Raw genomic sequence first — 67223 nt, 5'->3', positions numbered from 1 at the left:
AGACACTTTAAGCAATAGGTCAACTAGTTTTTGATTTAAATTTTGATTTAAATAACTCAAGGTCATCGAATTTGAGACTATCGCATTTTTTTTTTTATTCGCAATATTAGCCCTTTTTATGTGTACAGCAATGTGGGCTGATTTTTAGGTGTATTTATCTGTCTGGCAGGTTTCATCTGACCTTGACCTCATTTTCATGGTTCATTGGTCAATGGTAAGTTTTCATGGTTAAGTTTGTTTCTTGGGTACTATTAGCAAATTTAAGAGTCAACTATATGTAATGCACAGATTGATTGTAAGGTACACATGTCTGTCTGGCATGGTTCATCTGACCTTGACCTCGGTTTCATTGTTCAATGTTAAGTTTTCCTGGTTAAGTTTGTTTCTTTGTATACACGCTTGTTAAAAAAAAAAGTTCAACCCCTTTAGAACGTCACTTCAATTTGTTTTGTCTTAACGACTCAGGCGCGGATCCAGAGGGGGGGGGGGGGGGGGGGGGTTCCAGGGGTTGGAACCCCCCTTTTTTTTGGACGATCAATGTATTTCAATGGGAACATGTGATTGGAACCCCCCTTTGTCCTGGGTTAGGAACCCCCCCCCCCCCTTTTAAAATGGCTGGATCCGCCCCTGCGACTAATGTGATTTTTTCTCATAAGTTGGTCTCCTGTAGTCATTGATTAAAGGGCTAGTCCATTTAAATTGATGAAGGGAAGTTCTAGTTCAGTCATGTATGGTTATATGTCCATTTGATACAGGTTGAATAAATGGTTGTAAGGGGGTTGTGGTAATCTTCAAATTAGAAACATGTACGAGTACGACTTTCACAGCCCATATTGCTGTACACATAAAAAGGGCTACTTTTGCGAATTAAAAAAAAATGCGATCAGATGGTCTCAAATTCGATGACATTTAGATATTAATTTAAATATTTTCTCACTTTTGTAGCAGAGAATACATGTATTAAATATATGTCTTTATTTGTAGCTATATCTAGCTGCTCAATTTACCTATTTCTTTTTACTTTACAGTTTGTGTCTTATTTCTACTCTGTTCTTGTTGTTCTTTTCTCAATCTGTTGATTTTCTTGGCCATTTCTATCATTGAGTTGGTCAATAGAATTGGAAAGCAGCTTGGATTGATAGACTTTTTCATAAGTTTTACAGAACCGTTTTTGGAATTTTCAGTTTTGTACTTCATACAACTTGTTACACCCAGATTATATCTGAGTCGTTCATTAAACTTTTCCTGTAACTCTATATTATATGATACATTATGTTGTTGGTGGGCTTCTTTATTTCCGGCTTCTGTCGTCTGATGAACAGCAATAATTGTTTCGGTCGTATCTATAACTGAAAAATTCATCAATCTTGCATTTGCAACAATCCAGTTATCAAATCCAGGTCGTCCAACGACTAAATCCGGTGCGTCCTTCCAAGGATACCCACTTGTTGTTATGAAATAGTCGAGTGCATCCCCAGCATATAGTTCTCCTCTTTCAGAGGCTTTTAGAATACCTTTAAAAGACGATGCTTCAATTGCTGTCACATTTACAACATTTATTCTTCTCCCGGTCAGCAATAATTCATTAGTTTTTGATAAATTACTTTGCGAAACCATCATTAAAGTTTTCACTATTGAATCTGTGAAAAGAATGTCTGAATTTGAATAAGCAACAAATGAAGATGAGAAAGATTTTTGAATTTCCATGTACATATATTTTAAGATCGGCAAGCCAATGGTAGATTGTTTTACAGGCAGAACTCTCCATCCTTTTGATTCAGCTTCGCCCCTTACAAACTCCTCGTCCGAAAACAAAACGGGCGTGACAAACGGTGACAAAGATTTCCAGTTCTTAACTGTATTGTTATGGCACAAATATTTGTCTTTTGTTGCAGTCCATGTAGTAAACAATACGAGCACTGGCGTAGACTTCCTAGAGCCAAATAAGCTTCGGTGTACAGGACTAAACTTCTTGTCTATATAATACTTAGTGAGTTCTGTAACTTGAATTTGCTCCAATAGTATTTTAAAAATTCCGATAAAAATGAAGAATATCAAAATGCGTTTCTGTTTGAACAAGTTGATCATCAGTGTATTCCTGTTCATGAGTCTTCAACACTTCTGGATTAAGAACATCAGTGAAATCCTGTTCATTAGTCTTCAACACTTCTGGATTAAGAACATCAGTGAAATCCTGTTCATGAGTCTTCAACACTTCTGGATTAAGAACATCAGTGTATTCCTGTTCATGAGTCTTCAACACTTCTGGATTAAGAACATCAGTGTATTCCTGTTCATGAGTCTTCAACACTTCTGGATTAAGAACATTAGTGTATTCCTGTTCATGAGTCTTCAACACTTCTGGATTAAGAACATCAGTGTATAACTGTTCATGAGTCTTCAACACTTCTGGATTAAGAACATCAGTGTATTCCTGTTCATGAGTCTTCAACACTTCTAGATTAAGAACATCAGTGAAATCCTGTCCATGAGTCTTCAACACTTCTGGATTAAGTACATTCGTGAAATCCTGTTCATGAGTCTTCAACACTTTGGTTTAAGAACATAAGTGTATTCCTGTTTATGAGTCTTCATCACTTCTGGATTAAGAACATCAGTATATTCCTGTTCATGAGTCTTCAACACTTCTGGATTGAGAACATCAGTGTATTCCTGTTCATGAGTCTTCACCACTTTTGGATTGAGAACAGTGTTGAGTACACTAAGTTGTGGGCAAGTTAAAGCGTAGTGTATCACGATTTTTACATTTTCTGAAAGAGAAGTGCAATATAGTTTTAATAGAAAACATTGAATGATACTTAGATTTGTATTATTTAAAGGAGTGTAAATAAAATATGTGTTTACAACAATTTTTTCATACGCGCGTTTATTGGATTTGTTAAAGGAAAGATACACGCGTATGTTCTTTCAAAATTCCATACTTTTTTTTAAGGAATACGAGAAAATTATTCGAAAAATTAATTTACGAGCATGTAATTCTCAGATGTAATTAGTGTGTCCGTCCTTCTGTCCATCTATGGTAACAATCTTTCTGTGTACCACTATTTACAATTTTGATTTTAATAGAATAAGGTCAAGTGCCTATAACTGCTATGGATTGTTCAGTTCGTAACTATATTACTTTAACTGTTCTGGGCTGTTATGAGGACAATAGATTGGCCATGTAGACGTTCTGCTGAAGCAAATCATATGAATACATTGTTCATTTCGCCAAACTACAATGTAGTATACATTTTGTGTAAGGGCCAGCTAAACCAAATCTCCGGGTGTGCAATTTTTGGGCATTTTTAAAGAACCATCTGTGGCATTGGGCTGTTTTCTGCTCATGGCAATGTTCGAATTTTGTATCTTTGACACATTTCCCGGCCGTTTCTAGAATTCTTCAATTGCAACAATGCGACAGAAATTGGATTGCCCCAACTCTTTATATTCTATATGTTGTGAACAATAAAAGAGAGAGATAAAAGCAGGGAATACTAAATAAATAAATAAATAAAAACTTACATATTACCTATTGGTGCAAATTTTAGATTAATGCTTAAATGTTTTCGTGGTTCTAACTCATTAGGCCACGTAAAAATACGTTTTAGTGTTTCAGAGAGGATCTCAGAAAGAAGAAAGAAGATCAAAGTCCTATAGAGAGCATGAAAGAAACGAAAGTCATTGAGATCAGGCGTAGAGACAGACCCAGAGATGAGAGACGTAGAGACAGGGATGCTGCAAGAGAAGAAAATCGAAATATCAACATAATTATTGGTTCTTCAATATCATAAGTTTTTTTCTTCAATTGATACCGGAATAATCAGGCTTGCTCGCAACTATAGTTGCATATTTAATTGGGCAAATATCGATGTATATTTTACCTTAGTTGAATTTAAATGTTTTTATTGTAACTCTGGTGTTGTATAAATCTGAGAAAGAAACTAAAACTGAAATAGTTGTGGCCTCAGATACATTTAAATTTGTGTTTATTGTTACACACAATGAACTGTCAACAGTCACCTTTGTAAAGATTAATTGATTGTATCAAATTAATGTATATCTTTCTTATATGCATAACGAAGTTCAATATTGTTTTAATAATGGAGTATGTGTCTCCCTCATGCAAAGCTCTGCTTCCTTTCCAGATATGGTCCTTTTTGGTTTGGTTTAAGCAGATTTTTAACATTTGCTACCATGACCACAGGCGCTTGGGTATATGATGCAGATTTGTTTTTTATTTTTATTGCTGATAAATATATTCAATTTTCTATATTTATAATACATATCTATCACTTCTGTGCATGTCTCACCTAGTTTCGAGTGATTTAAACGACCCAGAGAAAATACCCAATTTTACTATCCATACTATTTGTTTATTATAATAGTATGGATAGTAAAATTGGGTATTTTCTCTGGGTCGTTTAAATCACTCGAAACTAGGTGAGACATGCACAGAAGTGATAGATATGTATTATAAATATAGAAAATTGAATATTTTAATCATCCAAAAAAAAAATCTGCATCATATACCCAAGCGCCTGTGACCAAGACTACTATATGGCCTTGAAATCATTTCTCTAACAAAAACCTCAGATTCAGATTTTGGAGAGGTTCCATATTGGTACACTGCGTGGTGCAATACAACGCTTGCCACGAGGACAGCAAAACCGCCGGGTTCTCCCGGTAGAAGCAGAAATTCACAAAAGGAAATTCTCTCGGTAGAAGCAGAAATTCACAAGAGGAAATTAACATTTCTACACTCCCTTACAATCTGCTCCAACAGACAAATTGCAGTGAACTATGACAACAACAATAGCTTCTTCTTTCAAACTGCCGCTTATTACTATCAAAATACAATCTACCAGACATCTTAGACAAAAACACTACAATTCCATCGAAACTATCTTGGAAGAAATTAGTAAAAACAGAAATCTCCTCCTTCTGGACCCTCAGACTCAAAAGAGGAAGCTCAGCAAATGTCATCTTTAAAATTTCTGAACCTCAAATTTGGCATTGCAGAATCAACATGCACATCCTGTATGGGACTCCGTAGGTCAAAACATGTAAGAAATAAGAAAAGCCACAACTAAAGTAAGGATGCTGACAGGGACATAAATGGTGCAAGCTGACAAACACAAGTTCAGCCAATATATACAATTAACCCCACATGCCTCCAGCGCTATGATGCCACAGGGAAATAGAGGATATCTTACATGTACTAACAACGTGTCCTGTTCTAGGCAGTGAGAGAAAAGAATACTTCACCCCTATTAAACAACTTGTGACTGAAAAATATCCTCCTGGAACATGGAAACTACTGTTTGACATAAACTAGCAGTTACGCAACTTGTACTGGACTGTACAAAATATACCAAACAACTTGGATTCAAAGAAGAGTTAATTCTTCAACTGAAAACCCTTACACTTCTGTTTCAAAATACATTACCAAAGATTATCTCTTCTGAAAAAGCTAGACGGCTGACAATTGCCATTAAGAATTGCAGGGTGGTAACTAGCCTCTTCTTATAGTGAGGCAAAATATATTCGCCGAGCGGAGCGAGGCGAACAAATTTTGACGAGGGGTTTGGCCCCCAGAAGCTCTAAGAAAAATTACGAAAAATCGTGCATTCTGAAAGTTTCAGGGATAAAGCAAAAATCGTAATTCATTAATACAGGATCTGTCTGTCTGTTTTTGTCTTCATTTTATTGTGCTTAGACTATGGTTGTGTTTTATGACTAGATTTAAATATAGTGACAGATTGTACTTTAAGTATTAGTACTGCTTCAGTCGACACTAGGGACCATCTTGACCCTGTTTTACGGTATTATTGATTCTTTTATTGTTGAAGACCCTCCAGCAACTTTGACCATTGTCTTTTAGAATTTTTTCTATGCATTGACTCTGTGCGATTATGTTTCGTGCACATTTACTCCATATTCCTTTATTTTCTGTTAGAGGGTCTGAACATGACTTAATGCAAGTTAAACCCTTCAATGGCAAAGGTCATATGGCAATACATTATTGTTTTTTTTCCCCAAATTATTTGAATCCAGGAAATTGGTGACCTTATTTAATTTAAACCATGTCAGCTTTCTAGTTTTATCTACCCCCATGAAAAAAGCCAGTTTTGTATTCTTTGATATCAAGTTCAATTCTCCATGCAGAAACGACCATTTTTTTTGTGTGTCTCGTAGCATCGTATATTCTTAAAATATTTTCTCACACAATATCTGGACATCGGTGGGCATGGTACATTGCAAAACCACACGTTTACAAATGAAAATCATCACAAACCCGGGACAGTCACATAGAAGTACAAAACAATAGACCATCAACTCTGAAAACTAAAAGTAAATAGAAACTAGGATCACGAAAAACATGCAGGGGCGACACCAGAGAGTGAAGATAACTTGCTTCTTGCTAGACACTTCCATGAAAACAATTCGATATTAAGACAATCTTTTGTTTAAGTTTTTTTTTTTTTTTGAAATTTCAAACATGAGGCATTTGCCTCATTTGCCTCAATGTAGTTACGGCCCTGATTATTGGATGGTGAAACATAGACAATGGAAAAGAGAAATATCAGATAACTTTTTGAACTCTAATGAATGTTACTGTACATATATCGTTCTAACTATTCTGTAACAAGTGCTTTATCTTCTATACTATTAAAAGATAGACCTCATTTTGGGTGTCGCTTCTCTTCCTTCCACAATAAATCAATCGTCATGTATCTATGTCATATCGGTACAGTGGATAGTCATATTTGTCATCCATTCATATGGTTATTCAGATTGAGTTATTTTGGAAGAAAAACGAGAAAAAAGGCGTCCGGATATGTTTCCGTCATTGGACGAAATTTTAAGTCATATTAGACTTCCGGTTTGCGTTTTTCTATATACCTTTGACATACATGTATACTACGAATAAAGAGTATTTTCTGTCTGATATCATTTTCAAGTTAACTATCCACGGCAGTCACAGAGTTTATTAGATAGAGATGGTCTGTATAATATATCAATGACCGCCGTGGATCGATTATTAAACTGAGAATTAAAAGTAAAAACAAAATACACTTTATAGTAAATAATGAGAGGGGGGGGGGGGGGGTTGCAGGACCTTTTCGGGACGTCGGGATCGGGTGCTTTTAAGATCGGAATTTCGGGATGACGGGATATTTAATTCTTATTAAATTCGGGACCTCGGGATTTCATGTTTGTACATGTAAGACCGGGATGTCGGGATCAGGAACCCTACGACACCACCACCCCCCTTTATGAATGTTCATAATATACAGTTAAGCGCTAAAATTATCCATGTGTTATCAATACTATTAAACGAGAAGACCTCATTTTGGGTAATTAATAGAGAACATTTTTTTGGGGGAAAAGGAGGAGCCGGGCGAGAAAAACAATTGTCCTGTCCCAAAGTACCTATGACTTTTGATACCTTTTTCTGAAATTCTCCAGTCTTTAAATCCTTTACATAAATTCACTGATTACAAAAAAAAAAGATGTGGTATGATTGCCAATGAGACAGCTCTCCATAAGAGACCAAAATGACACCGAAATTAACAACTTTAGGTCACCTTACGGCCTTCAACAATGAGCAAAGTCAATACCCATAGTCAGATATAAAAGGCCACGAAATGGCAATGTAAAACAATTCAAATGACTCAGCCTTATGAGAAAACTAACGGCCTTATGTGTGTACAAAAAACAAATATATAACACATAAACAAACGACAACCACAGAATTACAGGCTCCTGCCTTGAATGTTCATAATATACTAAATGTATGTTCATAATGAAATAAATAGAAAACCAAAAATTGGGAATTTTGGAAATAGGAGGAGGGATACAAAATACTTTTTCATGTCCCCAAGTACCTATGACTTTTGATACTTTTCCTAAAATTCTCAAGTCATTAAATATTTTACAAAATTCTTCCTACAACACTTTACATACTTTCAACCACGCTCTGAATGCCCGCGATTTCGCGGGTGTGTTCTAGTATTTATATCATTTTAAGAAAGCTATTTGCTGGTAAAACGAAGGACTTATTATTTGGGTTATAATATGACCTTCTGTAGATTGGTTTTATCATTTTTATCTATATCATTGTATATTTTATCTACTATGATTTTTTACATTTCACTATCAATGTATAGCGCACCACCATTGGATTTTACCTTGATGTAATATATGTTATCCCTGTTTCTCCCCCTTTTGAATATTTTAATATTACCCGTTTAGGGATGTTCCTTATAAAAGGAAGCTCATACGAAGAAAAGAAAGAAAGATAAAAGACCTTAAATGGACCACGCATATCTCAAATGTATCCACGAAAGACAATTCGACGCTAGGCTTTCTAATAAGAAATCTACGCTTCTGGCCAAAAGATTGCAAAAAGACTGCATATATATCACTAGTACGATCAACTATGGAATATGGAGCCATACTATGGGACCCATATATACAACATGATATAAATCGATTGGAAAGAATACAACGCAGAGCAGCCAGTTTCATTACAGGTGACTACAGGTCTGCAGAAATGCTAGCCGAGTTAGAACTAGACAACCTACAAACAAGAAGAACAAGTCAACGGCTTGTATTTCTGTACAAAGTGGTTGAGGGGTTGGTCCCAGCTATTAATCCCGACGATTTTCTTGTTAAAAGTAAACCCAAGAGAAAAATCAAACCTAGAACATTTGACAATTTTGTAAGTGCCAATATCATATCCAGAAATCAATGCCACTTTGCTTATTTGAATATTATACTAAAGAAATCGGATACGGGTTACGGAAAGTACATTAAAATGATAGGGAATTTTGAAAAAATGTGTATTTTTTAATTTTAATTTAAGTGATAGACAGGTTGCCGGGGCAGAAAATGAATATACACAACAATATACACCATTTAAACGAAACATAATGGCTGTTGTTGAAAAAATACAGGTTCCTGAGCAATTTTAAAAATCGAAGCGAGAGGCTTTTATCATTGCAGTGTAAAATATAGGCTTAAATGGCTGAAACGTCAAATTTGCAAACTTCGTGTTGAAAATTGGCTTACAATGTCATTACAAAAACAGGTTTCCGGGGTGAAATTTGGTGAGCACTATTTCGGAACTAGTGAGGCCGGCAACTAGCGAGGCAGGTTTTTGGTCCCGCCTACTTGAAATAAAACACGCCTACTTTCTGAACTCTTTTTTGTTGGAGATAGAATAAGACTACAGTATACGGGATTGAAACATAGTTTTTATCAAAGAGCACACAAAATGGCGAAACAGTTTGAAGCGGTGAGAATTGTACATTTGAAAAGATGTGTATGGACAACAAAAGATGATTAAGTAACATAGACACATCTACTCATTCATTGTATGAAGATAACATGTATTCAAAAGAAAGGTTTTTATTATTGGGCGCCAACTTATGTAACCGGAGATCATGGTGCCATATTTCATTTTAAAATTTCTCGTCTCCAAAACTTGCAGTTGCATAAGGACCTCTGTCTTACAAGACAACGCGTTGACCGTCTGGGCTTACAAGTGAAGGAAAGCAATCCCATTACAAGGGTACCGAAAGGCAAGGGAGATAGGTAAAATTTGGCTAAATACGGAATGGCCACATGTTCATGAATCCGACAACTAACAAGGCCTGGTCTGCTTTTTTACACTGTATTTAGGAGGTCAGATATCAATAACAACTACTGAGACATGTTCATAATAAAAGGTTTTTTTTAATTCTGTTTCTAGGAGGTCTGATATCTATAACAACTACCAACACATGTTAGTAATAAAAGGGTTTTTTATACTGTTGTAACAGTATGAATTTCTGTTAAAAAATGCTTGCCTTCATCAGGACACGACCCTGGGACTTCTGTATTACAAGGCAGCACATTAACTGACTGAGCTAAAGCAGTACTTCCTTAGCTCAACCACTAATGCCTAACTAAGTACCTTCCACATTTGCTCAGGGAAGCAATCTCTTTACACTGTTAAGGTGGACAACAACCAAAGGCATGTTTTTGATAAATCAGGTGTATATACTGTAAAAATAGCTTAAAAATTTAGGAGATCAGATGTCTATGACACTTAGCTAGACATGTTCTTGATTAACAATGTTTTTAAACTTTCTTTAGGAGGTCAGATTCCAACACAACTACTGAGACATGATCTTGACAAATGGGGATATACAATGTAACAGGTCAGATGTCCATAACAACTAGCGAGGCATGTTTCTGATAATTGGTGTTTTTATACAATATTTTACAGGTCAGATGTCCATAACAACTAGTGAGGCTGGTTTTTGATAAATGGTGTTTTTATACTGTATTTTACAGGTCAGATGTCCATTACAACTACCAAGGCAGGTTTTTGATAAATGGGGGATTTATACTGTATTTTACAGGTCAGATGTCCATAACAACTAGCGAGGCTGGTTTTTGATAAATGGTGTTTTTATATTTGTATTTTACAGGTCAGATGTCCATAACAACTAGCGAGGCTGGTTTTTGATAAATGGTGTTTTTATACTGCATTTTACAGGTCAGATGTCCATAACAACTAGCGAGGCTGGTTTTTGATAAATGCTGTTTTTATATTGTATTTTACAGGTCAGATGTCCATAACAACTACCGAGGCTGGTTTTTGATAAATGGTGTTTTTATACTGTATTTTACAGGTAAGATGTCCATAACAACTAGCGAGGCTGGTTTTTGATAAATAGTGTTTATATACTGTGTTTTACAAGTCAGATGTCCATAACAACTAGCAAGGCATGTTTTTTTGATAAATGGTGTTTTTATACTGCATTTTACAGGTCAGATGTCCATAACAACTAGCGAGGCATGTTTTTGATAAATGGTGTTTTTATACTGTATTTTACAGGTCAGATGTCAATAACAACTAGCGAGGCTGGTTTTTGATAAATGGTGTTTTTATACTGTATTTTACAGGTCAGATGTCCATAACAACTAGCGAGGCTGGTTTTTAATAAATGGTGTTTTTATACTGTATTTTACAGGTCAGATGTCCATAACAACTAGCGAGGCTGGTTTTTGATAAATGGTGTTTTTATACTGTATTTTACAGGTCAGATGTCCATTACAACTACCGAGGCAGGTTTTTGATAAATGGGGGATTTATACTCATTATACTGTATTTTACAGGTCAGATGTCCATAACAACTAGCGAGGCTGGTTTTTGATAAATGGTGTTTTTATATTTGTATTTTACAGGTCAGATGTCCATAACAACTAGCGAGGCTGTTTTTTGATAAATGGTGTTTTTATACTGTATTTTACAGGTCAGATGTCCATAACAACTACCGAGGCTGGTTTTTGATAAATGGTGTTTATATACTGTGTTTTACAAGTCAGATGGCCATAACAACTAGCGAGGCATGTTTTTGATAAATGGTGTTTTTATACTGCATTTTACAGGTCAGATGTCCATTACAACTACCGAGGCTGGTTTTTGATAAATGGTGTTTCTTAACTGTGTTTTACAAGTCAGATGTCCATAACAACTAGCGATGCATGTTTTTGATAAATGGTGTTTTTATACTGCATTTTACAGGTCAGATATCCATAACAACTACCGAGGCTGGTTTTTGATAAATGGTGTTTATATACTGTGTTTTACAAGTCAGATGTCCATAACAACTAGCGAGGCATGTTTTTGATAAATGGTGTTTATATACTGTGATTTACAAGTCAGATGTCCATAACAACTAGCGAGGCATGTTTTTTGATAAATGGTGTTTTTATACTGCATTTTACAGGTCAGATGTCCATAACAACTAGCGAGGCTGGTTTTTAATAAATGGTGTTTTTATACTGCATTTTACAGGTCAGATGTCAATAACAACTAGCGAGGCTGGTTTTTGATAAATGGTGTTTTTATACTGCATTTTACAGGTCAGATGTCCATAACAACTACCGAGGCTGGTTTTTGATAAATGGTGTTTTTATACTGCATTTTACAGGTCAGATGTCAATAACAACTAGCGAGGCTGGTTTTTGATAAATGGTGTTTTTATACTGCATTTTACAGGTCAGATGTCAATAACAACTAGCGAGGCATGTTTTTTGATAAATGGTGTTTTTATACTGTATTTTACAGGTCAGATGTCCATAACAACTAGCGAGGCATGTTTTTTGATAAATGGTGTTTTTATACTGTATTTTACAGGTCAGATGTCCATAACAACTACCGAGGCTGGTTTTTGATAAATGGTGTTTTTATACTGCATTTTACAGGTCAGATGTCAATAACAACTAGCGAGGCTGGTTTTTGATAAATGGTGTTTTTATACTGTATTTTACAGGTCAGATGTCAATAACAACTAGTGAGGCAGGTTTTTAATAAATGGTGTTTTTATACTGTATTTTACAGGTCAGATGTCCATAACAACTAGCGAGGCATGTTTTTTGATAAATGGTGTTTTTATACTGCATTTTACAGGTCAGATGTCTATAACAACTAGCGAGGCTGGTTTTTGATAAATGGTGTTTTTATACTGCATTTTACAGGTCAGATGTCCATAACAACTAGCGAGGCTGGTTTTTAATAAATGGTGTTTTTATACTGCATTTTACAGGTCAGATGTCCATAACAACTAGCGAGGCTGGTTTTTGATAAATGGTGTTTTTATACTGCATTTTACAGGTCAGATGTCCATAACAACTAGCGAGGCTGGTTTTTGATAAATGGTGTTTTTATACTGCATTTTACAGGTCAGATGTCCATAACAACTAGCGAGGCTGGTTTTTGATAAATGGTGTTTTTATACTGTATTTTACAGGTCAGATGTCAATAACAACTAGTGAGGCTGGTTTTTGATAAATGGTGTTTTTATACTGTATTTTACAAGTCAGATGTCCATAACAACTAGCGAGGCATGTTTTTTGATAAATGGTGTTTTTATACTGCATTTTACAGGTCAGATGTCTATAACAACTAGCGAGGCTGGTTTTTGATAAATGGTGTTTTTATATTGTATTTTACAGGTCAGATGTCCATAACAACTAGCGAGGCTGGTTTTTGATAAATGGTGTTTTTATACTGTATTTTACAGGTAAGATGTCCATAACAACTAGCGAGGCTGGTTTTTGATAAATAGTGTTTATATACTGTGTTTTACAAGTCAGATGTCAATAACAACTAGCGAGGCATGTTTTTGATAAATGGTGTTTTTATACTGCATTTTACAGGTCAGATGTCCATAACAACTAGCGAGGCTGGTTTTTGATAAATGGTGTTTTTATACTGTATTTTACAGGTCAGATGTCCATTACAACTACCGAGGCAGGTTTTTGATAAATGGGGGATTTATACTGTATTTTACAGGTCAGATGTCCATAACAACTAGCGAAGCTGGTTTTTGATAAATGGTGTTTTTATATTTGTATTTTACAGGTCAGATGTCCATAACAACTACGGAGGCTAGTTTTTGATAAATGGTGTTTTTATACTGTATTTTACAGGTCAGATGTCCATAACAACTAGCGAGGCATGTTTTTAATGAACGGTGTTTTTATACTGTTTTTAACAGGTCAGATGTCCATAACAACTACCGAGGCTATTCCTGATAAATGGCTTTGTCCAACTACCTGCCATATTAAGATTATTTAATGAAAAACGAAATAATATGCCATGCACACCTTATTTAATTTTATAAACATCCTGAAAAATATTAAAGGGAAAGCTAAAAAAAACAGTAGGAGAAAATAGCCAAACAAATTGTGTATTCATTAATATATATATCATGTATATGAAAACACAAAGTTACTGACAAGGGGTCATTCTTGGTAGCAGCATAAAAACACATTTTTTTTGAATAAACTTCATTCTAGTGAGTACACCCTGTCCTTGCCATAATATAATAGTATAGGGTATAGGGTAATTGATTAAGATTATAGCAAAATTAAAACATGTAAAATTAGGTGAGCACTCATCTTGTATTATACTACCTTTATATACTATACTATATATATGTATTTCTCTTTGTCATGTTTTAAAGGTGAAGAATGTGACACACCTGCTTTAACAGAGGAGGATAGGGAGAGAAAGTGTGGAAATAAGAAGAAGCAGAACAGACTTTATACTTGGGTCAAGAATTGCATTAGGAGTTTTCTAACCCTAGCCCTTCAGTGTTGAGTGAGTACATGAAGGTTGATGAGATTATGAATAAAAATGTGAAATGCTCATTGTTGGCAATCTCATAATTGTCATATAGATATGCAGTCTGATTAAAAGTTCTGAAATCTGACATAGCAAAAATGGGAAGGCAGTTTGATGGCTGATAGATTTTAATATAACTGAAAATAGATTCTATGAATCTATTACTACTCTATATTTCTATCAATACACTTTTTATAAATATCACCATTCGGTTTAAAATCACCACTTTATACAATGCTATACATATTTACCACCAAAGATGTTTATATTTTTATTGATCACAATCACCTCACTGTATATATAAACTATCAACTCACTAAATATATAACACCATATTAATAAATATATATATCACCTCAATATAAATCTATATCACCTTACTATATATCATCACTGTACTTAATTATACCCCCGCTTTAAAAAGGGGGGGTATACTGTTTTTATACCCCCGCTTTTATACCCCCGCTTTAAAAAGGGGGGGGGGGTATACTGTTTTACCTCTGTCTGTCTGTCCGTCCATCAGTCCGTCCGTCAGTCAGTCCGTCCCATGAAACTTTCGTCACATTTTTAGCTCACCTGGCCCGAAGGGCCAAGTGAGCTTTTCTCATCACTTGGCGTCCGTCGTCCGTCGTCGTCGTCCGTCGTCGTTAACTTTTACAAAAATCTTCTCCTCTGAAACTACTGGGCCAAATCAAACCAAACTTGGCCACAATCATCATTGGGGTATCTAGTTTAAAAAATGTGTGGCGTGACCCGGTCAACCAACCAAGATGGCCGCCACGGCTAAAAATAGAACATAGGGGTAAAATGCAGTTTTTGGCTAATAACTCAAAAACCAAAGCATTTAGAGCAAATCTGACATGGGGTAAAAATGTTAATCAGGTCAAGATCTATCTGCCCTGAAATTTTCAGATGAATCGGTCAATCGGTTGTTGGGTTGCTGCCCCTGAATTGGTAATTTTGAAGAAATTTTGCTGTTTTTGGTTATTATCTTGAATATTATTATAGTTAGAGATAAACTGTAAACAGCAATAATGTTCAGCAAAGTAAGATCTACAAATAAGTCAACATGACCAAAATGGTCAGTTGACCCGTTTAGGAGTTATTGCCCTTTATAGTCAATTTTTAACCATTTTTCGTTAATTAAAGTAATCTTTTACAAAAATCTTCTCCTCTGAAACTACTTGGCCAAATTAATCCAAACTTGGCCACAATCATCTTTGGGGTATCTAGTTTAAAAAATGTGTGGCGTGACCTGGTCAACCAACCAAGATGGCCGCCACGGCTAAAAATAGAACAAAGGGGTAAAATGCAGTTTTTGGCTTATAACTCAAAAACCAAAGCATTTTGAGGAAATCTGACATGGGATTAAAATGTTTATCAGGTCAAGATCTATCTGCCCTAAAATTTTCAGATGAATCGGTCAATCGGTTGTTGGGTTGCTGCCCCTGAATTGGTAATTTTGAGGAAATTTTGCTGTTTTTGGTTATTATCTTGAATATTATTATAGATAGAGATAAACTGTAAACAGCAATAATGTTCAGCAAAGTAAGATCTACAAATAAGTCAACATGACCAAAATGGTCAGTTGACCCGTTTAGGAGTTATTGCCCTTTATAGTCAATTTTTAACCATTTTTCGTAAATTAAAGTAATCTTTTACAAAAATCTTCTCCTCTGAAACTACTTGGCCAAATTAATCCAAACTTGGCCACAATCATCTTTGGGGTATCTAGTTTAAAAAATGTGTGGCGTGACCTGGTCAACCAACCAAGATGGCCACCACCGCTAAAAATAGAACATAGGGGTAAAATGCAGTTTTTGGCTTATAACTCAAAAACCAAAGCATTTTGAGGAAATCTGACATGGGATAAAAATGTTTATCAGGTCAAGAACTATCTGCCCTGAAATTTTCAGATGAATCGGTCAATCGGTTGTTGGGTTGCTGCCCCTGAATTGGTAATTTTGAGGAAATTTTGCTGTTTTTGGTTATTATCTTGAATATTATGATAGATAGAGATAAATTGTAAACAGCAATAATGTTCAGCAAAGTAAGATCTACAAATAAGTCAACATGACCAAAATGGTCAGTTGACCCCTTTAGGAGTTATTGCCCTTTATAGTCAATCTTTAACCATTTTTCATAAATCTAAGTAATCTTTTACAAAATCTCCACTGAAACTACTAGGCCACAATCATCTTTGGGGTATCTAGTTTGAAAAATGTGTCCGATGACCTGGCCATTCAACCAAGATGGCCGCCACGGCTAAAAATAGAACATAGGGGTAAAATGCAGTTTTTTGCTTATAACTATGAAACCAAAGCATCTAGAGCAAATCTGACAAGAAGTTAAATTGTCAATATCTATCTGCCCTGAATTTTTCAGATGAATTGGACAACTGGTTGTTAGGTTGCTGCCCTCCAATTGGTAATTTTTAAAGAAATTTTGCCGTTTTTGGTTATCTTGAATACTATTATAGATTGCGATAAACTGTAAACAGCAATAATGTTCAGCAAAGTAAGATCTACAAATAAGTCAACATGACCTAAATGGTCAATTGACCCCTTAAGGAGTTATTGCCCTTTATAGTCAATTTTTAACAATTTTCATTAATTTGGTAAATTTATGTAAATTTTTACCAAATATAGTTCTCTGTTACTAATGGGCAAAGTTCATGATAGATATAATTGTAAGAAGCAAAATCGTTCAGTAAAGTAAGAACTTCAAACACATCACCATCACCAAAATACAATTTTGTCATGAATCCATTTGTGTCCTTTGTTTAATATGCACATAGACCAAGGTGAGCGACACAGGCTCTTTAGAGCCTCTAGTTCTCAGGAACTACACATCCACCCTTTCTGTAATTTGGTATCAACATTTATATATGTCAGCCATACAGTGTGATGCGTTTTCAGATTCATCACTTGACAACTTCCTGTTTACCAAACACTTGTCTGATTTTACACATGATAGCCAAGTTGAAAATTTTCGTCACATTTTTCTCAGGAACTACAATACAAGGATTTCTGAAATTTGGTTTCACGATTTATATAAGTCAGCTATACCGTGTGATGCGTTTTCAGATTCATCACTCGACAACTTCCTGTTTACCGAACACTTGTATGGTTTTACACATGATAACCAAGTTCAAAATTTTCGTCACATTTTCTCAGTAACTACAATACAAGGATTTCTGAAATTTGGTTTCAGGATTTTTATAAGTCAGCTATACCGTGTGATGCGTTTTCAGATTCATCATTCGACAACTTCCTGTTTACCGAACACTTGCATATTTTTACACTATTAATATTATCCACTTGCTGCGGGGGTATCATCAGTGAGCAGTAGCTCGCAGTTTCACTTGTTTATCGATCACCACACTGAATACATCTATCACTTCATTGTTCAAATCTATCGCCACATTTTACATTTCTATCACCATACTATACCTATCACCACACTTTATTTACCCAACACCATACTCACAATATGTATTTCTATCCCCACATACTTTATATCTGTTGTCACACTCTTCACACAATGCAATTATCACCACAATCTCAAAAATAAATATGTCTTTCCTTGTACTATATAGATCTATTACATATTAGTTTTTTTTTTATTGACCATTTGTATTAGAAAGTTATGTGGAGTAGGATCTGCTTACCCTTCAGAAGCATCTGAGATCACCCCTAGTTTTTGTTGGGGTTTGTGTTGCTTATTCTTTAGCTTTCTATGTTGTGTCTTGTGTTCTATTGTTTGTCTGTTTGTCTTTTTAATTTTTAGCCAGGCTTTGTCAGTTTATTTTTCGATTTATGAGTTTTTCTGTCCCTCTGGTATCTTTCGTCCCTCTTTTTAAATCAGCTTTTATATATGTTAGCAAGTTAGCATGGGCTTTATATAACAGTCTGTTGATATGGTAGAATATCATTTGATTTGCTGAAATTTTAATGTCATTTTTTATATGTATTTTTTCAGATTGCTATTCTACAGTAGACCTGGATGGATTTTGATGGAAAGGAAGTAAGAAAAAGGTACAAGTTGAGAAGTAAACTGCTTTTCATTTTGACTATTTATTTTAATCATACGCAACTTGCCAGAATAATCATCATATTTAGAAGAAGAGGAAGCTGAGTCATGAAAAAACGGCTTCACAAACAGTTGGTATATCTAGAGGAAAGAAGTGAATTGATTGAGGTTATTTTATTTACTGAGCTTTTGTTCATACAGATCTACCAACTGTCATGATTATATTTGATATCCCCACACTATATATATCAACAACCACACTGTATATATCTATAACAACACTAATAGTACATATAACTACACTTAACATACATATCATTCAACACACTATTGATACGTGTCATCCCTCTGTATATATCCATCACCACTTTGTTTATATGTCTACCACGACACTGGTTAAACCAATAACCATACTGTTTATATTTGTCACCACACAGTATATATGTAAACCACCACTTTGCTTATATATCACCACACTGTATATATAATCGCTATTCTGTATATTCTTCACCACACTGTATTTACAAATTACAACACTATATATATATATATTGTATCACCACTTTATCATATTTATATTTATATATTACCACACTATTTATATCTGTCACCACCTCATCTTGTTTAAATATATATATATATAAACGCCTTAAAAGTAAACAAAACAGTTATGATGTAATTATTTATAAATATTTTGGATAACCTTCATCAGTATGATCACAATGTAAAATGAATCACATCAATCTTCTTTGATTAGATTATAACAATATTAAAATTTATACAATAACACAGTTAATACTAAGACATTAATAACTGTAGAGAAATTGCAACAGAGGCTGCTTTTCCAGTGATATATGTTTGTGTAAACTTATAATGACTTCATGTAGTAATTATTATTTATAATTTGGTTTTTCTTACAGAAATACAAAACACAATTTTAAAGGGATTTAGAGGTATAAATGGATGAAAATGGAAGAAAGGAAAAAGGTACATTTTATTTCAAATAAAATAACAAGTATAATTTAATGATTTATAACAAAGAAGCACTCAACAATTCTGTTTATAGTGATGGTGAAGTGTTTTTATGCCCCACCTACGATAGTAGAGGGGCATTATGTTTTCTGTTCTGTGCCTCCGTTCGTCCGTCCGTCTGTCCTGCTCCAGGTTAAAGTTTTTGGTAAAGGTAGTTTTTGATGAAGTTGAAGTCCAATCGACTTCAAACTTAATACACATGTTCCCTATGATATGATCTTTCTAATTTTAATGCAAAATTAGAGTTTTTACCCCAATTTCACGGTCCACTGAACATGGAAAATGATAGTGCGAGTTGGGCATTCGTGTACTGAGGACACATTCTTGTTTAGAAAATGATTATTAGAAAAACTGCTATAGCATATCACAAAATATTTATATAAATGTCTTTTCTTCATTCTTGTAATCATGCACTTGTATTATTTACATAAAAATAGGAATATGGTATAATAAATGTTGGTCAAACATCCTTATTGAACATGTTACGTATCTATACTTTAATCACAAATGTATATAGTGACTATTTTAACACATAATTTTTTTTATCATACCACACACTGCAATCTATTACTACAGTCTCTATAGCTATCACCATACTCAAAATATCTATTCCTACAGTCTCTTTGTATGTTACCTCATTATATTCACCTATCACCTTACTTTAAATACCCATTGCCTTGCTTTATATATCAATCACCTCACACTTTATATTTATAATCTCACTGTTTATATCTAAACCTTAAATGATATATCTATGACGTTATTATATATTTAACACCACAATTAATGCATCTATCACCTTTCTTTATATGTCTATCATCTTATTGATACATTTATTACCTCACTTTACATATCTGTCACCTAACTTTATGTATTTATCACCTAACTTTATACATCTGTCACCACACTGTATATCTATCACCACACTTTATATATATATTACCACTCTATATACATGTATCACCACACTCTTCATATGTGACAACAATTTATGTATCTATCACCACACTTTATATATCTATCACCAAACTTTATATATCTATCTCCACACTTTATATATATATCACCACACTTTATATATCTTATCACCACAATCTATCACCACACTTTATATATCTATCACCACACTATATATATCCATCACCGCACTATATATATCTATCACCACACTTTATGTAACTATCCCAACACTTTATGTATCTATCACCATACTATATACATCTATCACCTCACTGTTCATATGTCACAACACTTTAGGTATCTATCACCACACTCTATATATCTATCACCACACTTTATATATCTATCACCACACTTTATGTAACTATCACAACACTTTATGTATCTATCACCACACTATATACATCTATCACCTCACTGTTCATATGTCACAACACTTTAGGTATCTATCACCACACTCTATATATCTATCACCACAATTTATATATCTATCACCACACTATATACATCTATCACCTCACTGTTCGTATGTCACACCACTTTATGTATCTATCACCACACTTTATATATCTATCACCACACTATATACATCTATCACCTCACTGTTCGTATGTCACACCACTTTATGTATCTATCACCACACTTTATTTATCTATCACCACACTATATACATCTATCACTTCACTATATACATCTATCACCTCACTGTTCGTATGTCACACCACTTTATGTATCTATCACCACACTTTATATATCTATCACCACACTATATACATCTATCACCTCACTATATACATCTATCACCTCACTGTTCATATGTCACACCACTTTATGTATCTATCACCACACTTTATGTATCTATCACCACACTTTATATATCTATCACCACACTATATACATCTATCACCTCACTATATACATCTATCACCTCACTGTTCATATGTCTCACCACTTTATGTATCTATAATCACCACACTTTATATATCTATCACCATACTATATACATCTATCACCACACTATATACATCTATCACCTCACTGTTCATATGTCACACCACTTTATGTATCTATCACTACACTTTATGTATCTATCACCACACTATATACATCTATCACCACACTATATATATCTATCACCTCACTGTTCATATGTCACAACACTTTAAGTATCTATCACCACACTTTATGTATCTGTCACCACACTTTATATATCTATCACCACACTTTATATATCTATCACCTCACTGTTCATATGTCACACTACTTTATGTATCTATCACCACACTTTATATATCAATCACCACACTATATACATCTATCACCTCACTGTTCGTATGTCACACCACTTTATGTATCTATCACCAAACTTTATGTATCTATCACAACACTTTATGTATTTATCACCACACAATATAAATCTATTACCAAACTCTCTTTGTTTATCCCCATACTCTATATCTACCCCAAAGTCTCTATGTATATCTCCACATATTAAACACCTATCACCTTACTTTATTTATCAATCACCACATTCTCTATATCTATCACCAACAGTCTCTATGTATATCTCCATATAATAAACACCTATCACCTTACTTATTTATCAATCACCTCTTTTTATATTTCATTCACCACACACTATCTATATCTATCCCCATACTCTCTATATCTATCCCCCAACTCTCTATATCTACCCCAACAGTGTCTATGTATATCTCCACATAATAAACACCTATCACCTTACTTTATTTATCAATCACCTCACTTTATATATCAATCACCACACTCTCTATAATTATCCCCATAATCTCTGTATTTATACTTGAAAACAATGTCTGTATTATGTTCACATATGACATGCTTTCTATAATCCACAAAGAAAACAATTTATACATGTCAAACAATGTCTGTGTTATGTTCTTGTATGACATATTATATTCTATGATATTCGTTAAGATTTCATTCACACATTTGTGGACTGACGAGATGGAAAAACTTTTTATTTACAGAAATGGACATCATCATTTATCTTTCTCAACATTATTGCTGTATTAAACACATTAGAAAAAAAGAAGACTATGGATTTTGGCAGTTTTGTTCCTGTGATGCAATGATGTCAGTTCATTTTATTTTGGAAAAAGCAGATGCTGATTAGCTTATGAGTACTTCTTTTGCTGTAATTGTGAGGTACTTATTGATTAAGAAATAGCCTTTCTATGATTTGGATAATTTATTTCAGTTTTAAAATCATTTTGCCAACTGTTATGTTAGTGCCAAACTTAAGACCAACATGATTAGCAATGAAATATCATAATTCAACTACTGTGGATTCATTTAGTTTTTTTGGGTATCAATTTTCATGGATTGAGGAAGACTTGCATATTCATGGATATTTAATTTTGTGGTTTTTGTCGAGACTGTGACTTTTGTCGCAATAGCTTGACATAGGGATAGTGATCCGGCTGAGGCATTAGCTATCTTCTTAAAAGCTTTATATTTTAGCAGGTGGAAGACCTGGATGCCTCATACTTTGTATATGGATGCCTCATGTTACAAAGTTTCCGTCAGTCACATGTCCAATGTCCTTGACCTCATTTTCATGGTTTAGTGACTACTTGAAAAAAAGTGAACATTTTTGTAATGTTAAATTCTCTCTTATTATAAGTTATAACATAACTATATTTGGTATGTGCCTACCTTGCAAGGTCATCATGCCTGTCAGAAAGTTGACCTGACCTCGACCTCATTTCATGAATCAGTGAACAAAGTTAAGTTTTGGTGGTCAAGTCCATATCTCAAATACTATAAGCAATAGGTCTTGTACATTCAGTGAATGGAAGGACTGTAAGGTGTACATGTCAAACAAGCAGGTATCATCTGACCTTTACCTCATTTTCATGGTTCAGTGGTTATAGTTAAGTTTTTGTGTTTTGGTCTGTTTTTCTTATACTATATACAATAGGTGTACTATATTTTGTGTATAGAATGATTGTAAGGTGTACATGTCTAGCTGGCAGGTGTCATCTGACCTTGACCTCATTTTCATGATTTAGTGACTCAAGTGAAGGTTTTTAGTTTTGGTCTTTTGTCTAATACTATATGCAATAGGTCAACTATATTTGGTGTATGGAAATATTTTATGATCTATATGTCAGTCTTGTAGGTTTTATTTGACCTTGACCTCATTTTCATGGTTCATTGCTCAATGTTTAGTTTTCTTGGTTAATGTTAAGTTTATGTGACAGTTGTAATAAATCTCTATATTAAGGACTATAAACATAATATCAATGATCAGTAAAGAAGGCAACATTTCAGCATATGCACTCTTATAAGGCAATGTCTGCAAACATTCCTTCAGAAAATTTGTTATTTATTGAATATTTAAATTCATGTTTCCCTTATACCATGTATACCCACGAAATCCACTAAAATTAATATCCAACAAATATTAATGAATCCATAGCACTATGTACCAATACAATAGTTGAAATAAGTTTAATTGGTGTATTACCCTTGTTATGAAGTAAGTACATATGAAGGCAATGAGGAAATTCAACCGAAAAATGGACCTTTGATAAATATTAAATGCCACCAGCAGTTAAAAACATTTTTATGGAATGAACATAACTGTATATAACAACAACACATTCATACAGAAAGTTACAAAAAATCAATGCACAATAATATTGTATGTGTATAGGGCAAATGAAGCTTCAAACTAGAAACATATCATCAGTGACAACAATATGCTATGAAGACAAGCTAGTCTATTGTGCTAGCACATTGAAAGTGCATCAATTTATTTAACAATATCATTGGATTAAACCATGTGCTTTGAAATAAGTCAAATTTATGAGTAAAGAAAATGTAATGAAAATATATAATTACTTAGAAACATCTTCTAACTTAGTATTGGTTGAACAGTATTGCAATATACCCTAATGTAAATTCTAAGCCTGTCCACAATTGTGCATAGTGGTTATAAATACTGTAACGCTGATAGATGTATTGTGTAAAGTCAATAAAAAACCTGAATCTAAGATTGGTATCAATATCAAAACCATATGACATTGTGTTTTTTTGTTTAAAGAAAAATATTTCCCATATGTTATGTTTAAAAGAATGTTTTGTATGGAAAACAGAAATTGATTTTTCAAACTGGACACAAATTATACTACTAGTAGATTTATGGGAGCTTTAGAACATTCACATAATGCTTTCCATCTTTTTATTTTCAGGCATTGTGTAAACATGCAAGGTCATGCATTATAAGTGTCAACTTCAGACAATATTCACTTTACTGAAATTGAATTCTCCAGTTTGAGAACTTGTTAAAGCTGAATTTTCTTTGTAACATTAAATGTATAATTTCAAAGTTTATCCCTAAAAAAACAATACTTATTAATTATTTTTTTGTCTTCTTGTGTTGTTTGGTGTAGATGCAGGATGGAAGAAAGCAAACAGAACCAAGAAATACAAGTAATTATCAAATTACACATTCATGATTGACTTATGCTTATTGCAATAAAATGTTGTCCTATATGGTATTTTTCACTTGTATAAATTAAAGTAATGTAGAATTTGCATTATCTTTTATTGTTTCTTTATAAGAAGAAAATTTCAAATGCTATTACAGTTAATTATAAGTCATACCAACTAGTGCTGATTAATTATGAACTTTCTCATTAACTTCTGGAAAAATATGTTTCAATATTACAATATAAAATATAAAATTGATGTGATTTGGAATGAGACAACTCTCTATGTGAGATCACATGTGTCTCGTGTGTGGTGTCAGCAACTACCTGGTATAATAGTTACATTATATAACCTCTGCCATGAGGCGAAAGCTAACAAACTATAAAGAGCCACAAAATGATGAGTGTAAAACAACTTAAACAAGAAAATAAAAGGCTTGTTGCTGATAAGACGATATGAATAAACCATCATACTATGAGGAAGAAGTGTCTAGTCATGCATGTATTCGTGTAGTAAATGGAAAAATGGTTACAATAATTGTTTTCTTTGTTTATATGATTTTACTGATAAGTATATTTGTTTGTTTTATAAATATTATCCAATATTTTTGCACACTTATAAATAGGTTCAAGTATAGATTGACCCTCTCTTAAAGTCCAAAGATGCAGGAAAAGAAAACCATGAACAAGCTTGAAAAGAAATAGATGATAACAATGACTCAGGTTAGTAAATCCTTTATATAATTTCTTTTATTTAAATGATATCTTGAAATGAATATTTATTCTTGAATCACTTCCAAGTGTAAACTGTGGATATTTTCACAGTAATTATGCATTCAGAATAGCATATGCAGGGCCGTAACTAGGGTTCGAATTCAGGGGAGGCATGGGTTTGGGGCCACCGATTGAGGCCCCCATAATAGGGGGTTGGGGCACAGCCCCCCGCCGATTTTTTTCTCTCAGTCATTGGCTAAAAATGACCCGTTTCCCTTCGATTTCCTTACTTTAAGAAACATCAGTATTGCTTGAACCTGGAAGCAACTTTTATGCAAAAACAAGCTGAGATTGCTGTTCTATGTGAGCCAAGGCTCCGTCTTGAAGGCCGTACTTTGACCTATAATTGTTAACATTAAATACATTGTGACCGCAGATTTTTTTCTCAAATGATATGGCTAAAAATTACCCGTTTTCCTTTGATTTCTTTACTTTAAGAAAGATCAGTTTTGCTGGATCCTTGGAGCAATTTTCATGCAAACAATTATTATCTGTATTTAAAGATATTTTTTTAGAACCTGGTAAGTTCAAAAAACATATAAAGCAAGATTATAGAACACAAGATATTTTTTTTTATCGAGGATCTTGAATTTCAATATTGTTGAAAGCTGAACAGACATATATAACTACAACCAGGGACTTTCTATATTAGTCTAGTATATACTTAGTATAGAAAGTCCCTGCTACAACGAATGGGAGTGTTTACCTACTAAGACATTGACCATAATGTTCTCGTACGATCCGGGATTTAAAAAAACGATCCAACAGCTATTTCAGCCTGTAACGAATTTCCGATATCTTAAAAGATTCACAATACAAAAGGAACTCCCTCTGCTTTATTGAGCCCCCAAATAAATGTGAACAGTTTTTATTCAAAATTATCGAAAGCAACGTTTCATATGTGTTCTCGTACGAATACTGACCCCTCAAAACTGAATAACAGACGGATGGCCACACGAAAAAAAACCCCAAAAAAACAAATACTAAAACAGTTCACTTTCGATAAAAAATCCGAAAAATGACAGACATATCACGTATCATGATAACACTGTTAAAACTGTAAACTTGTGTTGTTTATAATATAAACTAAAGTTCTCTGTGTACATATTGTCAATATTTTATTTTATTACTTCCAAAAAAAGTTTTGCCTGAAGAAAATTCAGGGGAGGCAGTTTGCCTCATAGGTAGTTACGGCCCTGATATGAAAGAATATTTTAGGCTTTCCATCCATGAATCACAATCTGCAAAACTCACCATGGAGTGGTACTAAACTACAAATTTTACAAAATTTCTACAAACATTTAAACAAGGCAGTTGTCTATCTATATATTACTTTATTTTTCATATTATTATCTTTTCAGAATAGCTGATAATTATCTAATTTGTACACACTAGAAGAAGTTTGGGTTTTTTTTTGCACATGTGAAATGTGGCGAATTATGTGCTCCTACAGAAGATGAAGTTAACATTTTGAAGAGGCAAGATCCAGACTAGTAGATCTTTGTTGACTACACTTCTGATAATTTCATATGTGTATAGTTTCTATGTCATTTTATTTTAAGGAAAAATTGATCAAAGTCGATTGGAGGGGTTGAAATGATTGTGCCTTATCAATGTAGAATGTTTACAATGTAATTGGAAATACATAAAGTAAAGTTATTTTTTTTTGTATTTAGAAATAATCATGTTAAGTATTATTTTTATGATGATTTTATTTAATGCTATGTATAGCAGAAATTAAATTTAAGAAATGAAAGAACATGTAAACAACAGTTATTATGAAACAACTATTTACCAAAAATGATGTAGACTTTGTGAGTGCTAGATTAATAGTGATAACCATACAATAAGTATAGATACATTGTAGATAGATATTTTATTTTTAAAGTGCAACTTGGTACATATACATGAAATGTAATATATTACAATTTTAAACATAAGCAGTCAATTAACATGTATATTTATACCATCCAGCCTTAAGGGGGTTATGTTGCACTGTCAGATAGTATAAGTTGAATTGAAGATATTTTCCACTTTAGTTATTTTTTCATTAGGCAAGTATGATAGTATGCATTAATGACATTGATTTGTATACTATACACTATAATTTTATACATGTATTATTGAATGTATTACACAATGAATTTTATTTGTATTATGATATTATTGAATGTATGTATATATACACATATAATATGTTTTCTGAATTTGCTGTTTTTAAATTTGATAGTAGTTTACTCAAAGGAATAATTTGACATTTGACTTGAGTGTATTAATAAGTATGTTTTTGTAAAAAAATAATATATATATATGTACAAGCTTTAGAAACAGGATGAAAAACAAGGCTTGCCGAGCTTTTCATTTTTTTTCTTAGCGAAAATCTTTAGCTGATTGCAGGATAAATTTATTTTTTTTATACTGGTAGTCTAAAAAATTATTTGAGATTAAATTTACTGGTTTTAGTTGAACTTCTTTTTTTTATTAGTTCACATACTAAATTTTATCAATTTTCAGAATAGTTGTTTGCTATTTTATAGAAAACATTCATGTATAAAATTTAATGGTACTAAGTTTGATATTCTGGTTTGCTAGAATTTTTTTAGACGTATCTTGGTATCAATGCGTATGTCTTTTCAGCTTTATGAATGCTAACAAATTTTTAAGTGATACACCTAAAATAACTGCTCAAATAAAATTGAGAAAGGAAATGGTGAATATGTCAAAGCAACAACCACCCGACCATAGAGCAAACAACAGCCGAAGGCAACCAATGGGTCTTCAATGTAGCGAGAATTCCCGCACCCGTAGGTGTCCTTAGTCTGAAAAGACCTTAACAGTAAGGTCGATCACATATTTAAGAATTTAGAAAAGCTAGAATTTTCACTCCAAAGATATTTCAAATAGTCACTTGGGTTAATCAAAATCTACATCTTTATCTAAATTATAAATTGATCTTTCAAAATGCCAGGTGATTTTTAAGTTTGGTTAATTGCTGTCAAATTTAAAAACTAACAGGTAAATATAGCTAGAATTTTGAATTCAGACCAATTTCAGATATTCACCTTTAAAAATTCTATTTCCTTTTTCAATTCAACTAGGATTTTTTTTAAATCTCTACAATTATCACAATCATATATCAATTTTACAGAATCCAGCTAATTTGGTAAATTGGTTTATTGATGTAAAATTAATAGACTTGATTAACAAGACAAAGTACTTGGTCAACTTTAAAAAAAAATTGTAACTTATTCAAATCAGCAAGGATTAGTTGAAAACTCAACATTATCTCATTTATATATTAATTTTACTAAAATGCCAGCTAATTTGGTTGGTTTTTTTGTATGTCAAATTTAAAGACTTGTCTAATTAAGGGGTAAAAATAGTTAAAATTTGCATTGTTGGAAAAACTTAAAAAAGTCACCTTTAAAAGATTTGGTAACTTTTACTTAAATCTCTACAATTATCACAGTTAAATATCTGTTTTACAGAATGTCAACTAATTTGGTAGTTCGGTTTATTGATGTCAAATTTATACACTTGATAAACAGGAAAAATAGTAGGAAAATTCTTTGTTGTAAAAAAATTTTGTAACATTTTTGAATCAGCTAGGATTTTCTTAAAACTCAACAGTTATCACAATTATATATTACAGCCAATTTAATTGAGTGTGTAGCCAAAGGTAATGTCTTTGGTTAGCTTGCTTGTTAGCTGAACAGTGAAGTCTTTGCTAGGTTAGGTAAACTAAAAAGTAGATTAGACCAACAGATAACCAATCTATCTGTCTGGTGGACTAGGCTACTTCGAAAGGAGGGTAGTATACCTGACTTAATAATGACTTCATGGTTCAGCTAACAAGCAGGCTAACTAAAGATGTTACCTTTGGCTACACACTCAATGAAATTGGCTGTAATCTTACTGAAATGGCAGCTATAAATTTGGTAGTTGGTATGTCAAATTTAAAGGTAAAATTTGCATTGTTGGAAAAACTTAAAATAGTCAACTTTAAAAAAAAATTGTAACTTTTTCAAACCAACTTAGATTTTCCTAAAACTTTACAGTTATCACAATTATATATTAATCTTACTAAAATGCCAGTTATTTTGTATTTCCATTTATAAATGTGAAATTTAAAGTTTCCCTCAAAAAATTAAAAAGGTTGGAATTTTCAGGTCGAAATAAACTTTTGATAGTCAACTTTAATAATGTTTGTAACTTTTTCAAATCAACTAGGATTGCCCTAAAACTCTACAGTTATCACAATTATATATTAATCTTACTAAAATGCCAGGTTGTTTTGTATTTCCATTTATAAATGTGAAATTTAAAGTTTCCCTCAAAAAATTAAAAAGGTTGGAATTTTCAGGTCGAAATAAACTTTTGATAGTCAACTTTAATAATGTTTGTAACTTTTTCAAATCAACTAGGATTGCCCTAAAACTCTACAGTTATCACAATTATATATTAATCTTACTAAAATGCCAGGTTATTTTGTATTTCCATTTATAAATGTGAAATTTAAAGTTTCCCTCAAAAAATTAAAAAGGTTGGAATTTTCAGGTCGAAATAAACTTTTGATAGTCAACTTTAATAATGTTTGTAACTTTTTCAAATCAACTAGGATTGCCCTAAAACTCTACAGTTATCACAATTATATATTAATCTTACTAAAATGCCAGGTTATTTTGTATTTCCATTTATAAATGTGAAATTTAAAGTTTCCCTCAAAAAATTAAAAAGGTTGGAATTTTCAGGTCGAAATAAACTTTTGATAGTCAACTTTAATAATGTTTGTAACTTTTTCAAATCAACTAGGATTGCCCTAAAACTCTACAGTTATCACAATTATATATTAATCTTACTAAAATGCCAGGTTATTTTGTATTTCCATTTATAAATGTGAAATTTAAAGTTTCCCTCAAAAAATTAAAAAGGTTGGAATTTTCAGGTCGAAATAAACTTTTGATAGTCAACTTTAATAATGTTTGTAACTTTTTCAAATCAACTAGGATTGCCCTAAAACTCTACAGTTATCACAATTATATATTAATCTTACTAAAATGCCAGGTTATTTTGTATTTCCATTTATAAATGTGAAATTTAAAGTTTCCCTCAAAAAATTAAAAAGTTGGAATTTTCATGTCGTAATAAACTTTTGATAGTCAACTTTAATAATGTTTATAACTTTTTCATATCAACTAGGATTGTCCTAAAACTCTACAGTTATCACAATTATATATTAATCTTACTAAAATGCCAGGTTATTTTGTATTTCCATTTATAAATGTGAAATTTAAAGTTTCCCTCAAAAAATTAAAAAGGTTGGAATTTTCAGGTCGTAAAACACTTTTGATAGTCAACTTTAATAATGTTTATTTCTTTTTCAAATCAATGAGGATTGTCCTAAAACTCTACAGTTGTCACAACTATATATTAATCTTACTACAATGCCAGGTTATTTCGTGTTTCAATTTCTTAATGTGAAATTGATAGTTTCACCTGACAAGTAAAAATAGTTAGAATTTTCATGTTGTGAAAAACTTTTGATAGTCAACTTTAATAATGTTTATAACTTTTTCAAATCAACTAGGATTGTCCTAAAACTCTACAGTTATCACAATTATATATTAATCTTACTAAAATGCCAGGTTATTTTGTAGTTTCACTTATAAATGGGAAATTTAAAGTTTCACCCAAAAAGTAAAAAATAGTTGGAATTTTCATGTCGTAAAACACTTTTGATAGTCAACTTTAATAATGTTTATTACTTTTTCAAATCGACTAGGATTGCCCTAAAACTCTACAGTTATCACAATTATATATTAATCTTACTAAAATGCAAGGTTGTTTTGTATTTCCATTTATAAATGTGAAATTTAAAGTTTCCCTCAAAAAATTAAAAAGCTGGAATTTTCATGTCGTAATAAACTTTTGATAGTCAACTTTAATAATGTTTATAACTTTTTCAAATCAACTAGAATTGTCCTAAAACTCTACAGTTATCACAATTATATATTAATCTTACTAAAATGCCAGGTTATTTTTTATTTCCATTTATAAATGTGAAATTTAAAGTTTCCCTAGAAAAGTCAAAAAGTTGGAATTTTCATGTCGAAATAAACTTTTGATAGTCAACTTTAATAATGTTTATAACTTTTTCAAATCAACTAGAATTGTCCTAAAACTCTACAGTTATCACAATTATATATTAATCTTACTAAAATGCCAGGTTATTTTTTATTTCCATTTATAAATGTGAAATTTAAAGTTTCCCTCGAAAAGTCAAAAAGTTGGAATTTTCATGTCGAAATAAACTTTTGATAGTCAACTTTAATAATGTTTATAACTTTTTCAAATCAACTAGGATTGTCCTAAAACTCTACAGTTATCACAACTTCATATTAATCTTACTAAAATGCCAGGTTATTTTGTAGTTCCACTTATAAATGTGAAATTTAAAGTTTCACCCAAAAAGTAAAAAATAGTTGGAATTTTCATGTCGTAAAACACTTTTGATAGTCAACTTTAATAATGTTTATAACTTTTTCAAATCAACTAGGATTGCCCTAAAACTCTACAGTTATCACAATTATATATTAATCTTACTAAAATGCCAGGTTATTTTGTAGTTTCACTTATAAATGGGAAATTTAAAGTTTCACCCAAAAAGTAAAAAATAGTTGGAATTTTCATGTCGTAAAACACTTTTGATAGTCAACTTTAATAATGTTTATTACTTTTTCAAATCAACTAGGATTGCCCTAAAACTCTACAGTTATCACAATTATATATTAATCTTACTAAAATGCCAGGTTATTTTTTATTTCCATTTATAAATGTGAAATTTAAAGTTTCCCTCAAAAAGTAAAAAAGTTGGAATTTTCAGGTAGAAATAAACTTTTGATAGTCAACTTTAATAATGTTTATAACTTTTTCAAATCAAACAGGATTGTCCTAAAACTCTACAGTTATCACAACTATATATTAATCTTACTAAAATGCCAGGTTATTTTGTATTTCCATTTATAAATGTGAAATTTAAAGTTTCAATCAACAGGTAAAAATGGTTGGAATTTTCTTGTCTGAAAAACTTAAGATGGTCAAGTTTTAAAATTTTTTTAACTTTCTCAAATCAACTAGGGTTCTTTTGAAACTTTTCAGTTTTCACAGTTATATATTAATCTTATTTTAAATTAAAAATACTGGTTATGCTCGTATATGAGATAAACTGATAATACTTAATCTTACAGGTTTTTTATATGGCTAAGATGAGAGGTAGAATTAGAATTATACTAGTGTATGATATTGGCTAAACGCACTGTTAAAGGGGAATTGCTTGAAAATTTTTTTTCAAATTACTCATTTATATTTGTATGTACCAATTTTTGTGGATTGGGGAAAACTTGCATTTTCATGGGTATTTGATTTCATGGTTTTGTCAAAGTTTGCATACATTCTTATAGAAAATTTGTAAATAATTATTAATGAGAATTTGTGGTTTCCAGTTTTCTACGAAATCCAAGAAAATTGGTATCCAATGAATAATAATGAATCCACAGTTATTGAAAATGTCACCAAATGAAATGTATTCACTGTTTGATATATTTTTTATATATTAATATTAACATAATTAAAATTTATGTTCTCTGATTGAAAAGATGTTTTAATATTTTCTGCCTACAATAGTAGATGTGGGCATTATAGTGTCTTGTTTTTGTGGTCACCTCCTGTCCTCCAAGTTGTGTGTTTGGCTGTCAGTATGTCTGTTCTCTTCAAGTGAATTTTGTTTGGTCATTGTAGCTTTCAATGAATTTTTTCGTACTTGAAACTTTGTATTTGTCTATTTTGAAATTCTAAATTCTATTCCAAATTAAAATTTTGACTATATCGCGCAGTTCACTACATGAAAAAGTAATCTTGTGAAATAAATACATAATTATATAGACAAATCTGGTTTCGAAAGATGAATAAAGTGGTGTTTGAGTAAAATTTATAGGAAAACTAATAAAATGTGAATATTTTTAATACTCTGAATTTATATGCCTAATTGTGGTTGTCATCTCAGTGTCAGATAGTCATGAATGACTGAACATATAAATATTATAGTGCAAATGTGGCTAGGAGTTATTTTTTCCCTGGTTAATGGACTAACAAAGTATTGGTCAGCTTTGTATGTCAACATATTTATTTGTTCATATGATGAATCAATAATTCTTATAAATAGTTTAATGTAGCTCAGCACTACCTGGTAATAATTTAGATAAAAGTATCTTAATCATGCATGAAAATCACATTTTTGTGAAAAGAATACATAGATTTTTTCAAATTTACAAGATTTTGTTATAATGTGCTTCTATAAATGTAAAAATAAAATGATGTCACCAAACTTTTTTTCTTGCTAAAAGTAAACAATAGTGCACTCCCTGAAATGTCTCGTCTGCTTTACTTGTCATACTGAATCGATGTTAAAAGTGTGTGATATGCAAGTTTCACTATAAGTTCCACATAATATCAATGTAAATGAGGTCAAGGCCAGACAAACCCTACCAGGCAAAGATTTACACCTTACAACCATACTGTAGACCAAATATAGTAATTATATTGCATATGGTACCTAATTACGAAAGTTAAACATTGACTATACCATGAAAATTATGGTCAATGTCTGATAAAGCCTACTGAACAAAATGCACGCCATACAATTATTCCATACACTAAATATAGTTGACCCAATAGTTTACAGAATTTATAAACAAACATAACCATAAAATAAACATTACCTAATGAACCATGGAAATGAAGTTGAGGACATATGAACCCTGCCAGACAGACGCATAACTATAATTTCAGTCATTGAATATAGTACAGTTGACCTATTGCCTATATAATCTAATAAACAAACATCACCATGGAAACCTTAAAATGTCTGGATTGATTTATTTTTGTTGAATATAACTTTTAATGCTATTGTGCTATTTCGTGGTGTAAGGTTTTATTGGTGCATGAAGCCTGAGTGCCATGAGAGAACCACTGATCTTCAGTAAGAAAACTGACAATCCTAGTCATCAAAGATTTGAGTGCAGTTCTCCTGCCATGTACAGGATTCCAACTCTCCACCTTTATTATCACAGAGTTTTGATACAGTAGTTAAACTACTTCGACCATTTGTCTAAAGAGACCCCTTTGCCTAATGAACCATGAAATTGGTCAAGGTTAGATGAACGCTTCCAGACAAAGCTATACATGTTGAACTATTTCTTATCATTGTTGAAGTCCAAAAAGGGTTCTTCAGGTGTATTCATTAACGTCTTTGTTAGTGGATAGTTGTATCATTGGTAAATCACATTACATCTCTTTATGATTATATCATGTGTTTTTACAAGTTTATGTATCCAGACTTATAACTACATGTTCTTATGTTTAAAACTACAAACCAAAGAGAAGAGAAAGATACCAAAGGGACATTCAATATCATAAGTCGAAAATAAACTGACAACGCCATGTCAAAAAAAGAATGATCAAACAGACGAACAACAATATACAGAAAACTTAAGACTGAGCATCACAAACTCCAATAAAAACGGGGGTGATCTCATGTGCTCTGGAAAGGAAAACAGATCCTGTTTCAAGTTCAGCACCCACCCTGTTGTGCATGTAACAACGAATCCGGTAATAAGTCTATAATAAGTCTATTATAGATGTGGAAATTACATAAGATGACGAGTGTGGCTTCATATTTATTTGCTAACATTGATGAGTTGATGATAATGACAAACTGGACATTTTGATATAATGAAACAATTGCAATTGATTCATAATTTCTAAAGAACTATAGGCAGGTGCAGAGCAACACTTTAAGCCAAATAAATTAGTATCAACTAGGGTCTCCAGCATGATATATCAAAACAACAGCACAATCAAACAAAATACAGTTAGAGGTAATCTCGGGGACCATTTCAATACTTAATTGAAAGGGGTGCCGCTGGGTTTCTGGGGATGTTATACATCTCAGTATTCAACAACTAGCAGATGTCTACACCATTCTGTAAAGCTTTGGGTCGTCCAGTAAACATGTAAATGCAGTGTATGAAATGCAACACAAACCATATTAGCCATCAATATTTCAGACTCGCAAACATCTTCGACAAAAAAGATAGTACTACCCTTTGAAACGAGTTTTTTTTTCAGACTTGCGCTTGAAAGAAAAATATAATGGTGAAAGAAAATCTGAATTATCAAACCTATGACTAGATCATCGCCAAGGGACTTTATAAAAAAAGGAGATGTGATATGATTGCCAATGAGACAACTATCCACCGTTCAAATAAAGTTGATAAAAGCAATTATGTGCAGCCGTACGGCCTTTAACCATGAGAAAACCCAATACCGTATAGTCGGCTGAAAAGGTCCCGATATATATAAAAGATGTGAAATAATTCAAACGAGAAAACTAACAGCCTAATTTATAACGAAACTATTTTCGAGAACTAAGTACTGATACAAGTACGACAGACACGAACCAACGACAACCACCGAACTATATGCTTCTGTTTGGGACATAAACATACATAATGTGGCGAGAATAAACACTTTTGTGAGTGCTCACCACTGCCCCAACCTTGGATTGTGGTGTAAAAGAATAAACTGTATAATTCAGTAGCTATTGGCTTAACTCAAAGGAAAAACACAATACAAACAAAACATCGAAATAAGAGTACTTGTATTTACTGAAATCTCTCAAATTACCAACTGATAAACAAAATAATATAGTAATATAACAAATACTTGGGTCCCTGTGTCCCTATTATAGAATAACTAATAAATGTCGAAGCTTGATTTAAACACCACAAAAATATATTTCAAGAACGAATTAGATTCCATTGTTATTAGATAACTATTTATGTTCAACATATTGCTGCACCATTATATATTCAATTGGTTTTTTTTAATTTAATACTTTGTGTGAATATATGCCAGTCTGTAAACCTTTGTTCATATATGTTGTGCTAATCTTTTTGTTACAATAAAGAAAGTTCATTATATAAAAAAAAAAAAAAAAAAAGAATCTCACAGACGCATTCTGTGCCCACCCAGCGTATTTAGTTAGTGTAAAGACGCCTTAGTAGTCTGAAAAACGCATGTTACCTTGTGCAATGCCAAAATATTATTAAACAGTATGTAGCTAAATGAGTTTTTGATAACTGTACATATATATATGGCAATCTTTATTATTCAATTATGTCTTAATAAGAAATAATCAATCAGGAGCGATCAGTACCAATAAAACAATATCTAAAGATTTTACTTCTGTGTAAAGCTAATGACCATTAAGAATGAGTTAAATAAAATGATCAATTAGCTAACACGATTCGTATATAAATTTGTGGGCTTTATAAACAACATCATTGTAAAAATTGGGATATGATATACCGTTGTTTATACATTTATAGGACTATACAGGTGCATACTAAATTCTTATCAAGACCTCTGTATCAATGAAAGAATGTTGCAAATATTTTAATTAATGTGTTGTAACAAAATCTCTGACTAAATAATTCATCAGATATACAAAAATTGCGTTCATTGAAATATAAAAAGCGACTACAGACACTGGCATAGCAAACACCGTGTTAAAATAGACACACCATAAAAGTCGCCGATATCACTGATAAAAAAAAATGGAACGAAAATTCGTCTCCTTTAATGTTATTTTTGTATAGAGTTTCACTTGTGGTACTAAAATATCAAACTTCAGAAAAGGACAATTAATGCAGTCTAGAAATAAGATAAATTATCCAAAGGAAATGTCTGTGATTCATGACTATACGGGGAACAAGTCTGCTATTAATAAAGGAGCGAAATTGGTGCGCATAGTGAATACTCACAACCTATCGATAAACTTTACTGCCTAAACGTACATTAATTTTATCCAGAAGAAAATGTAAAAGCTTACGTTATCTCATTTATAAAGCTCCTGTAAGTATGTCTAGCATTATTTCCTTTTCAGTACAGAAAAAGGCTTTATAAAAAAGAATTGAGGCAAAAACAAATGCAACCAGATTTACCAAAGGACCATTTAATCTATCAAAAGTACACGTACTTCTCTTTGGTAAGGTTGAATGGCTGTTTAGTGTACATAGTCATCATAACTATTAACTTAAATGAGCGAACCATCGAAAGCACTTAAATACCTCTTTCAAACAAACTCATTATCGTTATCAACCAACTTCAATGACAAGTTTTAAGAATAAAATTGAAGATAGCAACTCTGGCGATGTTTTCTAGTAAAATGCTTACGAAATTTACAGAGAATATTAAGATTTGGTAACTATATAAGTTGAACGCGTCTATCTCATTGAACTAGAGATAAAGGATACAACGGGTTCAGTTTAGTCTGTCTCATATATTTTGACAGTAAAGATCGGTTGAAAACAAAACTTTACGAAGAAATGGATGATTTCCTAATTGTGAACTTTCCATTTCCATGTAGCAACATTCCAGCAGCGCCTGCATACGGAGTACATATCTCCCAAATGATACGGCTATTATTTCCTAGTATGATTTCCTTGATAGAGATAGAGGGTTGTTGCTAACAAGAAAGCTATTAAACCAAGTGTTCCAAATGGTGAAGTTGAAATCATCCCTTTGTAATTTTACGCACACTGACCGCTATGGAATATCCATTTCACAGATGATATCGGATATGTTCCCTATGTCGTAACTAAAATCCCGCTCCATCGAATGTGACCTCCTACCGAATTCGACTATTTGCCGGGTTGGTAATAACATGAGCAACACGACGGGTGCCGCATGTGGTGCAGGATCTGCTTACTCTACGGCGGCTTCTGACAGCAGCCCAGATTTTGGTTGGATTCGTCTTGCTTAGTCTTTAGTTTTCTATGTTGTTTCTTGTGTACTATTATCATGTAACTGTCTGTCTGTCTTTTTCTTTTTTAGCCATGGCGTTGTGAGTTTGTTTTCGATGTATGAGTTTGACTGTTCCTCTCGTATCTTTCACAACTTTAATGTTTAAACAGATCTAACTCAAAAGCTGGGGTCCTTAAAACACTATGATTCTTATATACAAGTATACTCAATGTTGTAAGGGTAAGTAGTAATATATGATCTATTTTTTATTTATTCGCTGGGGTGTAAAAATATAGTTCTTGTTCTTCCAAAAATCAGTATCGAAAAAAACTACAAAAGAGTGGCTGCCGCTTGTTATATTTGAGGTTGTCAGGTCGGTCCCAATTAAACATATGTAACGTCCATATTCTTCAGAATGCCATTCTTCTCTTATTTATATCTCTCTTTCTTATTTTCGCTCTATCTCTCTCTTTGTATATACAGTATAAAAATTAATGCCGCTACAGTGGTGGACCCAGAGGGTCCAGGGCCGTTTGGAACCCTCCTTTTTATTAACGATCAATGCATTTAATAAATATATTGGGACATGTGGTTGGACCCCCCCCCCCCCCCCCCCCCCCCCCCCCCCAACACACACACCACACACCTCGTATTGACAAAAACGCTGATATTCAGTGACACCGACGATGGCATTTGTTCAGCATATTTGTCAATGTAATTTCAAATACTTCTAACCATTTACCATCATAGACATGCATGTTATACTATTATCGTAAAGTGACACACCTTCTACTCTGAGAGAATTATATAATCAATTGACTCCTTATATTATGACTTTTGATGAAGACATGATATCTTCATAATGCTATACTGTGCAGTAACCCTTCCTCTTTTATCATGGAAAAGACACAACACTGACGCAAACAGTTACGCATAGTGTACACAAAGAATTGAGATGTTTTTCATTTGAAACAAAATGAATTCTCGGACGTGTTTTCCCGTCAGTGCCGATAAACTGATGATATTTGCCAATATATGACACATATCCTGACATGCTTCACATGGTTGTCATTACAATGTACTTTGTAAATTTTATTTAAAAAAAAATCATTAATAAATATTCATGTAGAAAAGAGAAAAATAATTGACGACTTAATATATGATCAAATAAACTGATATAATCTATGGGCTTTGCATGCTCATTGTTGAAGGCCGTACAGTGACCTATAGTTCATAATTTATCATTCATCGACAATCATACCACCTCTTCATCTTCAGTTTATTTATAGTATATGACCCCCCCCTTTTTTTAATGAACGATATACAGTTAAACATTTGGAAGAAGTCAAGAAAGATGACATTGATAGATAATCCTGGGTTTCTAACACCTTGTATTTGTTATAATTTAACAAACTCAATAGTCCAAAATAGTTCTTTTAAAAAATATACAATTCCTTGAAATATATAACAAAAGAGAAAAGTGAGTGACGAATAATTTTGGCCGTGCACTACTAGTCCTATAACATATGACCTCGGGGGCATTATTTACTATTTCTATTTACTGTTCTGATATTTTTTTTTACTATCAATGTGCCCGCATTCAAAAAAAATAAAAAATGAAAATATCAGTATAAAAACGTTAAAAATTGAATAAGAATGCGAAGTCATATGTTATAGGACTAGTGCACTACAACAAAGAAATAGCAAATAATCACTTCCGTAAATTCTATTTATAATTCAAATATTTATTGTCATATAAACTCTGAACAATAAGTTTGTGACTAATAATCTATAATAATACTGGTAAACAATGTTAGGTTTTTATTTAAAACAAAAATAATGTACTCGAACGCGTTTTCCTCCTCTTAAACCAATCCCTGTCAATCACATGTTGTTACATGAATATTCATACAAGCCTCAGTAGTTGACGGACCTCACTGTTTGTGATTTAGTAATCTCGGTGAAATTTGAAACTTGAATTTCCAAAGAATAAGCAAGTCCAAACCTTGTATGTGTAGTCGTTGAACTCTAGGTTCCCACGTAAAGTTAAAATGTCACTATTTCAAGGAGCATAAACTCACGAAAGCACGAAAAATTCACTAAATTCGTCTTTATTCGCGTTCATTGTTTTGATTTTGACCGCCTGACAACTTTACGGAAATGTCAAAGTGATTGTAAATAAGGACTCTGTGACGGGCAACTTATAATATCCGTGTTTTAAAGATTTTAATGATATTAGCCGGTCCAGTTCAAAGTACTATCACGTGGTACAATTCTCATTTACATATTATGAATATTAGTTAGCAAAACCACTACTAATTTCTGGCTATGTAGTGATAAATTCAGTGAAGAACAATACGAAGGCACTAGAAACTATTCCTAGCAACACCGATACATACAAGAACTCTTTCTTTGCCAAGAGCATACTTCACTGGAACCAACTGGAAGACCGTATTGTATGCGCAGATACCGTTGAGAGCTTCAATGCTGCTCTCCAACACCGTTCGTGATAGGTGTCTCTCTCCCGTTGAGTAAAAGCTAGAATTGGTGTCTTCAACGTACACATACACGGATACAGATGGTGGTCACAGACTTGCGTAAGTGGGGCTGGATTTAGGGAGCTACCATTTTTTTTTGGAGGGGCTAGTATCAGTATCAAATTTGGAAAAAAATGCAGGACAGGAGTTTTTAGTAAAGATCAGTAAAAATCAAGACAGGATGAGCAACTTGGCAAAACAAAAGGCTGGATGACAATTTATGTAAAAAAAAATCAGGATTTAATCCGATTAACTAATAAAAAGGCAGAACCGAATAGAGTGAAAAATAAAAAAAGTAGGATAGAGATTACAACTTAATAAAATGCAGAACAAAATGGTTACCCCCTCCCCCCTTAAAATCAAATGGTAGCTCTGTATCTGTATGTTACACAGTGCAGGATCCGATCGCGGATATATGCGCACTGGAAGGAAAGCGGGTTGGTTAGTCCAACCGTTGGAGGGCAGCCATGAATCCCTCAACTGTCTTTTGACATGCAATTTCCTCGTCCAGATGGTTCCACTCCACTATTGTTTTTGGTAAAAAAGAGTTCTTTTGAATGTCTGTTTTGCAGTCTATTAAATTGTACGATCGATCTGTTATTTCTGGTTTCTTGTCTTTCCACGATGTTTGTGTATTGAAAGTCACTAAAGGTTTTTGCCTTGACTTTTTTTTTATATAAATAAGGCCGTTAGTTTTCTCGTTTGAATTGTTTTACATTGTCTTATCGGGGTCTTTTAAAGCTGACTTTGCGGTATGGGCTTTGCTCATTGTTGAAGGCCGTACGGTGACCTATAGTTGTTAATGTCGGTGTGAGTTTGGTCTCTTGTGGACAGTTGTCTCATTGGCAATCATACCACATCTTCTTTTTTATATTGGCGTTTGTTTCTGGTCTTTTGCAGGTAATTAGTTGGATCAATAGCCGTCACCAATCCCTCAAACACTTTGTAGAACAAAGTCAGCCTCTGATGTTTCCTTCGTTCTTGGAGAGGTGGTAGTTTTAGCTTAGAAAGCATAGTATTTGTGACGTACCCGGTGTCTCTGGATTTATAATCGTGCAAGATGAAACGTGCTCCTCTTTTCTGTATACTTTCTATTTTTTCTATTTCCCTGATAGTGAATGGGTCCCAGATGACAGCACCGTTTTCTAGTACGGATCTTACCATGGCTAAGTAGGCAAGTTTTTTGCACTCTTAGGGGCACTGACGCAGGTTTCTTCTCAGGAACCCTAGTGTACAGCTTGCCTTGCTGGTTGTTTTCCCTATGTGACTGGTCCATTTTAGGTCATCAGATATGTTAAGACCTAGGTAAGGATTTGTTTGTACCTGTTCTAGTATGTGTTGTCTAGTTGGTAGAAGTGTGTTGATTTTTGTTTGAAGCTCATTATATAGATTTTTTTGCGTTAACTTTCATTTAGTGCCCATACTTCCAGAGCTTTTAGATCTTCTTGGAGAGTTTGATGGTCTTTTGTGTTGTTAATCTCTCGATAGAGTAGGCAGTCGTCTGCAAATAAACGAACTTGAGATTTTACGCTTTCCAGGAGGTCGTTGATGTGGCATAGGAAAATCAGCGGTCCTAGTACTGTGCCTTGTGGTACGCCAGAGTCTACGTGAGCATATGCTGAGTACTAACCTTCTACGACAACCCGCAATTGATAGTTTTTGCAGGAATGCTGCTAACCATTTGTTAAGATTACCATCTATTCCGTAACTGTTTAATTTAGCCAGTAGTTTTTCATGTGGCACAGTATCAAAAGTCTTTGAAAAGTCGAGTATAGCCATATCGAGTTGAATGCCACTGTCGAAACTCTTTAGTAGGTCTTCTGTTGTGACCACGGGAGGGGGAGGAGGGGGTAACTTCGATATTTTTTTGGTAGGGGTGTGCCATTTTTGCCTCAAAAACATACCCATTTTAATACAACATTCACTGAAATTCAGTACCTATAGTTATATAAATATTTAAGAAAGAATGATCTATACTTATATACAATATTACATATTATGAAAATCATATGATAAAATTATAAAAGTCTTGTTTATAAGTTAAAATCGTTTCGGAATAGCTGTTCTGTAAGATTCTCAATAGCATATTTATATATGATATGTAAATCATACCCATAATCAATATACAGTTATCAAACGTAAAATTAATGCATTTTAATATAAGATGTCATTAAAAAGGAGGGTCATTTTTATATAAAATCTCGCAAAATTATGACTCATATTTTTGGCACATCCCCGTATACCCAATAATAGGAAGTGACCCCCCCCCCCCCCCCTTGTGGTTGTGACTAAGAGCTGTGTTGTGCAAGGTGTTTACAGATGATGTGTTCCAAAAGCTTACATATTACACAGGTCAGTGAAACTGGTCTGTAATTCTCAGCTGCGTGGACCGTGGCCCCCTTCTTAAAATCTGGAGCTATGTTTGCACTTGACCAATCTTCAGGGAGAGTGCCTGTGTCAATTATTTTTTTAAAGATGGCGGAGATGCTAGGTACTAAACCTAAACTAAAAACTTTTAACCAAGCAGAAAGTGACCTACTACAGAAAGATCTGACATCATTAGAGGAATGGGAAGATAAGTGGCAAATGAGCTTCAATGCAAAAAAATGCATTGTAATTAGAATACATCCCAAGAACCGTCCGGTAATACCAACTAATTACAAATTACACGGACACACACTGGACACCGTTGAAGCTAGTAAGTACCTGGGAGTTACTATCAGCAACAATTTAACCTGGGACAGACACATCGACAACATAGTGGGAAAAGGAAACAAAACACTAGGCTTCATACGACGTAACTTAAAGGATTGTACTAAACCGGTCAAAGCAGCAGCATATTCAACAATAGTAAGACCTTCAGTTGAGTATGCTTGCACAGTATGGGATCCTACGAAACAGGCTAAAATAAAAGCAATCGAACAAGTACAGAAAAGAGCAGCTAGATTCGTAAACAACAACTACACAGACCGCACACCTGGCTGTGTAACAAAAATGGTAACATCTTTAAAATGGGAAAGCCTCGAAGACCGCAGGAAACAAAATAGGCTATGCATGCTGTTCAAAATCCAACATGATCTGATAGACATAGATAGGCACCAATATCTGACACCAAACGATAGCCGGACCAGAGGTAAAAACCGCTTCTTCCAAGAAAGGGCCACAACAGACGCCTTCGGACAATCATTTTTTCCAAGGACCATTAGAGACTGGAACCAACTTCCAACATCAGCAACATCAGCTGACACAGTTGATGGATTCAGAGCTGCCCTGAAGGCATGCTCTGCTAAAATTTAGACAGTAACATCCTGTAAATAGTTTTAATTGTATATATATAGAGAACGTTTTATCCTGTAAATAGCCAAGAGAAAACTTTCTGTGTTGTCCGACATTGCGTTAGTTTTCGCGGGACCTCATACATTCAAAATTTGAATTCGGTTCCTTACCTGGAAGAAGAAGAAGAAGAACCTGCATTGATGATGTCATTAATATATAGCCCCATTCACAGTGCTTTTCTAAATTGGCGTTTGCAGTCTTTTTGGAATTGTTTATATTCTTTGTAGCTTCAAGTTTTTCTAGCATGTTTGTGCAACCTTGCTTTACTTTTTAGCATTTTGCGTAGTTTTCTGTTTAACCGTGGAACAGAGTGCTTTTTCTTTATCATTTTAGATGGTACATTGGTCACAGTGTCAATTGTTGCCCGAGTGTACTACGTTCTTGAAGGTTTGCCAGGTTTTATCTATTGACATATCGTGTATATGATTATAAATGTACTTTGTTATGTTTATGTCCGTTTTAATCTGATCCCAGCTCCCTTAATCCAGAGACAAGTCACATATACACATATATATGTCTCTACTTAATCAGACTGTACCCGATGTTCTGTTTTCATAATCAGCTAAATCAAAAAAAAAGAATTTCCTAACCAAATTTGTTAACAAATAACCATGTTATTAAGAAACATCAATGCTTTGTTATGTTTTGCACCAGTTATTCGTAAACTGCATTCAAATGAGTCTTTATGTCTCATTTCATTAAGGAACTTAGCTGTCTTTGTTTTTCCAAGTGTTTAGCTTGTGTCATTTGTTATACCGAAAGACACTCTTCGATGTTGGAGGTACAAAGAACTATCATTTCCGGTAAAAATAAACGCATGTGAATTTTATTTTTGTATTTTAAAATCGCAGAAAATGTTAACAACAAAGACTTTTATCAAGAAGACAAAGAAAGGGAGTATTATAAAGATTGTGCGAGAACATTATCTCCGTGATGACATTACATGTGGATGTCAGAGTTGTACAATCTGCGACAAAAACGATGTCAAACCTTTGGAAAGCAAACCTGTCAACAAAAGCAAATTATGCAAGAAGTCACACTATCTTATCTTGGACACCAATGTAGTTTTTCATCAGGTATAAAATTTACAGGTTCTTTGTTTTTATTATTGAAATCCAGGGTAGTTACACCCACATTACAATGCATTATGGCACATACCTGTTTAAGTGTTTAGGATGTTGATTACATGGATCAAGATATGTTTCTTACTATTTAATATGAGGCAGCATTACCTGTAAATGGGGACGAAGTCTGTATGAATTATTTTTTTTGTAACTTAAATATTTGTTAAAAAAGAGAAACGGAAATACTGTAACGTTTCCTATTTTGGTTCTGTTGTTATTGATTTCAGTTGTGACGTTATTTAAGTTATGACGTCATATGCAATGTAAAAAAAGAAACGCTATCATCAGGTAATGTTTTTTCATATCAAGGAATTATTAAAAATGAAATTGGTATTGCGTTCCTTCCTATTTTATACTAGACTGATAAGTATATATTTTACTCAAAGTTTCATACAAAGGAGACCGGAGAAAGGAAGTACATTGTAGATTTCTGTGCAGGTGCGTGAATTTTTTTTTTTTTTTTTTTTTTTTTTTATTGATTTTTCTACTGTTATTGGGGACTTTGTCCCCATATAAATCAAGAGTGCATCCGCTGTTAGAATATGTGACATGTCTCTGGTAACTGTACCTTTAAAAGACATCCGCAAACTGGAATTTTTACAAAGAAGGGCATCAAAATTAGTAAAAAATATATATCATCTTAATTATGAAAAGACTACGTTCACCTTGGAATATCGTAGCCTAGGGATACATGTAGGAATGATAAGATACAAGTCTTCAAAGTGTTGCATGGTATAGATGACATCAACTGGATGAGCCTATTTTCTTTAGCACCATCTAATAATAATACTAGAGGTCACTAATTAAAACTTTGGGGGGCTAGGATGAAATTTGAAAAAAATAGGCAGGACAGGAATTTTGAGTATAAAAAAAAGAATGCAGGATGAGACACTTGCAAAAAAAAAAGTCAGGATGACAATTTAGGTAAAAAAAAAGTCAGGATAAACTAAAAAAAAAGAAGGCAGGATCGAATAGAATAAAAAATAAAAAGGCAGGACAGAGATTACAACCAAAAAAAAATGCAGGACAAAATTTTTCATCCTAGCCCCCCCCATAAAAATCAAATGGTAGCTCCCTAAGTTAGCATATATTTAAGAGTGATCTCTCTTCAACCTGTTAAATTAGGTATTGAGTATTGTGGAAACAGTTATTCCCATGATTATTTAAAGCTATCAAATGGATAAATGCTCTTTTTGTTTTGATATTTATTACAGTGGACATCTCAATTGATCAATTCCAATTGAAATATATACTGAAACAATTGCCACTTTAGAGATATGTGTTAAGGAATGAGCTCTTATCATTTCTTTTTACCAGTTTGTTTGTGAATGTTTTGTGAATGTTTGTTTTTCTTGTCAAGTGATTTTTCAGGTGCTTGCCTTTCACTTCATTCAAATTTTATGGTCCCAAGAAATTGTTTTGATATAGTTATATTTATGTATGCCATATGATGTAAAAACAGTATGTCTTCATAGAACACATATTATACATGTACATACAAGTATATATATTATTTTAGAAAAAAATTTAGCATTTTTTTAGCTATTTTTTTACACAAAGTCACACGCCCTTTCGGTTGGGATTTTGCATGTTTTGAAAAATGGTTGACAATAAGGGATGAACCCTTAAGAAACATTTATATAAGATTACATATGTCTTGAATTTTTCTTTTTTAAACCAGTTTTTTTTTAATTTTTCAGATTGATGTAGTTGAAGATCCCTCAATTCAGAATGTGATAGTTCTACAGACAGTTTTAGAGGAGGTAGGGTGTATTAGACTTGTTAAATGTTACAATAATAATATATAATAAATAAAGGCCTTTTCCATAATGTCAATATTTTTGCTTTTGTGTGGAGGGTTGTTCAGAAATTACTTTTTTAATCCACCATTTCAGCACTACAAAATTCAAATTCAGATTGAAGGTTCTTACAGGACAACCTACATTATTCTTATATTTTCAGTATCTCCCTCCTCTCTTTTCTTGTATTGACAAAAAATAGTAGGTTTCATGTGGATGTTTGAAATCATGGTTTTGCCAAAGTCTGCATTCAAGCCTTTTCAAAATTTAAAATGGATTCAATGTATATTCAAATTTACAGTTCACTTTTACCAATGAAATCCACGATATTTGGTAAGCCCGGAATCATGATGAATCCACAGTACATGTTAAATGATGTAATTAAGGAGGTAGACCTAGGTTAAGGGAAATAACTATTAAAATCATCAGTACGTTTGTGTCAACCATTTTCATAAATATATTCTAAGCTTCTAGGTTACATAGATTATTTCCAATCTGTTTCAGGTAAGTGCTTAAAAAACATTGATGAAACTTGACTTTAACAAACACATAACTGATTTAAAGAGTTGTCTCCCTGAACAAAGGTCTACCACCTTAAGTGCATATATTTACAAATATATTGTTTTGTAAAAGTTTTAGTACACATAGTTGTAAAGATATACGTATGTATATAAACATTGTTATTTTACTTTTAAGTTTAATAAATTAATAATTTACCTACAATGTAAATCTTTAACAGATTCGACACAGAAGTGCTCCTGCTTACAAGAGAGTCAAAGACTTCATAGCAAATCCAGACAAACATTTCTACACATTCTGTAATGAATTCAACAAGTAAGTTCATATTGTAAATTTCTAATGTAGAAGAAGTCGCCAAATTTTGTTTCCCCCTGTATTTGACTGCTAGCAGATACATTTCTAAAGGTTATTTTGAACTTTGCCAGTTATTATTGGACATTGTTTTTCACTGAGAACTTTAAGAAACAATTTTGATTTCCTTGTATATATTTAGAAGATTCTTACTTGCTAAAAATGTACTTTTATGTAAAATTACTCACTACATGATGGTTATCATTGAAAAAAAGATCAAGTTTTATCAGAAATCTTTATATAAATAGAAAGAAAATCATATTAGGGTGACCTTAAGTCTTGTGATTGATAATAAAGGTAGGCTAACACAGTGAATATCTACTTTAAGGTAAGGTATAAAACAGTGTTCCAGCTAGGATTTGAAAATAGAGGGGCAGGTTTTTAAAAAAGGGCACTTTAGCGCGTTCTCACTGAAAAAAATCAAATACTTAATATTACCACATAATGACATATTTTTAGCAAGCATGTAGCTAAGTTAATTGAGACTATGTCTGACTACCATTACTTCTGTGTGATTGATGCTTGTTACATCCTCACTAAAGTCTTTGTCAAAATATAACCAGGAATACTGTTTCAACCAATTATTATTTATACCAACTTTGTGTTTCCCACTAGGATTTCTTGTTCGTGTGGAGGAAGGAAGTGTAGGGTTAGGATTTTCTTCAGTTGCTTCATTTGCTTGTATTTGTGGTTGTATAGGAGTTTTGGCTGTTTCAATTACAATTTCAGGGGTCTCATTTCCATCATTACTGAAAGAAGATAGGGAGAGTTGGGTAAACTTTACATTGAAAATTGTGTAGGTTTGGTTGTGATTTTAAAAGAGTGCCAATGAGACGATTGTCTTTATTTTAATCTTGAGAAATAGATTAATTCAACTAATAAGTTTGTTAAGGATGTGCTTAGGTGAGGTTAGGTGAAAATTAATAAATCAAGAATTTAAAATTGATACTATAAGCTGGTAGAGCATTCTTTTAAGGACAAAAATAAGCTAAAAATATTGATAGGTCATGGACCTCCTTTTCGAGATATTTGAGATTTAAAATATGGCGGGAAAAGGCTGACTCTGACTTTTACCTTACATTTGCATTGGTATCATTTGGGTCTTAAAACAAAAGAAAGAAAATCAAGAATCTTCTAAAATTTTGGAAAATAACCTTTCATGAGGTACTCAGTCTTGTATGAAAAAATAAATGGGTGTTATGGGGCAAAATGTTTTACATTGTATTGTATGGAAAAACACCATGGAGTCCGAGCATTTGACACAAATTCCAAAACCTCACCTAAGTACATCCTTATTAAATTTAACTTTGAAAGTTTATTATCAATTCAACAAGGATCTCCGTATATTTCATGTTGAGCGTATCTGATAATATCAATAAGTTTGTCAAAACGGATTTCAATAAGAAAATTGATACAAAAAATCGGACTTTTGAGTGCTCTGTAATCGGCGGAATTTACAATAGAAGAACAATTTCGATATCTGAAAGAAACCTTTCTTCTTCTCGATTTTTCATAAAAGTAAAGAATTAAATTATTTTTTAACCTTTGATGGTTATTATTCTTGAAAAAAGATGTAATAGACTGGCAAGTCTTTGATATTTTCTTTTTGTCATTTTCGATTTGGTCAAATTTTTTTTTTGTCCTATTGGAATGATTCTTTTTTAATGAACGTTATTTTATAAAGAACTAATACAATAGAAATGAACATCGTTCACATTTATTTTATAAAATTTACTAAAAAATAACCTTAAATTTCAATACATGTAGTAACCGACTGCCTTGTTGCTAGCCTGAAGCAGGGAAATCATGGTTGAATAAAGTGTCTAAGTAGAAAGATATGTTTGTCTGTAGACTTTCTAGAGGCGGATTTAGGGGGCGGGGGGAATTGCAGGGTTCCCTTTTGTGGAAAAATTTTGTTGAAAGAATGAATGATTTTATTCTTATTAACTAGTACAACGGTACAGAGAAAATAACAGTTCATATATAACACATATTTTTGCATCATATAGGGAATCACTGAGGTATGACTGGAGCCCCAACCCCCCTTTCCCCGACCCAACATGAAGTGTTTTGAATCCACCACTTCTTTATGAATTCAAACTGTAGAGATTCAAATATTGTTATCTGTTGTGTTTTTAAATACCTTCAGAGATACATATGTTGAAAGACAGAAAGGAGAGAGTGCCAATGACAGAAATGATAGGGCTATAAGGGAGGCAAGTCTGTGGTACAAAAGACATCTAGAGGACCATTCTTCAGAAGATATTGATATTGTTTTACTTACAAATGATGAAGACAACAGAACAAAAGCTAAAGCTGAAGGGCTTCAGTCATTTACAGGTAAACAAAACCCATTACAAATGTATAAAGTTTTTTTCTCTCCTTTTCTTAAAGAAAAAAAAACATCACCCAAAACCAAAAAATTATTTCTTACAATCAACATTTGCACATTTGATAAAAATGGATTGGTATATGTGTAAAGGACTCTAGAAAACTACATATACTCTGCTTTATTTTGGAATTCACTTGATTGTATAGCTCAAATTTTTGGCACCATGATTGGTCAATGAAATATCCATCTTATCTTATCTTTAGGAAGAAATTAGTTAAAAATATATCCTAAGTAAATTAGACAACAGTGTGAAATTAATATTATTTACAACATATTATAATCAGACATGAATGATACTTTTTTTTCACTTATAAAATCAATATAAATTTTTATTTTATTTACAGTTCAAGAATATGTTAAAAGTTTAAAAGATTGTGGATCTATTGTTGATCGGCTTTCTAGTACTGGTTCTCATATGGTAAGTTCTTTTTTTTCTCCAGAAAGTATAAAATGGCCTCCTCAATCCAATGTTCTTATTGAAGATTTTGATTGACAACTACACTTATAATAAATCTGTGGCATCATCTATCTCTTATACACTTCTGATATTGCTTAGAAAGCCATTTAAAACAAGCAGGAGTTATAAAATTATAACTTACTTAATATTTATTGACAATTTGTCTATTTATAAAAAGAAGTGATATGATTGGAAATGAGACCAAATGACACAGAAATTGACAACTATAGTTCATTGTATGGCCTTCAACAATAAACACATAGTCAGCACTAAAAGACCCCAAAATAACAAATATGAAACAATTCAAACAAGAAAACTAATGGCCTAATTTGTGTACAAAATAATGAAAAACCCAAATATGTGACACAGCCACAAACTACAAACATTGAATTACAGGTCCCAGAATGTGGCAGGGTAAATTAGTTTGAAGGCGCCAACCCTCCCTCCCCTAACTGTTAGTGTAATATCCTGTTTCCCGTGTCATTATGAAGTTTTATAATTGATAGACTTATTAATTTTTCAGAAATTTGGAGACAAAATTATGTATCCTGAACACCTGCCTTTGTCCACAATACAGAGGGGTATAAAAACTGGGAAATATTTACAGGGAAGTTACATGGCTAGCAGAGAGAATTACCTAGAAGCCAATGTCAGTGTTCATGATCAGGATAGAATGGTAGGATTTCATTTGTCTCCCTTTAATTTCACTGTTTGACAAAAGACCACTTTCGAGTTCATCTGTCACCGGAATAAACTCGACAATTATGTTCGCCTCTATGAAGTCATTTACCAGATAGAGGGGCTCGCCTGTATCCCTGCACTATTAACGTTCATCAAGCGTCTTAAAGATCGTCATTGTGCAGGATAAATTAGAATTAATGGTTGTTCTGTATGTTGATTGTTTCCCTTTAATTTCACTGTCTGACTATTGTCTCTGTAATTTGGTGGTACATTGTATATTGCTCAATAATTGTTTCATAGGTGTTATGGATATTTAAAAAGTTGCAAAATTATGTGTTTTAGCTTGATCTAAAAACTGAATTACAATAGAAAACTCTGGCCAAGGTAATAAAATAGGTCTACTGTTGATAAATCTTGCTTCTCAAATATACAAATTACTGTTCTACAAAAATGTATTCTATTGCAGATTTTTGTCCAAGGTCACCAGAATTTAAACAGAGCTGTGAAGGATGATATTGTTGCTATTGAACTGCTACCTGAGGAGGAATGGAGTTGTCCCTCTTCAATGGTGTTAGAGGAAACAGAAGAAAAGGCAGATGAAGATAATATGGAAATAGAGGTATCTGTTAGAAGAATTCTTTTAAGAGTCATTATTGGGGGTCTGGGTGACATTTTATTACTGGTTGTAACCTACATGTTTATGGGTGTACAAAATGCAGTACTTTTCAGTATTGAGCCAGCAGTTGTTTTCAAGATATAGAAACCCTAGATTATCTTCATTTTGCCTTAAAACTTATTTAGTTAACAAAAAAACACTGTTTTTTAACCTTTTTTTTATTTAAAGCTGCAATAAAATCTAAACACCTGAAAAACCTTTTACCCCTTAAACATGTTAAAAGTAAAGAATATTTTGGAATTGATTTATTTTTGTTGTTAGATTTGTATTTTTAATAGCTCAAACAAATATATATGCATTTAACTGTCATATGTGTGCTGTGCAACTTAAAGTATGGCTGTGTATTACTGTACTCATTAACCTGATTCCTTGTTTAAACAGTCATGTAATATATCAGTTGTTTTGAATTAGACGGGTAAATTTACATGATGCCAATTTAAAAGAAATTAACAGCATGAAAATTGATAGTGGCTTTAATACATAGAATGATATGATGGAGTAAAATATTGAAACACTATGAAAAAAACATCTTACATGGTTGTTTAACTTGAATTAGTGTGTGCTCTGTCAGTTTGAATATTTCATTACTGAGAGTGAATTCTAACATTGCAGGAAAAACAAATGAGGAAAAACAAAGTGCCAAAAGAGTTACGACAGCCAACTGGAAAAATTGTTGGAATAATTAAAAGAAACTGGAGGCAGTATTGTGGTATCCTACAACCTTCAGCATTAAAGGAGGTGGGTTAAGACATATAAGTGTATATTCTTTGAACTTTTGTAAAATTTGCTTTTCCCCCAAAAATAACAAAATGAAATTAGAGTGATTCAACATACAAAAAAAAAATCATTTTCCACAGTGCTGTAGTGTAAACAGATTATGTATAAGTGATGCTGACAGTATTTTCAGATTTAATTTGGTACCTGGTTTAAAAAAATATAGTGTAGGGGAAGTAACTCTTAGTTTTTACCAAAACCTCTCTGTATATATAAAGCAGTCAGTGTTGTGAAAAGCTGTACATTGTTGCATCATTCAACTTATCCACAATCAAATATTTTCACACATGCCTTGTTTTGTGGTTGATGATTTCAACATTTTCTTTTATCACATTTTTAGGCATGTCTGTTTTATAATTTATATTTAAGGCTTACAGTAAAATCTAAAATAGAAAAATATATGTATGATATAGACACTTGTCTTTTGTTGAAAACTATATTTTGACCATCAGTAGATTGTTTGAAATGTATAACTTTGGTTAAATTTATATGATATTTTTTTTAACAGAGTACAAGACATATTTTTACCCCAGCTGACAGAAGAATCCCTAGGATTAGGATAGAAACCAGACAAGCACATGATCTAGCAAGTCAAAGAATTGTAGTAGCCATTGATAACTGGCCAAGGAATTCAAGATATCCTCAGGTAAAGCTTTTGTCTAAGTATTTATAAAGTAGGGGAGTTAGTACCACTGCAGGTAGACTGTATTGACCCTTAGTACTTTACTGTCATATGTTTCTTTAAAAAGACTATTTTTTAAATTCAGAACACTGATCAATAGTTAATCATGTTATATTTAACTCAAATAACTATTTTTTGCAAGCAAGTCATTTGCAGGAATTGAAACATATAACAAATTAAAATCTTTTCAAATATGTTAAAACTTTAATCTTCACTTGTTGAAAAGACTTTTTTAATAGCCCTTAAATTTAATTGGTAATTGGTAATATGTGAAGTCATTCATGTAATAAGGTTCATTTTATATATTATTTACTATTTTTTTAAGGTAAAATCTGCATTGTATTTCATATAAGAGTAATTTTTAAAGATTTGGAAAATATTCAATCAATTTCTCACAGAAAATGAATAAAATATAACTTTAAAAGTCCAAAAAAGATATAAACAGAAATCAAACAGTAGAAGACATATTTTAATAAAAACACAGCCATGAGAAAATGACTTAAAAACAAAAATTTAAAAAGTACAAAAAAGTTATAAACAGCAATCAAGCAACACTTTCATACGGAAATGTTTGAGTTATGTATTTTCCTTTCTAGGGTCATTTTGTGAGGAAGCTAGGTAACATAGGAGATAAAGATACAGAAAATGAAGTTTTGTTACTAGAACATGATGTTCCACATAGTAAATTTTCTGAAGCAGTATTGAGCTTTCTGCCAAAAATGCCATGGTCTATCACAGATGAGGTAAAAAAAAATATCATTACAAAATGTTTTCCATTTTAGATATTGTAGGAGATACATGAAAGCCACCATTTCTTAGCCCTCTGAGTTACTGTAAAATCAGAAATTATTCCAATGTTTTTTTTTTTTTTAATGTGAAAAATACGACAGCATCAGGTTAGCAACCATAAAAACTCACATTCATAATTTCAGTGGGAATTTCCCTTCATTAAATTTATGTTATCACATTATTGAGATTTTGGCATCTTTCCAGAAGTTATGGATTAGCAATGATAAATACAAGCATTAATATCTGAATTTAAAGAATAAGGTTTCAAAGTGTTATTACTTCACCAGTTGATGGGCTTCAGATATTCATGTGATATTTTTTCACTCATTTTTGTTTGATAGTTTTGAATTTTTAAGAATAATTTACAAAATTGCCTCACATTGACATTTTTCCTTTAATATTTTCAAGATTTTATGCTACAAAATGTTTTTAATTTTGAACACAACCATGTTAACTATCTTACAGAATGGTCAGATTTTTAACTTCCATAAGTAGATGTTACATACCTATTCAGGACAATGAACATGTTGATTTGTTATGAATGTGATCTTTGCTTTGTACAATTACATTGATTTTGTTTGCCTTAAATAATTGGAGAATAAAGGCTTTTTCCCCTGGAGAAGAATCCCAATTTGAAAAAAAATGGCTTAAAATTATTCCCAAAAAGACAACTTTTTTTCCTAAACAGTACAGTCTCAGAAGTAATTGTGCATGAATACAAACTGAAAAAACACTCATTTATACATTTTCATGCCTAATATGTGCAGATTTGAGGGTCTAAACATGTATCATCACTGACAAAAAGGGGTCTTATTTCAAAGCAGGGTTTGACTCTTGAAAGGGGGTCTGTAAATTGAAGTTTCACTCAAATTCATTGTTTATTCTAAATTTCCCAATTTGATGAAAATTATGCATATTTTCCCATTAAAAAAGGGTAGAGGCAGTTTTGAAAAAAGACAATAATATCACTGGACAAAAACATCACTGGTTGGTCCACATGAATTGGACAGGTGTAAAATTGTCGATCACACCCATTCTCTTAATTTTTATACCGAGCCAGATTTTTAATGTGCTTTTTAGCAGATAAGACATGTCACCAAACTATTCTGACTCTTAGATAAATGTAATTTCTATTTTAACAGGACAGGAAGAAAAGACGAGATTTACGACATATAGATATTTGTAGCGTGGACCCACCTGGTTGTACTGATATAGATGATGCTTTACACTGTAGAGAACTGGACAATGGTAATCTTGAGGTAGGTTCAAAGTACAGATTCTCATAGTAGAACAAAGTTGTAGAAAAATATTGTTCTTAAAAAGGAAAGAGGAGGCGGTATTTGACATGAGCTGTTTAAAATTGACATTATTTTGTAATATCTTTTTGCCCTTTTTTGCCTTAATGGTAGATATGCTATCACTTTTATTATTTTTTTTGGATTCTATGATGTTTGGTAGCAAGTATGTCTTACTGATACGGGACATTTTTAGAATATTATAAATTTAATGAATGATTAATATGTTACATGCATATTTCATTAAAATCTGTAATTTTGATTGGCTAAAAACTGTTAAATAAAACCAGTCTGTACATAGAAGTAAGATTTGTTGAAACAATATACATAAAAATACTGCAGGCATACTGAACAATGGGTTTTGTATTTTTGTCAAATTTTTTCAGGTAGGAGTACATATAGCAGATGTTTCACATTTTATCCGACCAGGAAATGCCATGGATAAAGAAGCTGCCAAGAGAGGTACCACAGTTTATTTAGTTGATAATGTAAGTTACAGTATTTTTATGGCCCTTCGTAGGGGAGAGGGGACATAAGTTTTACCCTTGTCTGTCTGTACGTCTCAAGGTTGGTTTCCATTCTTTAACTGTAGTTTGCCTCAACTAAATGTTATGAAACTTAAACAGAATGCTCATTTATGAATAAAATTGTTTGCTCAATCTTTCTATGCAAACTGCAGAATCAATTAGAAATTTATAGATTAAAATAAATAGTCGCTAGGCTTCTAAAATGTTGTATATGACTTTTTTGGCTAAAAATACTTTTTGACACCAATGGTCTGAGCGGGAGGAAATCTTTGGTATTAAAAAATAGCATACAGTTAGACCAATCAAAATGTGTGAAATAAGACATGTTACAAAATTGCCAATGTCAGTTGTTTGTAAAGTTTGCTTCCAAAATGTTGTATGAAAACTTGAAAATCGTTGTAGAATGACTTTGGGAAAAAAATAATTGTACATTTCTTTATTTCTGTGAAAATAATTTAAGTTCTTGGATAATCCAGAAATGTCAAAGTTTTTATTTCACTGCTATTTACAAAAATGTTCAAGTTCACATACAACATTTTGGAAGCATGCATTTTGCCAAATTTTTCAAAGCCTGTTTGTGAGATATTTTTTTCTTGAAAAATTTGTAAAATTTACAGCATTTTAGAAGCCCAGCGACCAAATGTCTTAAAGATATTGAAAAATTCATAATAAACACTTAACCAATAAAACAAATTATAATAACTATACCATAATGAATGTCCGAAATAAGATACACAAAATTTAACACTTTCATTACTGACTTGTAACTGAAATAAAATAAATAACATTAGTCACTGTTTAATCTAAGTATGCCACCATACATTGACATTTTCTTACCATGTATAGCAATAGTTATGTATAACATTATGAACTTTGGTCATCTGCATTGCCATCTATCTTTTTGGTCATCGCAATTGAGCAAAAAAGGTAACAGATGAAAGTAGGTAATATCTGTCAAAAAATCAAATGAAAATCTTGACCTGAGAAAAATCTGTTTATTGCTGTTCTTCATCGTGTCATTAGAATACACCTTATTGCTATTTGTCCACCATTACTGGACATCACAAAAGTTCGAGAAAATTTTTTAACATCATAATAGAAAATATCTGATGCCACAATAGAAAATGGTAATTTTTGAAATCTCAAGAAGAGATTTTATATGAATTTATAGGGTTAAATATACTTACCATGAAATTACATTTATATTATATAGAATATGTTTGCTTTCACAACATGTTCTCATCGCAATTAACTAGGTGATTAAAAATTACATCCATGAGATGTACTCACCTACGTCATAGTTCACCTGTGTAACATACACTAGCTTTAGTTTTAATTTGTCGTTTAATTGAATAATATCAATTAAGTGAACAAAAAACTGAATTTATTCCAGGGGTGGTGGTGGATTGTGGTAAGTATATTTAACCCTATAAATTCATATAAAATCTCTTCTTGAGATTTCAAAAATTACCATTTTATATGAATTTGGTTAAATATACTTACCATGAAATTACATTTATATTATATAGAATATTTACTGATTAACAAGCAGTATTTCATTTGGTGGAGGATAAATTCTCTCACACACATACAATTTCAACATATAAAAAATTATGTGAAATTTTTTAAAAAATAACTCCATTAAATTTTGTAAATACGGATATTAGTAAAAACCGAAATTACTGAATTTATTATACAATGAAGCTATGCTGCATAACTATATGTATCAATGGCAAACTTTGCAGATTGTATAAATACAAGTATGCAAAATTAATAGACTTGATGTAGAGTTGTCTCAATGGCACTCACATGTATATATATACCCCATCTTTCTATATCTGATGAATAAATAATCTGCAGGTCAGTATAGAAATAATTATATTAAAGCTCCTTCATTATGAGCTAAATGTGTTGTAATATTTATGCAACAGTAAATAAGCATTTATTTCTGAATAGGTTGTTCTTGTTGCTTGTACAAATCGACAAGAACTAATCCAACCTTAATTTCATTACTTTCCACTTTGAAACTTAAGTTTATTTGGAAACATTATTACCTTTCTTTAACTTTCCATTGTTTTCTCTATGTTAATATAATAACAGATAATATATGATTGCTGTCATTTTTGATAACCTGATCAATATCACATCTTTGGAAATAAATTCTTTTCTACTTAATTAAAGAATTATAATCAATTAAAATATACTTTGTAAATAGGTGTCCTTAATACAATCAAAGTTTATTAAAGACTCAAACCAAAGTTGTTTCATGATTATGCTAAATCTGGATTAATCTTTAAACTTTTTTAAAGTTATAGTCCCTGAGAATTTGCTTCTCTGCTAGATATACTACTTTTAATATTTTATAGATTTAGAATAAAATATTTTCATCAAGAGAAGTCTTGTACTATTGTATAATGACAATTCTCTAAACTGACTAAATTTAAAAAATCTGATAAAATTTCTATGAGTGGTAGAACCTTTGAATACAATGTCTACCATTTCAACCATGACCAATATTTTTGTTTTGTATTGGACTACTCAAGTGTAAAAATACAGAAATGGACAAATCAGTGGAAAAGTTTCAGTATACATGTTTCCATTGATATACTGCTTCCACAGAACATTTGGATGTTGAGCTGAATTAAAGCCATGATTGTTGTCCTTATAAGTCCAAAAAGAATGCTAACAGATGATTTTCTCCAGCTATGAAAAATCTGTCTAAAATAAAATGTTTTGATATTTCTAATTAACATTTGACAACGGTTAACTTTCTAGAATATCTTGCCATGTACAGTTCCAAATTTAAAGAAAACAAAAATTTGACATAATGAACAACTCTTGTATGTTGCTCTTGATAATTGTTTATATTAATTTCAGAAAATATTTCGCTATCAGAAATACTAAAATGCAACTTGTCAAATATAGTTCAATAGTTGTATTTAAAGAAAAACACTTGTTTGGCAATTATGGAAAACACTTGTACTAACTTGCAGTATCCTTAAGTGTTCTTAGTTATTTCAGAAATGGTTTCACTATCAAAAATGCTCATTTTATTTCTGTCTTGGTTCACCTCATCTGAATCCTATACATTCTGATATGATTCAATATATATCAACCAAACAGCTTTTGGTAGTATTTTGTGACTTCAACCCAGTCATTTGGTTAACTTAGTCACTCAGAAGAATTTTGCATTTGTCCCCAGATTTGGCAAAAACAAAATTAATGTGATTTAAATAATCACATCTTTCAAAACAAAATTGAATCAAAATTCAAAGTAATTGTTTAAAATAAACACATTTCAATTTTGTGTAGCATATTCTTGCATAAGATACTAACTCTATGCTATATATTTATATTATTCTGGCTGGTAATATGGAAATTGAAAAGTGAATAATTACCATCAATTCCGAGGTTAAAATCACATGCATTCGGAAAACCTTCCTGCATATAGATAATACACAACTTGACCTTGACCAGACTAGATTTTTGTAACTTTATGCTTATAATGAGCAAAAATAAAAAATAAACAGTGACATTTTAATATTTAGGTATAATATTAAGAAAATGTCTCGCATTTGATTTGATATAATCATGGAATTATCATACTATATTTTACTTCCATGTACTATTCTTAGACTATTGAAAGCTATTTGCTAACTATTAATCAGTCTTTTAAATAAATTGCTTTTCCTACATTTTGCTGTTAGATTAACTGCTTCTACACTGGTGCTAAAATTTGAGAACCAATTGAAATGTATATATATTATATGTTTATATTGGTACATCATGTGTTACTCCAAAAAAAAAACCTCTTCTTTTTTTCTGCATCTCGTAAAGACTGACTAAATAAAAGGTTTATATAAAGAGCTGTATAATAGATAGTTTCAAATCTTGAGAACTACTTCAATTTCCTAGACCATGTCTAGCATTTTAAATAAATCCTGCATCCACAATGCTTTAAATCTTATTTATTTATTTACCAATATTTTACTAATTTTTTTACAAGATCTAAATTAATGATAATCTTGTTTCTATAAATCAGCATATTTGAGTCCTCTATACTTCAGAATTCTGAATCAATATTTAACTCTAGGAAAAACAATGTGTAGCCATTGTATAAACCGTTGGGTTCTACCAATCTCACATTAAGAATAAAACAGACCCAATGAATGAATCCTTATAGCAGAAACTTGCCCATCTGTTGGCATTGCTTAGAAAACTTAAGATGTAAATTAAGGCATAATTTTCTATCTTAAAAAGAACATCCAAACTCCTTTTGCTTTCATGATTGGAAGATATATGTATAATTTGACAGTGATTCCCATATAGTGAGGGTAAGATAGTCTCTTAAGTCTTACGTTATCACCTCTTTTTTGTGTACTCAAAACAAAACAGAATTAGTACATATTATATTTAATAAATGCATTGGCAATGTACACTCTGAATTATGTAATCAATATATAAGCCATTACCTTGAATGAGTCTTTGTGAAATGCATCATGACATCCCCTAAACTCTTTATTCAATAGACAATCTAATGTTTACATAAAAACATATAAAAGCCTTTGTTTCCTTACTGCCGACAAAAACAAACAATTGGTTATAGCAGTTCATACTTATAATATTCATGTTCTTCTTGTCATAAGTAAACTGACCATGAAATTTAATATTAGTAAAAAGAGTTGTCACAAGCTATCAACTGTATTTAGAACAGTGCTCCATTCTTACTGTCTCCATGTCTGTTAGAGCATTGGAGAATTATTTATCAGTAAAAAAATAATTAAATATTCACAGCAATTTGCTGTTCTGGAAAAATATTTCAGGCTTCTAGAATTACTGTCCTGATTTAAACTGGACATATTTAAAAGAAGTATGTATTGGTATGCTTAAACTACAATCACATTTGTATTGTACTAGATAACAATGTATCATTTTAGTGTCTTTAATATCTGTCTTGACTATTTCCAGACACTTGTTCAATATATTTTCAATATGAGCAAATATGTTAATTGACTAAACTGTTGGTTCATCACAAAAAACAATGTGCAACCAAATATTAGCTATGCTTGTGTTGTTTTAAAATATAATAAAAGTAGACATAATGTTCCCTGGGTGGAAGGATGTCTAGAAAAGTCAGATAGACCTGGACTTAAATTCACTAGTCTGATTCTAATTTATCTTATTTGCAACAATCATCCACGTGCAATTCTATGCTCCATAAATATCAATGTGCAATCAATAAATAGTTATGATTTAATTTTATGTAAGATATCAAATCTGTATTTTATTAGAATGAATGCAACTTATAGATTCTAAATCATGCATGTTGTTCTAGTTCCTATGTTTCCTGTATGAAACATGTCAACATTAATCAAATAGACTTGGGCAAAATCCCTATTCTATTTTAAGTCTATAGTGATCCATTGAGCACGTTTTATTTTCAATAAATATGGTTTATGTTCCCTGAATGGAAGGTTAACCAAAAAAAACATCATCAGTTGTGGGCAAAATCCCTATTCTGATTGTGATGTATTTATCAACTGTTAAAACAGTATCACTGTTGGTCTACGCTCCCTGTATGGAACGTTTTCCAAATAAAACAATCAGAAATGGGCAGATTCCCTTTTCTGATTGAAATTTATTGAACCAATTGAGGTTCTAGTAACAATAGTGGTATACGCTCCCATACGGACGTTATCCACATTAAAATAATCAGATCTGGTCAAAATACCTATTCTGATTTAATAGTTATGTGTTTACACAGTCTCGTGTACCAGGTGTACACGTAACAGACTGCAAATTGTAAACAATCGAACCAATTGAGGTTCTAGTGACAATAGTGGTATACGCTCCCATACGGACGTTTTCCACATGAAAAACAATCAGATCTGGTCAAAATACCAATTCTGATTTTAATATAGTGATGTGTTTACACAGTCTCGTGTACAGACTGCAAATTGTAAACAATCGACTTTATCCAAACTTTACACTCGACCCGTTTCGTAGCATTGCTCTAATGCAGTGAAAAATCCGGTCAGCTGAGCGTGAAAAAAGAAATAAACATCTGTTTAAAAATATATCTTTTTCAAAAACGTAGCACTCACGTAACATGTCCGATTTTGACAGCTAAATTCTGCCTTTCCTCGGACCCGATTTAATGTTTGAAAATGGCGGCTAAACAAAGGTCATTATGACGAAAACGTGCATATCAGAAACTTGGCAGAAGCGCTGTATTCTGATTCACATTAAATTAATCGTATACCGATATTCCAAAAACAAATAATGTCTTTTATAAAACATAAGGATTTTCAACAGTAAACTGTTAAAAATCCTTGCCGACGAGAAACATGCGTTCTCTTGAACGCAAAAATTAAAACTAAAGCTAGTGTATGTTACACAGGTGAACTATGACGTAGGTGAGTACATCTCATGGATGTAATTTTTAATCACCTAGTTAATTGCGATGAGAACATGTTGTGAAAGCAAACATATTCTATATAATATAAATGTAATTTCATGGTAAGTATATTTAACCAAATTCATATAAAATTGATTGTTGTATGACTTCAAAAGTTCAAGCAGGACAGATTTACAAATAGAGATAAGGTGTATGTATTACACTTGTTCAGAAAACAAAATTAAAATTTCATGATTTTTGCTTTCTTGCAGAGAATAGATATGGTTCCAGAATTACTCAGCTCTAACTTGTGTTCATTGAGATCTAATGTGGAAAGGTAAGTTTAACAACATTCATTGAGATCTAATGTGGAAAGGTAGGTTTAACAACATTCATTGAGATCTAATGTGGAAAGGTAGGTTTAACAACATTCATTGAGATCTAATGTGGAAAGGTAGGTTTAACAACATTCATTGAGATCTAATGTGGAAAGGTAGCTATATAGGTTTAACAACATTCATTGAGATCTAATGTGGAAAGGTAGGTTTAACAACATTCATTGAGATCTAATGTGGAAAGGTAGGTTTAACTACATTCATTGAGATCTAATGTGGAAAGGTAGGTTTAACAACATTTTAGAAGTGTATGAATATGTGATAAAAGAAAAGCAGTATAACTCAGTATTAGAACTTTTGAAAGAAAAAACGCATTTTAAGAGAGATGTGATGGTAAAATTCAATAAGACAAAAACCTAACAACACCAAAGGAATATATTTTGTTTTTGTAAAAGTAAATTTTTAGATGTTTTAAAAAAAACTTTATATTTTTAGATTTGCCTTCTCAGTGTTATGGGAAATGACAAAAGAAGCAGAAATAGTTAAGATAGATTTTACAAAGAGTATAATATTGTCTAAAGTAAGTGTTATTTTACATGTTATTAAAGAGTTATATAATTTGGTTTCAAAGAGCACATACAATGAATGCAACAGTTTCTAATTCAACTCTGTATTACAATAAATTGTTTAACAGCAACTGGCATATCAAAAAGTACATTACTATCAAAACTGATGCAGTATTAAGCGGAGAGGATAGAAAAGGCAGTATATCAAATAATGGGGAACTAGATGTGTCAAAGCGACACGAATGGCCCGTCCCAAAAAGTTGAAAAATCAATTTCAATAACACATGTGGACACAAACATGATGGTAGTCTCACATATCAAAAATCAGCTCAAAATCTGGAGGGGTATAGAAAAAAAATCCATATAACTATGATTTTCAATAATTTATCAAAGTCCAAAGCCTGTAATTTCAGCAAAAATTAGCGAAGTAGAACAAAACTTATACTTGATCTATAACTCATCATGGTTAACTCACATATCAAAAATCAGCCCAATATCTGAAGGCGTTTAGAAAAAAAGTCTGTATAACTGTGATTTTCAACAATTTCTCAAAGTCCAAAGTCTGTAATTTTGGCAAGAATTAGTGGAGCAGAACGAAACTAAAACTTGATCTGTAACTCATCATGGTTAACTCACATACCAAAAAATCAGCCCAATATCTGAAGGCCTTTAGAAAAAAACTCTGTATAATGGTTTGTTGCGGAATGACAGAATTTCGGAATTACGGAATATCGGAATTACTGAATTTCGAACAAGGGTAAAACTATATGGCCCTGACAACTTTGTTGCAAGGCCATAAAAAAGTGTTTTTGTCTACTGTAGATTAATTATTATTCGTGGGATACAAACTTAAGGAGATTTTATGGGTACAGGTAAACCAACAGTTTTAAATGTTGAACGATTTTCAAATTTCCTATAGGTTTGTATGGAGACATTTGAAAGACCACAAAATTAAATATCAACAAAAATGACAGATTTCCTCAATCCACAAAAATTGATACCCATGAAAAATAACTGAATCCTCAGTATTGAGAAATTGTGAAAAAATAGTATGAAAATTCAGATAAATAAATTCAGTCTATTAATGCGAAGAATTATACACCACACCAAAAGTATAGAAAGAAAATTGAAACTTGATTGATTAGAGATCCAAATAAAAAAATAAAAAAATATAAAGCTAGAGTTTTAACTTCATTCAAAGAATTAAAAAGAATCTTTATTTTCATACATGTCAGCATTTTTTTGATTGATTGATTTAGATAGGGTCCACTTTAGTTCAGCTGGAGTATCTGCATTTCTTGGTTTCAGACATATATATTTATTACTTTATTTTGTTGAGCATAAAAATAATACAACTTATAACTGTCATGTGACTTTATATAAGTTGACAAAAATAATATTGATAAGCATAATTAACAAGCATCAGGTTATTTAAATATAATAACATTAGATGTATGTTTCTGTGATACTTTATTCTGATTGGCTAACTGCACATCACGTGTTATTCCGTAAGCAATGGCATTGCTCAATAAAACTTTTCATTCATGATAACACATGGTCCCACAATAAAGTGCACAGGTGTATTAGATAAAACAATAATAAAATTCGTGTTTTCATGATCATTGCTTAAAAAATGTAATTATAAGTATTGAATGCTTCTTTTTGTAACTTCATAGGGTTGTAAAAGCGTTGACCGTGTGCACATTTTTAGTATGAAGCATTTCCGCGCTTCATACAAAATGTACTTCGGTCAACGCTTTTACACCCCAATGAAGTTACAAAAAGAAGCATTCAATTCTTAAATAACATTTTAACATTTCAGGCATCCCTTACCTATGCAGAAGCCCAAATGAGGATAGATGATCCTGCCATGACAGATAACACAACGAAAAGTTTACGGTGGTTAAATAAACTGGCAAAGATACTGAAACAAAGAAGAATTGATAATGGGTAATTAAGCAAGGAATAAGCACCTAAAACATTTGTGTTTTAGTCAATTGTAACTTATTTTTCTTGAAATATATTGAAAAGGATTGAAAGATTTTACTAATAAATTTTGTAACAAATAATTATTTGAAATGAGTTTATTTTTTACATTGAACAGCATCATTGAAACCAATAGTCAAGAAGGGATGAACAATCTGAATATAGTTTAATTGTTTGTTTCTTTTCTTATCCAGAGCCTTGACATTGGCCTCATCTGAAGTAAGATTCAACATTGACAGTGAAACCCATGATCCAATTGATGTTCAGACAAAACAAATCAGGTATGGTATCATAAAGGGAAAGTGAAAAAGAAGGCCTTCTGCCAGTTGGACCTTGAATTTAAAGTTTATTTTTTTTACTGTGGATTCATTTACCATCATAATTCTTTTTAAAGTTTGGTAATGTCTACTATAAACAGAATTGTTTTTTTTAAAGTGAAATATAGATTTAATGTATTGATAAATTTATACCTGCATTATAGTGGGAGGGTATTATGTTAATAGTCTGTAAATATGTTCATTTGTCAATTCTGTATCAGGTGTAAGATTTAGGTGATTTTTTTTTTAACCATCAACTTGAAAATAAGTTCATTATGATTGGAATTTTTAGTAGAATATCCAAAATTAAGGTTTTGACCAAGATTTTGGGGTTTACATTGAATGTGATAATGTGAGTAGAGAATGGATGAACTGAGTGTCCTATGGACACATAATCTTGTTTAGATTAAAGATGGATAGCTTTGCATAAGAACAGTGGATATGCTAATCACATGTCAAACTGAGTTCAACTTTTTAAGCTTACTTTTTCAGAGATACAAATTCAATGGTAGAGGAGTTCATGTTGTTAGCTAATGTTGCCACAGCAGAGAAGACATTAAGGGAATTCCCCAACTGTGCCATGTTGCGTAGACATCCTGCACCACCTCCTTCTAACTTTGAACCTTTAATAAAAGCAGCAGAATCAAAGGTAAAATACTAAGGATTCATTTATTTTCTTGGATTGAGAAATTATTTACATTTTTTGTGAATATTCTATTTAGATTTTTTTGCCAAAGTCAGCATACAACCTTTAGAAAATTACTGTTTTACTGTATAGTCTTAAACCATGAGCAAAAAACATACTGTATAGTCAGCTTTAAAAGACCCTTCAGTGACAAATGTAAAACAATTTTAACAAGAAAACTAACGGCGTGATTTATGTACAAGACAAAGAAAAAAATATGATATACAGCAAAAAAAAACCAACCACTGCTTTACAGACTCAAGATTAGGGACAGGCACATACAGAATGTGGCAGAAACATGTTTGCTGGGCCCAAAACCTCCCCTGATGTTTAAACCTTGCATATGGCCAAGCATAAAAAAATGGTTGTAGCTAATAATTTGTGTTGCTTATTTTAACTGCGCTGTTGGAATTTTGTTACAATCATAAGTAAATTGATTTTTTTATTTTCATCCCACCCACCTCTGTTTAATTCTAAAACTGCCATAAGCTTCATTAATTTAATATTCAATATACACTTCTGCTTTATTTCATTTCTACAGGGTTTTAAATTAGATGTGTCTAAAGGAAAAACATTTGCAGACAGTATAAAAGGTGCAGTGATTCCAAATGATCCATACTTTAACACTATGTTACGTATGATGGCCACACGATGTATGATGCAGGCT

At 32.2% G+C, this 67223-nt stretch overlaps 1 protein-coding gene and 1 long non-coding RNA gene across 4 annotated transcripts in view; both read left to right on the top strand.

Annotated features, from left to right (window-relative positions):
- Positions 1–9124: 9124 nt before the first annotated feature.
- LOC139524109 (uncharacterized) lies at positions 9125–33121 on the top strand. 2 transcript variants are annotated; one of them, XR_011664737.1, is made up of 8 exons: positions 9125–9304; positions 14031–14167; positions 18173–18228; positions 19144–19210; positions 22225–22402; positions 24655–24694; positions 25320–25416; positions 26829–33121. It is a non-coding gene; the product is annotated as an uncharacterized lncRNA (long non-coding RNA). The 2 variants fall into 2 exon arrangements; XR_011664736.1 differs by having other exon boundaries at positions 18173–18391.
- Positions 33122–44954: 11833 nt separating this feature from the next.
- Positions 44955–67223, top strand: part of LOC139524108 (exosome complex exonuclease RRP44-like) — a 28103-nt gene continuing 5834 nt past the window's right edge. The window contains exons 1-18 of one of the 2 annotated variants that reach the window (XM_071318681.1): positions 44955–45280; positions 47029–47091; positions 47867–47961; positions 50147–50337; positions 50734–50807; positions 51370–51522; positions 51994–52146; positions 52816–52941; positions 53486–53623; positions 54256–54402; positions 55591–55707; positions 56130–56231; positions 62940–63004; positions 63498–63582; positions 65391–65518; positions 65749–65835; positions 66364–66520; positions 67098–67223. The exon at positions 67098–67223 is cut by the window's right edge and continues 95 nt beyond it. In XM_071318681.1, coding sequence (XP_071174782.1) covers positions 45059–45280; positions 47029–47091; positions 47867–47961; positions 50147–50337; positions 50734–50807; positions 51370–51522; positions 51994–52146; positions 52816–52941; positions 53486–53623; positions 54256–54402; positions 55591–55707; positions 56130–56231; positions 62940–63004; positions 63498–63582; positions 65391–65518; positions 65749–65835; positions 66364–66520; positions 67098–67223 — 2229 coding nt within the window. In that variant the 5' untranslated portion in view covers positions 44955–45058. Of the gene's footprint in view, positions 45281–47028; positions 47092–47866; positions 47962–50146; positions 50338–50733; positions 50808–51369; positions 51523–51993; positions 52147–52815; positions 52942–53485; positions 53624–54255; positions 54403–55590; positions 55712–56129; positions 56232–62939; positions 63005–63497; positions 63583–65390; positions 65519–65748; positions 65836–66363; positions 66521–67097 lie in introns of both variants that reach the window. The other variant, XM_071318680.1, reaches the window with a different exon arrangement.

This window comes from Mytilus edulis, chromosome 5 (assembly GCF_963676685.1).
Source record: "Mytilus edulis chromosome 5, xbMytEdul2.2, whole genome shotgun sequence".
Lineage (NCBI taxonomy): Eukaryota > Metazoa > Mollusca > Bivalvia > Mytilida > Mytilidae > Mytilus > Mytilus edulis.
Note: the sequence above shows the minus strand (reverse complement) of the source record. Positions and strands in the feature narration are given on the sequence as shown.